General features: G+C 45.3%; 4 protein-coding genes across 4 annotated transcripts; 3 read left to right on the forward strand and 1 right to left on the reverse strand.

Moving 5' to 3' along the window:
• Positions 1 to 11613: 11613 nt before the first annotated feature.
• LOC127344915 (subtilisin-like protease SBT3.8) lies at positions 11614 to 14785 on the forward strand. Its single transcript, XM_051371274.2, has 10 exons — positions 11614 to 11703; positions 11804 to 11895; positions 11998 to 12095; positions 12179 to 12340; positions 12442 to 13055; positions 13245 to 13312; positions 13404 to 13670; positions 13759 to 13876; positions 13987 to 14158; positions 14247 to 14785. The coding sequence occupies exons 1-10, from the start codon at positions 11626 to 11628 to the stop codon at positions 14783 to 14785; spliced, it is 2208 nt and encodes a 735-aa protein (XP_051227234.1). The 5' UTR covers positions 11614 to 11625.
• Positions 14786 to 30508: 15723 nt separating this feature from the next.
• On the forward strand, positions 30509 to 33814 carry LOC127344912 (subtilisin-like protease SBT3.8). Its single transcript, XM_051371272.2, has 10 exons — positions 30509 to 30679; positions 30780 to 30871; positions 30974 to 31071; positions 31155 to 31316; positions 31417 to 32030; positions 32220 to 32287; positions 32379 to 32645; positions 32734 to 32851; positions 32962 to 33133; positions 33222 to 33814. Exons 1-10 carry the CDS (start codon positions 30602 to 30604, stop codon positions 33758 to 33760), a joined length of 2208 nt encoding a protein of 735 aa, XP_051227232.1. The 5' UTR covers positions 30509 to 30601; the 3' UTR covers positions 33761 to 33814.
• Positions 33815 to 39933: 6119 nt separating this feature from the next.
• Positions 39934 to 43188, forward strand: LOC127344913 (subtilisin-like protease SBT3.6). Its single transcript, XM_051371273.2, has 10 exons — positions 39934 to 40109; positions 40210 to 40301; positions 40404 to 40501; positions 40585 to 40746; positions 40847 to 41460; positions 41650 to 41717; positions 41807 to 42073; positions 42162 to 42279; positions 42390 to 42561; positions 42650 to 43188. The coding sequence occupies exons 1-10, from the start codon at positions 40032 to 40034 to the stop codon at positions 43186 to 43188; spliced, it is 2208 nt and encodes a 735-aa protein (XP_051227233.1). The 5' UTR covers positions 39934 to 40031.
• A 2808-nt stretch (positions 43189 to 45996) lies between these two features.
• LOC127344916 (uncharacterized) lies at positions 45997 to 46859 on the reverse strand. Its single transcript, XM_051371275.1, has 2 exons — positions 46535 to 46859; positions 45997 to 46426 (listed from the first exon to the last, which is right to left on the reverse strand). Exons 1-2 carry the CDS (start codon positions 46670 to 46672, stop codon positions 46271 to 46273), a joined length of 294 nt encoding a protein of 97 aa, XP_051227235.1. The 5' UTR covers positions 46673 to 46859; the 3' UTR covers positions 45997 to 46270.
• Between the last annotated feature and the right edge of the window lie 24743 nt (positions 46860 to 71602).

Genomic DNA, 71602 nt, shown 5'->3' on the forward strand with positions numbered 1-71602 from the left:
GTAGGGTTTTCTGATCCAGGGGCTTTTTATAGGCGAAGAGGCGGCGCAGGAAGGTCGAAGGGGGGCCCACACCCTAGGGGGGCGCGCCCCCCCCTAGGCCGCGCCGGGGTGTGGTGTGGTGGCCCTGCCTCCCTTCTCTGGCGGTTCTCGTGTGTTCTGGATGCTTCCGGGTAAAATAGGAACCTGGGCGTTGATTTCGTCCGATTCCGAGAATATTTCGTTACTAGGATTTCTGAAACCAAAAACAGCAGAAAACAGGAACTGGCACTTCGGCATCTTGTTAATAGGTTAGTTCCAGAAAATGCACGAATATGACATAAAGTGTGCATAAAACATGTAGATAACATCAATAATGTGGCATGGAACATAAGAAATTATCGATACGTCGGAGACGTATCAGCATCCCCAAGCTTAGTTCTGCTCGTCGAGCGAGTAAAACGATAACACAGATAATTTCTGGAGTGACATGCCATCATAACCTTGATCATACTATTTGTAAAGCATATGTAGTGAATGCAGCAATCCAAGACAATGGTAATGACATGAGTAAACAAGTGAATCATATAGCAAAGACTTTTCATGAATAGTACTTTCGAGACAAGCATCAACAAGTCTTGCATAAGAGTTACTCATAAAGCAATAAATTCTTAGTAAAGGTATTGAAGCAACACAATGGAAGATTAAGTTTCAGCGGTTGCTTTCAACTTGTAACATGTATATCTCATAGATATTGTCAACATAGAGTAATATAACAAGTGCAATAAGCAAATATGTAGGAATCAATGCACAGTTCACACAAGTGTTTGCTTCTTGAGGTGGAGAGAAATAGGTGAACTGACTCAACATTGAAAGTAAAAGAATGGTCCTCCATAGAGGAAAAGCATCGATTGCTATATTTGTGCTAGAGCTTTGATTTTGAAAACATGAAACAATTTTGTCAACGGTAGTAATAAAGCATATGCATCATGTAAATTATATCTTATAAGTTGCAAGCCTCATGCATAGTGTACTAATAGTGCCCGCACCTTGTCCTAATTAGCTTGGACTACCTGGATTATCACCGCAATACATATGATTTAACCAAGTTTCACAAAGGGGTACCTCTATGCCGCCTGTACAAAGGTCTAAGGAGAAAGCTCGCATTTGGGTTTCTCGCTTTTGATTATTCTCAACTTAGACATCCATACCGGGACAACATAGACAACAGATAATGGACTCCTCTTTTAATGCTTTAAGCATTCAACAACAATTAATTCTTTTCTCATTAGAGATTTGAGGATGTTTGTCCAAAACTGAAACTTCCACCATGGAGCATGGCTTTAGTTAGCGGCCCAATGTTCTTCTCTCACAATATGCATGCTCAAACCATTCAACTCAGTGTAGATCGCCCTTACTTCAGACAAGACGAACATGCATAGCAACTCACATGAAATTCAACAATGAGTTGATGGCGTTCCCCATTAAACATGGTTATCGCACAACAAGCAACTTAATAAGAGATAAAGTGCATAATTACATATTCAATACCACAATAGTTTTTAAGCTATTTGTCCCATGAGCTATATATTGCATAGGTGAATGATGGAATTTTAAAGGTAGCACTCAAGCAATTTACTTTGGAATGGCTGAAAAATACCATGTAGTAGGTAGGTATGGTGGACACAAATGGCATAGTGGTTGGCTCAAGTATTTTGGATGCATGAGAAGTATTCCCTCTCGATACAATGGTTTAGGCTAGCAAGGCTTATTTGAAACAAACACAAGGATGAACCGGTGCAGCAAAACTCACATAAAAGACATATTGAAAACATTATAAGACTCTACACCGTCTTCCTTGTTGTTCAAACTCAATACTAGAAATTATCTAGACCTTAGAGAAACCAAATATGCAAACCAAATTATAGCATGCTCTATGTATTTCTTCATTAATGGGTGCAAAGCATATGATGCAAGAGCTTAAACATGAGCACAACAATTGCCAAGTATCACATTACCCAAGACATTTATAGCAATTACTACATGTATCATTTTCCAATTCCAACCATATAACAATTTAACGAAGGAGAAACTTCGCCATGAATACTATGAGTAGAAACCAAGGACATACTTGTCCATATGCTACAGCGGAGCGTGTATCTCTCCCATAAAGTGAATGCTAGGATCCATTTTATTCAAACAAAACAAAAAACAAAAACAAACCGACGCTCCAAGAAAAAGCACATAAGATGTGATGGAATAAAAATATAGTTTCAGGGGAGGAACCTGATAATGTTGTCGATGAAGAAGGGGATGCCTTGGGCATCCCCAAGCTTAGACGCTTGAGTCTTCTTGATATATGCAGGGGTGAACCACCGGGGCATCCCCAAGCTTAGAGCTTTCACTCTCCTTGATCATGGTATATCATCCTCCTCTCTTGACCCTTGAAAACTTCCTTCACACCAAACTCGAAACAAACTCATTAGAGGGTTAGTGCATAATCAAAAACTCACATGTTCAGAGGTGACACAATCATTCTTAACACTTCTGGACATTGCATAATGCTACTGGACATTAGTGGATCAAAGAAATTCATCCAACATAGCAAAAGAGGCAATGCGAAATAAAAGGCAGAATCTGTCAAAACAGAACTGTTCGTATTGACGAATTTTAAAATGGCACCAGACTTGCTCAGATGAAAATGCTCAAATTGAATGAAAGTTGCATACATATCTGAGGATCATGCACGTAAATTGGCTTAATTTTCTGAGCTACCTACAGGGAGGTGGACCCAGATTCGTGACAGCAAAGAAATCTGGAACTGTGCAGTAATCCAAATCTAGTACTTACTTTTCTATCAACGGCTTTACTTGGCACAACAAAACACAAAACTAAGATAAGGAGAGGTTGCTACAGTAGTAAACAACTTCCAAGACATAAAATAAAAACAAAGTACTGTACCAAAATAACACATGGGTTATCTCCCAAGAAGTTCTTTTCTTTATAGCCATTAAGATGGGCTCAGCAGTTTTAATGATGCACTCGCAAGAAATAGTATTTGAAGAAAAAGAGAGCATCAAGAGGCAAGTACAAAACACATTTAAGTCTAACATGCTTCCTATGCATAGGAATCTTGTAAATAAACAAGTTCATGAAGAGCAAAGTAACAAGCATAGGAAGATAAAACAAGTATAGCTTGAAAAATTTCAGCACATAGAGAGGTATTTTAGTAACATGAAAATTTCTACAACCATATTTTCCTCTCTCATAATAACTTTCAGTAGCAACATGAGCAAACTCAACAATATAACCATCACATAAAGCATTCTTATCATGAGTCTCATGCATAAAATTATTACTACTCCCAACATAAGCATAGTCAATTTTATTAGTTGTAGTGGGAGCAAATTCAACAAAGTAGCTATCATTATTATTCTCATCATCAAATATAGGAGACATATTGTAATCATAACAAAATTTACTCTCCATAGTAGGTGGCACCAAAAGACCACTATCATTATCATCATAAATAGGAGGCAAAGTATCATCAAAGAAAATTTTCTCCTCAATGCTTGGGGGACTAAAAATATCATGCTCATCAAAGCCAGCTTCCCCAAGCTTAGAATTTTCCATATCATTAGCAACAATGGTGTTCAAAGTATTCATGCTAACATGTTCCATGGGTTTTTTAATTTTCGGATCAAACCATCCATGTTTTAAATCAGGAAATAGAACAAGAAGCTCATTGTTGTCCATTATGCCAAACTAGTGTAAACAAGAAACAAAAAGATGCAATTGCAGGATCTAAAGGAAATAGCTTCGAGCACACACACGACGGCGCCAGAAAAATACTTTACCTGGAACCGGAGTATGAGTGCCTTTTACCTTTCCTCCCCGGCAACGGCGCCAGAAAAGTGCTTGATGTCTACGTTCCCCCTCCTTTCCTGTAGACAGTGTTGGGCCTCCAAGAGCAGAGGTTTGTAGAACAGCAGCAAGTTTCCCTTAAGTGGATACCCAAGGTTTATCGAACTCAGGGAGGAAGAGGTCAAAGATATCCCTCTCATGCAACCCTGCAACCACAAAGCAAGAAGTCTCTTGTGTCCCCAACACACCTAATAGGTGCACTAGTTCGGCGAAGAGATAGTGAAATACAGGTGGTATGAATAAGTATGAGCAGTAGCAACGGTGCCAGAAAAGTGCTTGGCGCGTAATTGATGGTGGTGGTATTGCAGCAGTAGTAACACAGTAAAACAGTAAACAAGCAGTAGTAACTCAGCAGTATTTAGGAACAAGGCCTAGGGATTACACTTTCACTAGTGGACACTCTCAACATTGATCACATAACAGAACAGATAAATGCATACTCTACACTTTTGTTGGATGATGAACACATTGCGTAGGATTACACGAACCCTCAATGCCGGAGTTAACAAGCTCCACAATAATGCTCATGTTTAAGTAACCTTATAGTGTAAGATAGATCAATAGACTAAACCAAGTACTAGCATAGCATGCACACTGTCACCTTCATGCATATGTAGGAGGAATAGATCACATCAATATTATCATAGCAATAGTTAACTTCTCAATCTACAAGAGATCATGATCATAGCATAAACCAAGTACTAACACGGTGCACACACTGTCACCATTACACACGTGCAGGAGGAATAGAACTACTTTAATAACACATCGCTAGAGTAGCACATAGATAGTAGTGATACAAAACTCAGATGAATCTCAATCATGTAAAGCAGCTCATGAGATCATTGTATTGAAGTACATAGGAGAGATTAACCACATAGCTACCGGTACAGCCCCGAGCCTCGATGGAGAACTACTCCCTCCTCATGGGAGCAGCAGCGGTGATGAAGATGGCGGTGGAGATGGCAGCGGTGTCGATGGAGAAGCCTTCCGGGGGCACTTCCCCGCTCCGGCAGGGTGCCGGAACAGAGATCCTGTCCCCCAGATCTTGGCTTCGCGATGGCGGCGGCTCTGGAAGGTTTTCGTGGGTTTCGTCAATCGGTGTAGGGTTTTCTGATCCAGGGGCTTTTTATAGGCGAAGAGGCGGCGCAGGAAGGTCGAAGGGGGGCCCACACCCTAGGGGGGCGCGCCCCCCCCTAGGCCGCGCCGGGGTGTGGTGTGGTGGCCCTGCCTCCCTTCTCTGGCGGTTCTCGTGTGTTCTGGATGCTTCCGGGTAAAATAGGAACCTGGGCGTTGATTTCGTCCGATTCCGAGAATATTTCGTTACTAGGATTTCTGAAACCAAAAACAGCAGAAAATAGGAACTGGCACTTCGGCATCTTGTTAATAGGTTAGTTCCAGAAAATGCACGAATATGACATAAAGTGTGCATAAAACATGTAGATAACATCAATAATGTGGCATGGAACATAAGAAATTATCGATACGTCGGAGACGTATCAGTACCGCAAAGCATTGTGTCGGATCGAGACGTCAAGTTCATGAGTTATCTTTGGAAGTCACTCATGGCGAAGTTTGGAGTCAAGCTCTTGTTCTCATCATCATCGCACCCGCAAACGGATGGCCAAACGGAAGTGGTCAATCGAAGCCTCTCCACCCTACTACGCATCCTCGTGAAGAAAAACTTGAAGTCATGGGAGGAGTGCCTTCCTCACGCCGAGTTCGCCTACAACCGCGCCAAGCACAAGACTACGTCAAGGAGCCCCTTCATGGTCGTCTATGGCTTCGAACCTTACACGGCACTCGACATACTTCCGCTTCCCCTCCACGAGCGCACCAACATGGACTTCGACAAGCGCACCGCCGCCGTCAAGAAACTACATGAAGAGACAAGAGCAACCATACAAGAACATGTTCTTCGTCAAACCAACCGCATCAACGCCAAGAAGAAGACAAGGATATTCGAAGAAGGAGACCTCGTTTGGATCCACCTCCGGAAGGAACGGTTCCCCCATGAGCGCAACTCCAAGCTCAAGCCAAGAGGAGATGGCCCCTTCAAGGTCCTCAAACGCATCAACGACAACGCTTACGTCATCGACATACCGACATCCAAGTACTTGGTGAGCAACACGTTCAACGTCTCGGACTTGTCACCCTATCATGGAGATGAGGAGGTGCAAGAGTCGAGGACGACTCTTTCCCAAGGGGGGGAGATGATGTAGCCCCGGTCACCGACGTCGCTACACCAAGACCAACAAGTCCCCCAAGTGGACCGATGACACGAGCCCGGGTCAAGGCCCTACATGATGAGGTGAACTCGCTCCTCACCACCCTTGATCTTGGTACCCCTTTGGATGGATTGCTACCTCATGCCGACGTGCTATGTGTCATTAGGTACAAGGTGCACCAAGACCCCGGAGCGGAGGAGACGCCAAGGTCAAGGGAGGGAGAGAAGCAACTGGACATGGAGATGATCATGAAGCCGAAGCCTACGTCGCACGAAGCGCTCCAAGGAAGAGACGGACGCTGGCCGGTCCAGGACCCGGTCAGACCGGACCTACAACCGGACGCCCCGGTCATAGGCCCGGTCGACCGGGCGCAAACCGGGCCAGCTCCCTCGTACCGGACGACGACCGGACCCAGGACCGGAAACTTCGCAGTTTCCCGGTTTGCGCCCGGTCGACCGGACCCATGACCGGACTGCCCGGTCACAGGCCCGGTCAGACCGGACCCATGACCGGACAGCCCGGTCACAGGCCCGGTCAGACCGGACTCAAACCGGACCTGACGGGAATGCCCCACCAAACTGCCTTAACTTATCCATTCGCGTACCTGTTCGCCCTTGCTGGCCATGTGTGCCTATATAAGTAGCTGGGACCCCTCATTAGCTCTTTAGACTTGTTTTGAACTCAAACCTACCTTTGAGCTTAGTCTCCCTTGGGTATCATCCCTCTGTAATCAAGGCCATCCTTGTTGTTGATTTGGATATTGTTGAGTGAGATTCTAGTACAAGCTACTCTCTCTCCCTCACCAATCTCTTTTCTCCAACACCAATCTCTCACCGGGAATTCTGCCGCGTGCCTCTTCCGGGTGATTCTATTGGCATGGTCCATCGAGCCACAGGGGTAAGTATCGGGTGTATCGGGTTGGTGTGCGTGCGTGAGTCTCGGAGTTCCTCGTGTTCATCGTGTTCGTCGTGTTCCTCGCGTTTTCCCATCTCCCCTCTTGGTTTCGAAGTCAATCCGCGAGATCGGGCCACACACGGGGTCTTAGACCTCATCATTGTCGATGAATGAAGCTAGGGTTTACTGTGGAAAAGGTTTTATACCTCCCTGCTTTTTTCCCTGGTCGACAACAAGGCTTGGCCACACTTGGTGACACACTGACATGTGTGTGTGTGTGTGTGTTGTGCTGCATGCACACTGCCTTGTGAGCAGGCTGGTTGTGTGTGTATGCTAGATGCTTGGTATCTGGGCTATGAGCAGATCAGCTCGGCAGAGTTGATCATATCTGCTCAATTCTCCATTTCTTTGCTAACCTGCCAAGCGGCTTTGCCACTTGGCATAATACTTGTCTTATTGTGTTTGTGTGCAGGTTTCAAAGATGATGAGCAAATGGAGATGAAGATCATCAAGCTCAAGCTTAAATGAAGATTAGCTTGTAGGTCTTAGGATAGAATATGACATTGTACTTTTCTTTTATTTTCCTTTTTCTATTTTGCCATTTCTTGTAATGTGTTGTAATATTCATTTATTTCAATTGTGAATATTGTAAAGACAATGTATATTGTGTGTTAATCAATAAAGCTCAAGGTTTTCTCTAATGAGCTTTACTTATTATTAGTATTGTTCATATTGTGGATTATTATAATTCCTTTATTGAATTTTCTCACAATTGAATTATGAGATATTTATTTAATGTTTGAATTTGAAATTCAAATTCAACTTAGGTTTGAATTCAATCATGCAACTTAAGCTTGTGATGTAATATCTCTTCTCTCTTCTCAAAACCCTAGTTTAGTTTGAATAAAGAATAAGTTTGTCGCACTCTCGAAACCCTAACCCTGTAAGGTGTCGAGAGAGAAACTTGTCCCCCTTCGATGCAGTTTTGTTTTAAAAGCGCGAAATTTCCCCAGAATTTACGATGCAATGCACATCCCTTTCTAAAATCTACCCCTCGATCGTCTCTAAACCTGGGACATTACAACGTGTCACCGGTACACGTCGTGGAGACCAGTTCACAAGCTACATATGACGATCGTTTTTTTGCCCATCAGTGGTTCGGGTTACCACCGGCGGACTTTTCTTTTCGCGGCATGCGAGCAATTGCGGCTATAAGCATTTTCCCAGTAGTTCTATAGCTTAATCGGCTATCACGCGCTTGTGGTGGACGCAAAGGAGCATTCGCAGGAGCTCCACCGTCGGACAGGCGGATTCCAGCCATGGCATACAATGAGCGAACCCTAGCAGCGCGTGCAAGAGGCGCGACCAATGAAAACAAAGAGCCACGGGGACTGGCTTTGGAATCCCTTGTTAGGTATCGTGTATGTTTCTCAAACTCTATTTTATCTACGATAGCAAAAAACCTAGGCCCTTATGGCCCATAGTTAGATTTTCACACTGTGAGGCCTTATGCGCAAACGGACCAGAATTTTGAATATTTTTGGATCATCATCGCTCACTTATCAGGCACGGCTGCCTGAATGCGCCGGGCGGTTGACCAGCTGCCAGGGAGCACCTAGATTTGTCAGACGGCTAGGATGTAGATTTTTCTTCCTCTAAACTCTCACTCAGTCACGGGCATTGAAATTTTCAAGTAAAAAAAACTATAGGTTGAAGGACTAGGAATTTCAACACTCTCGCCAGCGGCAATAGGGATGACAGCAACGATCAACAGCATCTGACCCTGATGATCCACCGGGGGAAAGAGCCATTACAATGCCGCCGATCATTGTAAAAGCCGAGTAGGCAAACATTTAACTTACCTTGAAGAGTGACTGAGACCTTTCTTCGTGATGAAATCTAGTAGGCCGATGATGGGTGGGATGGAGGGGAGGCGCTGACTTCTCCTTCATCATCGCTATCTCCGGCGGAAAGGCACCAGAACTTGCCACCCTAGGAGGTAGGAACGACATCGTCAGGGACGTCGCATGTGTCGCCTGCTACGTCGCCCCTCATCTCCTCATAAAATATAAAAATTATGAGCCATAGTTCATAGGTTTAATACATAAAGCCTCTATTAGGGTTAGGTTTAACAAATGTAAATGTAATTTTTCGATACAGAGAAAGGTTCAAGATCCTCTATCTCCCCTTTTCTATAATTTGGTGTCTGAATTTCTTCTCCAAATGCTCTCTATAGCTGCTGAGAAAAACCTTATTTCTAGGTTTTTGTCTAATTTTAGGCCTGGGGTATCATCAGCTTGCAATACGCTGATGATACTCTCATATTTCCGAAAAAGATTGTGAGTCAGCCATGAACTTAAAATGATTGCTATTTGTTTGAACAGATCTCACGAATGAACTTTCATAAAAGTGATTTGATCCCTCTTAACTTGCACGAAGAAGAAGCAGATACTTTCTTCGTAAATTTTGGGCTGCAAAATCGGAGAGTTCCCTCTTAAATATCTGGGTGTTCCACTACATTATAGTAAAACTGATCGCTGATGTCAAGTATTTGGCAGCATGCTTCCCCCTCCCTAATTTTTTTTTTTTTTTTGAAGATGAACCATAATATGTTACGCAAGCAAGGCACCTCATTAAAAACTTTTCAGTCCCCTTCGGTACCCTAGTAAGGAAAAGAGTGCGTAGAAAACTTGATGCTCCATAGTTTTACTCGTGGATGCGGCACATTACCTCGTGAGAGCTACTGAACTTTCTACCCTCTGTATCTATGTATGACGGTGATACTGCTGAGGTTGCTGAAACACTTTGCGATGATGCGATGAATTAATATAAAGTGCCTGACGTTTTTCAAAGAAAAGGAAAAAAAAAAAGAGAAGCCAAACCAATCTTTAGCCGTGGAATGTTTCAGTGAGTCCAAAGTCCACTACAAAATTTACCAACTATATATTTGAAATACATGCCGTGTTTGTCAACTTTGTTACGCATTACCTACTGACGCGTATCTTCTTTACTATTAAATTTGGATTGGTTGTTCGTACGTGTAGGTCGTGTTATGTCTTGCTGCCTGGCCTTCGTCCCACAAGCGTAGATGGGCTGCTGCGTGGCCTTCGTCTGCGTGGCCTTCGTCCCGCAAGCGCAGATGGGCTGAGGCCCAACAGAAATCAGCGAAACGTTTTTGCCCTGTCTTAGCCTCGTCATCTCCTTCCCTCAAAGAAAAAGGCCTCGTCATCTCCTCACTCTGTGCACCGAAGCAAGAAGCATTTCCGCTCTCTGTGACCGCTTAACCTGTCGTCTCCTCTCTGTAACTGACCGTGGTGATGCAGCCCAGAGCGTGGCTGTGTGGGGTACCAGTTTGAAGCTCTCTGGCCGGGAGAAGGGCACGACAACAAACGGGAGGAGATCATATGGACGTACAGCAGAGCTGCGTGCCGGACCTCGAGCCAGTCCTCACGGTGGACGGGACCATCGGGAGATGATAGTGTTGGGTCTGTAGGATGCGGACGGAGAAGGGATGGGAGGGGAAGGGCAGGGCGACGGCCGCAGCGACCTCCCCGAGTAAGCGGCGGCGCGGCGCACAGGAGCCTACACCTACTTCCTGCACGCGAGAGCCGGCCGGTCTCCGATCGAGCGCGACGCGGCACTTGTTTGTCTATCAGCTAACAGGTACCCTGGCTAGATGTGTTTGACAGAGGTGAACAACAACACGAGGGATGCAGGCTCGACATAAAATATGAAGATTGCAACTAATCGATCGAAATGTTGCGTCTTCTTGTTGTGTTAAAATTTATTGAGCTGAACTGAAAACGACGTGTGTATTGTGTCAAATAGCTGATTTGGCGCCGTGGTCATGGCTGCGCCACTCACTCAACTGAAAAGTGAAGAAACGATGGGAGAGATGGCCACACGAAGAACTGAATGTTCTGTGTCTGTGTGTATATACTGGCACTTGTAAAAAAATGTGTCTTTGTTCTTAGAAATTAATGGAAGAGAACGCCAAAGAGGGCAATGACGTTTGGTATTTCACTGATGGCAATTTTTTTTGGCTTGTATTGAATCTTATCTGAGCTTATTTGCAGGCATACCAAGGCAAACATAGTATGCAGTATGGTTGTATGGAAAGAAGATATACATGTCTTCTTTTAATAAAATAAGATATTACATGTCCATCATGAGACTGTGAGAACCGTCAAATACTCGTATTTTCTTTAGCCGTCACGTAGCAACGCACGTGACCGCCATCCAAGCCGCGTGCGTTTTATGCCTGATGCCCAGCCAGAGCTTTGTCTAGAAGTCGATCTCTCAGGTCATTACATCAGAGAACAGCTAAAGTATTTGTATCCGGTGTGCTACTTGGTTGTTTAATCGTAGCGGACCAGATCAAAGCAACAGAAGGCAGCTTCTTTCTTGAAAAGGCATGGTGCATCCTCTAATGACATTGATCCAGTCTCTCATAGTCTCGTTCTCGTGTGTCACCTAACAATACGTGAACAAGTTCCTTTGAGCTGCTCTTTTGCACCCCTTGGTCATTCCTGGCTGCTATATATACATACCATACATACAAACCAAAGAACATAAGAACATAACATTCTTCTCTAAATCGAACATGGATTTGAGAACAGGACTCTGCTGTGCTCTGCTACTTGTGGCACTGTTGCCTCTTTCAGCTAATGCGTCGAGCAAAGTAAGATACTTTCTCTTTGTTCAGAAGGTTTATCTTTTGCATAGTTTCCGCAATTACCCGGCTTATTCTTTCTTAACGACTTTCTGCATCGAAATCTCAGCTCTACATAGTGTATATGGGGGATAAGAAACATGATGATCCATCCGTGGTCACCGCGTCGCACCACGACGCACTAACATCTGTTCTTGGGAGGTACACGTACTAGCCTGTCATAATCCCCGATACATATAATTACAACGAAGTAGAAGTGAAGTGCATAGTTTACAGCTAACATGTTTGTTTTACCTGCGACAGCAAGGACGAAGCCTTGAAGTCTATAGTTTACAGCTACAAGCACGGATTTTCTGGATTCGCGGCAATGCTCACGGAGTCTCAAGCTGAGGCACTAGCAAGTATGTAGATGTCGATCCTGAGATGGGATCTTTGTATTCTACATACATGATAAATGTAATCTAATCAATTATTCCGAATGTAGAGTTCCCTGAAGTTATCACTGTGAAGCGTAACACTTTCCACAAACTGCACACAACTCGGAGTTGGGACTTTCTTGGCCTTGACTATCAACCACCACAACAATCCGGCCTCCTCCAGAAAGCCAAGTATGGTGAAGATGTTATCATCGGTGTCGTGGATACAGGTTTGCCATTCCATCTCAACTTTAAATCCAAAACATGAGAAAAACTAGAGATTGGGCACCAATTGACCCGATGCATACGCATGTGTCATTCTGTTCAACAGGCATATGGCCTGAATCACGAAGCTTTAATGACAGAGGGTATGGCCCTGTGCCGGCACGGTGGAAAGGGAAATGCCAGGCCGGCGAGCAGTTCAACACGACGAGTTGCAACAGAAAGATCATTGGGGCGCGGTCGTACCATCGTGGTATTAGTGCTGAGTCGCTCAAGAGCGACTATAACTCACCTAGGGACATCAACGGCCACGGCACGCACGTCGCCTCGACGATAGCTGGTGTGGAGGTGCAAGGCGTGAGCGTAGGGGGCCTAGCCTCCGGTGTGGCACGCGGTGGGGCGCCACGTGCACGGCTTGCTATCTACAAGGCGTGCTGGGAGGGCGATGGTTGCCCTGACGCTACGGTCCTTGCGGCTATCGATCATGCCATACATGACGGCGTGGATGTGCTATCACTCTCGCTAGGAGGGTTCGGTCCTGAGTACTCCGGGACGCTGCACGCCGTGCAGAGAGGGATCTCGCTCGTGTTCGCCGGTGGGAACGATGGCCCTGTGCCGCAGACGGTGACGAATACCGTTCCTTGGGTCACCACGGTGGCAGCTAGCACAATTGATCGGGCTTTTCCAACAGTGATATCGCTCGGGAATAACGAAAAGTTGGTGGTAAGTACAATCAATTGCACTCTAGCATGCACAGATATATAATTTTAATATAGTTTTAACAAATGAACTTGACTTGGCTAGGGTCGTTGAGACTAGCGACAAATAAATTTTGCTTAAACACAAATCCTTCCCGAAGCTTTTCTTAGCTCGTTTATTGACATCTTAATGTGAGCTTGTTTTCAAACGCAGGGGCAATCTCTTATGCACAATGCGTCTCTGATCAGCAGCGACTTTAAGGACCTAATTTATGCGAGGAGGTAAATGAATTAAGACAGTCACTTGACACATTTATTTCGTAGTAAATCACCATTGAGTCATCCCGAGCTAATATATATTCCTTCTGTGCAGCTGCAGCGCGGAGTTCGTGGCGTCGAGCAACGTCACCGGAAAAATCGTCCTATGCAGTGCACCAGCGCAAGCAAAATTCAGGCCGCCCAGGATAGCATTTGGGGATGCCCTCAATCAAACCTTGATGGCCGGCGCGAAGGGCCTCATCTTTGCACAGTACACTACCAACCTCATGGACAGCCTGGCTGGGATTGAACGCATTATGCCCGTCGTGCTGGTGGATTTTGAGATCGCGCAGAGACTCATATCGTATTTTGACACGGCAGGGTGAGAGCTCAACTGTCTGAAAGAGGATGAACGCGCGTGTTTTATTTTCCTTTCTCTAAGTATTCACATGTGTCTAATGGAATGCTAGGAGTCCGGTGGTGAAGTTCTCCCCTACCATGACCGTTGTTGGAGACGGGGTGTTGTCGCCGAGGGTTGCCTCTTTCTCCTCGAGAGGGCCAAGCCTAGCCTTCCCCGGCATACTCAAGGTATACACCAACGTCACACATAAAAATTGTTCAAAATATAATATCTGCAAACAATTTACTCATTACATCCCCATCTAGCCTCTAAAACATGTATCTTTATGTTTGGATAGCCTGATATAACAGCACCCGGAGTCAGCATCTTGGCAGCCAGACGCGACTCATATGTTTTGTATTCCGGGACATCCATGGCTTGCCCGCATGTGTCGGCGGTCACCGCTTTGATCAAGTCGGTTCACCCTGACTGGTCGCCTGCCATGATCAAGTCCGCCATTGTCACCACAGGTACACAACGAAAGCACACTGAAGTTCTAACACATAAAATCAACATATTTTATGACTAACACAGGCCGTTCCTTTGGATCCCTTGCAGCATCGGTGACCGATCGTTTTGGTATGCTGATACAAGCAGATGCGGTCCCGAGGAAACTGGCCGACCCATTTGATTTTGGTGGTGGCCACATCAACCCAGACAGGGCTGCTGACCCTGGTTTAGTATACAACGTGGATGCGAAGGAGTACAATAATTTCTTTAACTGCACTGTCGGATTATTAGATGGTTGCGACTCCTACCAACTAAATCTTAATCTCCCTTCAATCGCCGTGCCGAACCTCAAGAACCAGGTCACTACATGGCGCACTATCACGAACGTCGGGCCGGTGGAAGCAACTTACCGAGCGGTTGTTGAAGCTCCAGCAGGAGTAGCCGTGTCCGTGGAGCCATCAGTGATCAGTTTCACCGCAGGTAGTAGTAGAAGCGCGACGTTTAAACTAACGTTTACGGTGAAGCAAAGAGTGCAAGGTGGGTACACATTTGGTAGTTTGACATGGTCCGACCAAAGTACGCACTCAGTAAGAATTCCTATTGCTATACGGACCGTGATACAGGACTTTGTCGCAGATACATCTTAAGTTCTCGCGTGTTTATCTTGAATAAAAGTTGGGGCAACTCTGGATATGTATTTATTTATTATTATTTTACACGAAATTCTTTACATGAATATAATATAGAAGTATATATTTTCTCAAGAGATTGTTTCTCCCATTTCAGTATGTTGGTGTCAAATACAATAATTTTTTTATATTAGTTCACAACACGGCCTGACTTCACAATTTTTTTTGTAGCATATTTTCTTCAAATTTTTAATTCTCTAATCATTTCAATCAACTATTTAAACAATAAATGTATGCATATTGTTATAAACAACCTCGTTTTATTGCAGCTTATTTAATTATGCTTACATGCCCTTGTTCACATGGGAACAAATAATCCTTTAAACTGTAACAAATCCAACATATGCTTGTGTGTACTCAAAAGTATGGTGATGATGTGGGGACAGTACTTGTGTATGATCATTATGGGAGAGAAATCCAACTTACCTCTTAAACTTGTCCTAAAATTCAGTTTACAGTGCTTAACTTTAGGTCGGATTAAATTTCACCCATAAACTCAAAAATCCGTTCAGAATACCTACCGAACATATAAACAGAAACATACTCAATCAAATCTAAACTTATATTTTCTTACCTAGAATTCCTACTAGATGGAAGGAGTGACTAGTGATCATAGATAATAACAGAATATCCTCACTGACTTGCCTCGACTTGAGCAGTAGATGAAGCCGGCAAGGCTGCAGCTGCCGGCCACACGCTAGCATCTCGCCGCAATGTAATTATCACACGCGAGATTATTGGGGTCTAACAAAAACATGTATCTATGAAACGGAGATGACAAGGAATTAGAAATTTTGTGTTTTGGAGTCTGAATTGGATTCATGCTTGAAATCTGGTTCATTTAACCTTTTGCCATGTTTTATCATGGGGAGATTTATCCCAAAAATTTCACTCCGTGACAACAAATTAGGGAATGTTGACCCTGCCATAAAAGAAGAAGCAAAAACTAACCCTAGAAATATTTCTAAGAGAATAAAGCATTTCCTCAAAGGTTTAGTTTCAAACCCCTAAAACCCTTGCCAACCATGGCAAGTGAAATTTCTACCATAATATAAAAAATAGAATCATATTTAAACCTACATTATATATTACTCCTTTTCCTATGAAAATTGTATTTAGGTAGTTATTTATTTTCCTTGGTTTTCTTATAGAGGAAAAGGGAAAACATATCTCTATAATTATAAAATAATAATAAAAAATATTTCTTGTTGGTCCGTCAGTTATTGCCCCTGATTTTGGTTGAAATTACACCATATGCCACCACCAAGTCAAAAATAACTATTTGCACCGTTCTAATCTAGGTTACCCATCTCGGCCATCTCCGCCTTGCTCGGTACCATAAGAAAAAAAAAGTGACCGAAGCGCACTCATCTCCTCCTTTTACGGGGAGATACAGTGTTGATTGGTGCTTTCTAGCTTAGTATTTCTAGCTTTCTTGGTGAATCTGGGTATGGTGGCCTCTCAGTCAAACAGCTGAACTTAGCAGCATAATAATGTCACCTCTAAATAATAGACGGTCAGTATTTATGAAACTGTGAATGGATTTTTCTGAGCACTCAAATCGACTACAGAGATGTGAAAGAAGTCGATAGTGCCTCGATTTGGTATTCTGAACTTATCAGAGGAAAATGGCAATCCTTTTGTTCAGTACCTCGATGCAATAATGTCGATGTCCTCGATTTTCTTACAACCCTCACCGCTACTACGCGAATTCCTTTCCAAGCCGTGACTCCCCTAAATCTTACATTCTGCGTTGATATGCCGTCAAATTCTTCGTATATGGATGCCTAGCTGTATTTATTATTATTATACTCCCTATAAACTTATAAGGCAATTATGTATTCTTTGTGTCATGTCACGGATGTCTATGAATTTCTCTTCCACTATGCCATATGCTTTTTGAAGATACTACCTCTGGTCTGAATTAATCAACACCACCACAGTACAAAATTGCATGCAGAGCAACTACCTTGATGTCAATTAAATGTAAATAGAGGGAGTAATTGTTAAGTCCATAAAACTTAAATAAATGTCCAATATAAATCAACCCGGTGCAACGCACGGGAAAATTTCCTAGTATCTATAAGGGATTTCTATTTTCGTGCCCTCGGTTCCTTAGTTGTGCTCAGTTTTCTCCAGCTCCTTAGTTTTTCCTCAGTTTTCCCCAAGACCTTGTCTGAAACCATCACAGGTGCTGTAACGGCCGGTTGCCCGACGGTTGACCGTTATCTTCTGACTAGGTGATTTGAGAAGGCCTTTGAGAAGTGGCAATTTGTGGTAAAACTTGATTTATCTATGACTTATCATGTTTTGAGAACTGGCAATTTGTGGTAAAGACTCCATGAGTATGTGCCACTATTTTTCGGAATTTTTTGCACATTAAATGACTCATTTAACTAGTTAATCCCATTTATTGACTGTCTGTTGACCAGCTACTGTAGGATAACGTTGCATAGAAAACAAAAAAAAATTCCTACCGCGAACACGCAATCCAAGCCAAGATGCAATCTAGAAGACGGTAGCAACGAGGGGGTATCGAGTCTCACCCTTGAAGAGATTCCAAAGCCTACAAGATGAGGCTCTTGTTGCTGCGGTAGACGATCACTTGCCGCTTGCAAAAGCGCGTAGAAGATCTTGATCACGATCGGTTCCGGCGCCACGAACGGGCAGCACCTCCGTACTCGGTCACACGTTCGGTTGTTGATGAAGACGACGTCCACCTCCCCGTTCCAGCGGGCAGCGGAAGTAGTAGCTCCTCTTGAATCCGACAGCACGACGGCGTGGTGTCGGTGGCGGTGTAGAAGTCCGGCGGAGCTTCGCTAAGCTACGCGGGAAATATGAAGTGGAGGAGCAAAGCTAGGGTTTGGGAGGGGGTGGCCGGCCACTCAAGGGGGGCGGCCAAGCTATGGTCTTGGGGTGGCCGGCCCCCTCCCTTGGCCCCTCATTATATAGGTGGATCCCAAGTGTTGGTGTCCAAGTCTTCGAATAAGACCCGAAACCAAAACCTTCCATAGGAGGGGGCAAACCTAGCCCAACTAGGACTCCCACCCAAAGGTGGGATTCCCACCTCCCATGTGGGGGGTGGCCGGCCCCCTATGGTGGAGTCCACTTGGGACTCCACCCCCACTAGGGCTGGCCGGCCATGGAGGTGGAGTCCCTTGTGGACTCCACCTTCCTTGGTGGTTTCTTCCGGACTTTTCTAGAACCTTCTAGAACCTTCCATAGAACCTTCCGCGACATTTTATTTCACATAAAATAACATCCTATATATGAATCTTATTCTCCGGACCATTCGGAACTCCTCGTGATGTCCGGGATCTCATCCGGACTCCGAACAAATATTCGAACTCCATTCCATAATTCAAGTGCTACCATTTCAACATCCAACTTTAAGTGTGTCACCCTACGGTTCGAGAACTATGCGGACATGGTTGAGTACTCACTCCGACCAATAACCAATAGCGGGATCTGGAGATCCATAATGGCTCCCACATATTCAACGATGACTTTAGTGATCGAATGAACCATTCACATAAATTACCAATTCCCTTTGTCTCACGATATTTTACTTGTCCGAGGTTTGATCTTCGGTATCACTCTATACCTTGTTCAACCTCGTCTCCTGACAAGTACTCTTTACTCGTACCGTGGTATGTGGTCTCTTATGAACTCATTCATATGCTTGCAAGACATTAGACGACATTCCACCGAGAGGGCCCAGAGTATATCTATCCGTCATCGGGATGGACAAATCCCACTGTTGATCCATATGCCTCAACTCATACTTTCCGGATACTTAATCCCACCTTTATAGCCACCCATTTACGCAGTGGTGTTTGGTGTAATCAAAGTACCTTTCCGGTATAAGTGATTTACATGATCTCATGGTCATAAGGACTAGGTAACTATGTATCAAAAGCTTATAGCAAATAACTTAATGACGAGATCTTATGCTACGCTTAATTGGGTGTGTCCATTATATCATTCACACAATGACATAACCTTGTTATTAATAACATCCAATGTTCATGATTATGAAACTAATCATCCATTAATCAACAAGCTAGTTTAAGAGGCATACTAGGGACTTCTTGTTTTCTACATATCACACATGTACTAATGTTTCGGTTAATACAATTATAGCATGATATATAAACATTTATCATAAACATAAAGATATAAATAATAACCACTTTATTATTGCCTCTAGGGCATATCTCCTTCAGCTACTTGAGGGTAAAATTGAGCATATTGCACTAGCCAGTATTAGCACTCAAGGGGAAAACTGAGCGCATAAAAAATACTAGTATAATACTCGAGGTTATAACTGAGTATATCTAAATTTTCAGGGTTAGACTCGAGGACGCGTGTTGCGGTGTAGAAATGGAAGACGTGCAATTGTTGGCGCGTAGACACGGGTCGCGGTGCAGAAGTCGAAAACGTGCAATCGTGGACGCGTGTCGCATTGCAGAACTCCAAAACGTGCAGATGTGCAGCGGTGGACGCGTAGGACGCGGGTGATACGTCTCCGACGTATCGATAATTTCTTATGTTCCATGCCACATTATTGATGATATCTACATGTTTTATGCATACTTTAAGTCATATTTATGCGTTTTCCGGAACTAACCTATTGACGAGATGCCGAAGGGCAGATTCTTTGTTCTGCTGTTTTTGGTTTCAGAAATCCTAGTAAGGAAATATTCTCGGAATCGGACGAAATCAACGCCCAGCATCTTAGGATCCCACGAAGCTTCCAGAACACCCGAGAGGAGCCAGAGGGGGGCCACAGGCCCACCAGACACTACCCTGGCACGGCCAAGGGGGGCCCGCGCCCCCCTGTTGTGTCGTCGCCTCGTTGACCTTCTGACGCCGCCTCTTCGCCTATTTAAAGGTCCCTGACCTAAATCTTCGATATGGGAAGAGCCACGATACGGAAGGCTTCTCCATCGACACCGCTGCCATCTCCACCGCCATCTTCATCAACGCTGTTGTCTCCCATGAGGAGGGAGTAGTTCTCCATCGAGGCTAAGGGCTGTACCGGTAGCTATGTGGTTAATCTCTCTCCTATGTACTTCAATACAATGATCTCATGAGCTGCCTTACATGATTGAGATTCATATGAGTTTTGTATCACTATTCATCTATGTGCTACTCTAGTGATGTTATTAAAGTACTCTATTCCTCCTGCACTGTGTAATGGTGACAGTGTGTGCATCGTGTAGTACTTGGCGTAGGTTATGATTGTAATCTCTTGTAGATTATGAAGTTAATTATTGCTATGATAGTATTGATGTGATCTATGCCTCCTTCATAGTGTGATGATGACAGTGTGCATGCTATGTTAGTACTTGGTGTAGTTGTGTTGATCTATCATGCACTCTATGGTTATTTAAATATGAATATCGAATATTGTGGAGCTTGTTAACTCCGGCATTGAGGGTTCGTATAATCCTACACAGTTAGTGGTGTTCATCATCCAAAAAGAGAGTGTAGAGTCTAGCATCTATCTATTTATTCTGTTATGTGATCAAAGTTGAGAGTGTCCACTAGTGAAAGTATGATCCCTAGGCCTTGTTCCTAAATACTGCTATCGCTGCTTGTTTACTGTTCTACTGCATCTGTACTGTCCGCAATATTACCACCATCAACCACACGCCAGTCCTGGGTAGCAAAGCACTTTTCTGGCGCCGTTACTACTGCTCATACTTATTCATACCACCTGTATTTCACTATCTCTTCGCCGAACTAGTGCACCTATTAGGTGTGTTGGGGACACAAGAGACTTCTTGCTTTGTGGTTGCAGGGTTGCATGAGAGGGATATCTTTGACCTCTTCCTCCCCGAGTTCGATAAACCTTGGGTGATCCACTTAAGGGAAACTTGCTGCTGTTCTACAAACCTCTGCTCTTGGAGGTCCAACACTGTCTACAAGAATAGAAGCACCCGTAGACATCAAGCACTTTTCTGGCGCCGTTGCCGAGGAGGAAAGGTAAAAGGTACTCACACTCCGGATCTCGGCTACTAAGCTATTTTCCGCCGTTGTAAGTACTCGAAGCTATTTCCTTTAGATCCTGCAATTGCATCTTTTTGTTTCTTGTTTACACTAGTTAGGCATAATGGAAAACAACAAAAATATGAGAGATCTTTATGAACTTTATCTTGAATTAGGACATGATGTGTTTGAAGAGAGAATTAAAAAACCCATGGAACTTTATATGCATGCTAATAGGGGTGCTATTAATATGAATGCTTTGAACACTATTGTTGCTAATGCTATGGAAAATTCTAAGCTTAGGGAGGTCGGTTTTGATGAAAATGATCTCTTTAGCCCTCCGGGTATTGAGGAGAAAGTTTATGTTGATTATGATATGCCTCCCATATATGATGATTATAATGATAGTAGCCTTTTGTTACCGCCTGTTATGGAGGATAAATTTGATTATGATTACAATATGCCTCCTATATTTGATGATGAGAATAAAAATGATAGCTACTTTGTTGAATTCGCTCCCACTATTACTACTAAAATTGATTATGCTTATGTGGAGAGTAATAATTTTATGCATGAGACTCATGATAAGAATGCTTTAGCTTTATGTGATAGTTATATTGTTGAGTTTGCTCATGTTGCTACTGAAAGTTATTATGAGAGAGGAAAATATGGTTGTAGAAATTTTCGTGTTACTAAAACACCTCTCTTTTTGCTGAAAATCTTGAAGCTGCACTTGTTTTATCTTTCTATACTTGTTGCATTATGCTTTATGAACTTGTTTATTTACAAGATTCCTTTTCATAGGAAGCATGTTAGGATTAAATTTTCTTTTAATTTGCTTCTTGATGCTCTCTTTTGCTTCAAATACTATTTCTTGCGAGTGCATCATTAAAACTGCTGAGCCCATCTTAATCGCTATAAAGAAAGAACTTCTTGGGAGATAACCCATGTGTTTATTTTACTACAGTAACTTTGTTTTATATTTGAGTCTTGGAAGTTGTTACTACTGTAGCAACCTCTCCTTATCTTATTTTGTTGCATTGTTGTGCCAAGTAAAGTCTTTGATAGTAAGGTTCATACTAGATTTGGATTACTGTGCAGAAACAGATTTCTTGCTGTCACGAATCTGGGCCTAATTCTCTGTATGTAACTAAGAAAATTCTGCCAATTTACGTGAGTGATCCTCAGATATGTACGCAACTTTCATTCAATTTGAGAATTTTAGTTTGAGCAAGTCTGGTGCCTCTTAGAAATTCGTCTTTACGGACTGTTCTGTTTTGACAGATTCTGCCTTTTATTTCGCATTGCCTCTTTTGCTATGTGGGATGGATTTCTTTGTTCCATTAACTCCCAGTAGCTTTGAGAAATATCTAGAAGTGTTAAGAATGATTGTTTCACCTCTGAACATGTGAATTTTTTATTATGCACTAACCCTCTAATGAGTTTGTTTCGAGTTTGGTGTGGAGGAAGTTTTCAAGGGTCAAGAGAGGAGGATGATATAATATGATCAAGAAGAGTAAAAGCTCTAAGCTTGGGGATGCCCCGGTGGTTCACCCCTGCATATTTCAAGAAGACTCAAACATCTAAGCTTGGGGATGCCCAAGGCATCCCCTTCTTCATCGACAAAATTATCAGGTTCCTTCTCTTGAAACTATATTTTTATTCGGTCACATCTTATGTACTTTACTTGGAGCGTCTGTTTGTTTTTGTTTTTGTTTTTGTTTTTGTTTGAATAAATTCTTGTGTGGGAGAGAGACACGCTCCGCTGGTTCATATGAACACATGTGTTCTTAGCTTTACTTCTAATGTTCATGGCGAAGGTTGAAACTGCTTCGTTAATTGTTATATGGTTGGAAACGGAAAATGATACATGTAGTAATTGGTAAAATGTCTTGGATAATTTGATACTTGGCAATTGTTGTGCTCATGTTTAAGCTCTTGCATCATATACTTTGCACCCATTAATGAAGAAATACATAGAGCTTGCTAAAATTTGGTTTGCATAATTGGTCTCTCTAAGGTCTAGATAATTTCTAGTAAAAGTTTGAACAACAAGGAAGACGGTGTAGAGTCTTATAATGTTTACAATATGTCTTTTATGTGAGTTTTGCTGCACCGCTTCATCCTTGTGTTTGTTTCAAATAAACCTTGCTAGCCTAAACCTTGTATCGAGAGGGAATACTTCTCATGCATCCAAAATCCTTGAGCCAACCACTATGCCATTTGTGTCCACCATACCTACCTACTACATGGTATTTCTCCGCCATTCCAAAGTAAATTGCTTGAGTTCTACCTTTAAAATTTCTATCCTCTACCTTTGCAATATATAGCTCATGGGACAAATAGCCTAAAAACTATTGTGGTATTGAATATGTACTTATGAACTTTATCTCTTATTAAGTTGCTTGTTGAGCGATAACCATGTTCCTGGGGACGCCATCAACTACTCTTTGTTGAATATCATGTGAGTTGCTATGCATGTCCGTCTTGTCTGAAGTAAGGGAGATTACCGCTAGAATGGTTAGAGCATGCATAATGTTAGAGAAGAACATTGGGCCGCTAACTAAAGCCATGATCCATGGTGGAAGTTTCAGTTTTGGACAAATATCCTCAATCTCATATGAGAAAATTAATTGTTGTTGAATGCTTAAGCATTAAAGAGGAGTCCATTATTTGTTGTCTATGTTGTCCCGGTATGGATGTCTAAGTTGAGAATAATCAATAGCGAGAAATCCAATGCGAGCTTTCTCCTTAGACCTTTGTACAGGCGGCATAGAGGTACCCCTTTGTGACACTTGGTTAAAACATATGTATTGCGATGATAATCCAGGTAATCCGAGCTAATTAGGACAAGGTGCGGGCACTATTAGTATACTATGCATAAGGCTTGCAACTTGTAAGATATAATTTACATAACACATATGCTTTATTACTACCGTTGACAAAATTGTTTCTTGTTTTCAAAACCAAAGCTCTAGCACAAATATAGCAATCAATGCTTCCCTCTACGAAGGGCCATTCTTTTACTTTTATGTTGAGTCAGTTCACCTATCTCTCTCCACCTCAAGAAGCAAACACTTGTGTGAACTGTGCATTGATTCCTACATACTTGCATATTGCACTTGTTATATTACTTTGCATTGACAATTATCCATGAGATATACATGTTACAAGTTGAAAGCAACCGCTGAAACTTCATCTTCCTTTGTGTTGCTTCAATGCCTTTACTTTGAATTATTGCTTTATGAGTTAACTCTTAGGCAAGACTTATTGATGCCTGTCTTGAAGTACTATTCATGAAAAGTCTTTGCTTTATGATTCATTTATTTACTCATGTCATTTACATTGTTTTGATCGCTGCATTCATTACATATGCTTACAATAGTATGATCAAGGTTATGATGGCATGTCACTCCAGAAATTATCTTTGTTATCGTTTACCTGCTCGGGACGAGCAGAAACTAAGCTTGGGGATGTTGATACGTCTCCGACGTATCGATAATTTCTTATGTTACATGCCACATTATTGATGATATCTACATGTTTTATGCATACTTTAAGTCATATTTATGCGTTTTCCGGAACTAACCTATTGACGAGATGCCGAAGGGCCAGTTGCTGTTTTCTGCTGTTTTTGGTTTCAGAAATCCTAGTAAGGAAATATTCTTGGAATCGGACGAAATCAACGCCCAGCATCTTAGGATCCCACGAAGCTTCCAGAACACCCGAGAGGAGCCAGAGGGGGGCCACAGGCCCACCAGACACTACCCTGGCGCGGCCAAAGGGGGGCCCGCGCCCCCCTATTGTGTCGTCGCCTCGTTGACCTTCTGACGCCGCCTCTTCGCCTATTTAAAGGTCCCTGACCTAAATCTTCGATACGGGAAGAGCCACGATACGGAAGGCTTCTCCATCGACACCGCTGCCATCTCCACCGCCATCTTCATCAACTCTGCTGTCTCCCATGAGGAGGGAGTAGTTCTCCATCGAGGCTAAGGGCTGTACCGGTAGCTATGTGGTTAATCTCTCTCCTATGTACTTCAATACAATGATCTCATGAGCTGCCTTACATGATTGAGATTCATATGAGTTTTGTATCACTATTCATCTATGTGCTACTCTAGTGATGTTATTAAAGTACTCTATTCCTCCTGCACGGCGTAATGGTGACAGTGTGTGCATCGTGTAGTACTTGGCGTAGGTTATGATTGTAATCTCTTGTAGATTATGAAGTTAATTATTGCTATGATAGTATTGATGTGATCTATGCCTCCTTCATAGTGTGATGGTGACAGTGTGCATGCTATGTTAGTACTTGGTGTAGTTGTGTTGATCTATCATGCACTCTATGGTTATTTAAATATGAATATCGAATATTGTGGAGCTTGTTAACTCCGGCATTGAGGGTTTGTGTAATCCTACACAGTTAGTGGTGTTCATCATCCAACAAGAGAGTGTAGAGTCTAGCATCTATCTATTTATTCTGTTATGTGATCAAAGTTGAGAGTGTCCACTAGTGAAAGTATGATCCCTAGGCCTTGTTCCTAAATACTGCTATCGCTGCTTGTTTACTGTTCTACTACATCTGTACTATCCGCAATATTACCACCATCAACCACACGCCAGTCCTGGGCAGCAAAGCACTTTTCTGGCGCCGTTACTACTGCTCATACTTATTCATACCACATGTATTTCACTATCTCTTCGCCGAACTAGTGCACCTATTAGGTGTGTTGGGGACACAAGAGACTTCTTGCTTTGTGGTTGCAGAGTTGCATGAGAGGGATATCTTTGACCTCTTCCTCCCTGAGTTCGATAAACCTTGGGTGATCCACTTAAGGGAAACTTGCTGATGTTCTACAAACCTCTGCTCTTGGAGGCCCAACACTGTCTACAAGAATAGAAGCACCCGTAGACATCAGCGGGTCGCATTAACCACCCCTTGCCTTTATAGACGCCTCCTCCCACTATCTCTGTCACTCTCAATCACCCACGCAATGCCGCCTCTCTCACGTCCCATCATCTTCTTCAAAGCAAAAAAACCCTGTCCCTCTCCCTCTCCTATGTCGGCGAGATGGACAAGGAGAATGCCAATCCCATCGTCCACGGCGCCATCAGCTACAAGCGCGACGCCTCCCTCTTCGACGCCGTCCCCTCAACGGACGTCGCCGCCTCCTCCACCGGTGCATCAGAGGCTACTGCCACCGGTCGCGGTCAGATCCCACCGGGATATGGCCCCTACGAGTATGTGTCGTACGTCTCGCCTCCGAACCCCTAAGACACCTCCATGGAGGACGCATGGAGCGAGGTAAATACGGTTTGCTTCCTTTTTTGTTCCCCATTTCTTTTTGAACCCTATTTTTGCTGGTGTAGATGGATCTGTAGATGGATGAGTATTGGGCTAATATTTGCGCCGATTTTATTCCATTTTGCTTTGATCCCTCCTTGATTTCGTTTAAGATTTGGGGTTCGGCCGTTCGGTTAATTTATGCAGGTAAAAATGGGATCTCAATCAGTTAATTTATGCAAGTAATCATAGGATCTCAATCAGTTATTTTATGCACGAATCAAAAGATATCAACCGTTTAATTTTGTAAATAATCTGGAATGTGTTCAAGTTCAGATCTGGAATCTGTTTCTTTGCCTATGATGAATCGGTGGGCACAGATTTTTACAGGGAGGGTTCAGCGAACCATTTCTGTGTACAAATCTGTTGTGCATGGGCTTTGGTTCGCTGACTACATCCCTGTAGACATATAATCGTGTCCATTCTAACTGAGGCTGCCTCTGTTTTTCCTAACTTTGTTATCATGCACGTTCGTCATTGTTGCAACTCATTCACTACTAGTTCCCGTTTGATATGTATCAACTGTCTGGCAGCGACGTCGGCAGCGACGACGAGCACCATGACATCAAGACTCGTCAGGTGCTGCGGAGGCTGCAGGTCGGCCAGTACGTCTCCTACTTCGCCAAGGGTGTCTACAGGTGCCCCTTATGCACTAGGAGGCTCGGCGGCACTGACTTCAACTGCCTCCTCACGCATGCCGAGAACATCGGCAACACCAACCCCAAGGTCGGCGCGTCGGTGAACCCCCACTCCTTCCGCGCCAAGCACATGGCGCTTGGCATGCACCTCCGCAGCATCCAGCGGATGGAGATCTCCGTCGGGCGCATGCCTCCGCTCAAGCCCAAGGCTCCCAAGGGGAGCAACAAGTGGAGGCAGAGGCAGATGGGGTAGGCGGAGTCCTGGACGTGTGCTGTTGCTGCCTCCTCCATTTTGTTGTTGGGATCCCTTTGTTGTTAGCTAGGGATCCCTTGTTGTTATGTTGTTAGTATGATGGTGCTGTGAAGAACCTCGAACCTGTTACTATGTTTGGCTGCTGTATGCAGCTTATTATCTAGGGAGGGATCCCTATTATCTATCCCTATTCTATTATATGATCGTGTGAATTTATCGTACATTCCCTGTAGATTTGCTTCTAGATTTAACTACATACATATGGACCAGATGGAGTACTAGATTGGGCTCCCTACTAGATTTGCTGCCATATTGGGCAAACAACGAGGGCCAAAAGGCACAAATAATAATTGAAGAAAGACATAAATGCAAGCTTCTCTATATTTGATACTAATTAGGTGAAAAAAGGCAGAGGGAAGGAGGCGGAAAAGGTACTCTTAAAAGGGAAAATGCCAATTTGGGTCGAGAGAGAGACAAAACCCAGCTCCTGCTCACGTGCAACCAAACGCTATCTCGTCCTATCCCACGCGGTCCCTTTCTACCAGCCCCACGCGACACGGGCCCACACGACGCGGCCCCACACGTCAGCACGGAACGGTAAACTAAACGGGAATCCTGCCGTCTGAGCTGCTTCTGCGCGTTTCAAACAAGGACTTGGGGAAAACTGAGGAAAAACTAAGGAGCTGGGGAAAAATGAGCACAACTAAGGACCCGAGGGCACGAAAATAGAAATCCCTATCTATAATTATTTTTGCACTAAAAAATCGAGGGAGATTTCACATTGATATGTTATCCTATGTAGAACCTAGTTTAACCTAGCCCAAGCGGGGGTAGCCCCCAGCCACTCTAACCCTGGCCCGGGGAGAAGAAAATGGGTTGTTTTGATCTTGCCCCCCCCCCCCCCCCCCCCCCCCCCGAAAGCGTGCGTTGTGTCTATCACGGGTTTTAAAGCACCCTCTGGCATGTCAGGGAGGAATGGCTGAATCGGCATTTTCCGTGGAGCCTGGCCCGTTCGAGTGTAAAATGTGAAAGAATGCACGCCCTCATGCAACGGTTGCACGGGCGAAGAAGCGCGGGAGATGCCTCATTGACTCATGTGCATGCACTCCACTCCAATCACCGCCCTCTCTCTCCCCTCACTCACACGGCCTATCATGTCCCATCAGACACCACATCCATGTCTTCCCCGCCCCCTCCGTCGACGGATGCCGCGGCAAGCTTAGACCTCGACAAGCCAGAAGGCACACGTGCATCATTCGCGACTATGAAGTCGGCTGACTCCGCAACGCGGCGACAGTGATTGACAGTCGTGTCAGTGCTAATCAATCGTCGCCCTTCGCATCGAGGCCGATTGTGAGCATGAGGGCAGCTGTAGAGGCCATAGCGACCACCGGTATTTAATCGGCGGCTCCCTTGATGGGGACATTTAACACCCCCCCCCCCCCCCACACACACAGGCACACGCGCGTGCGGGCACGCATCAACCATAGCAGCGCGTGCAACCGGCTCGAGCCGGTAGATGGAGCTACCGCCAGGGTTCGTCCCTCTTTCGTGGCATGCTTTGCCACGAGCAAGGGATCCACCTGCAGTTGCTCCTTCTCCAACGTCGTCGGTGGCCCCGCCTGTAGTAGCTCCAGCACCACAGCCTCCGGCATGTGCGCTGGAACCATCGGCACCACCTGCAGTACATCCAGCACCGACATGAGCGCCGAGGGTGCCTCCTCCGATGGGTCCACTCTCACTCTGTCTGATGGTGAGTTCTCTGTTCCCCTTTTTTATATAGGATTTATAGATTCATCCGTACGTAGTTCATCTGATTTGGGTTTGGGTCATTCGATTTAGACTAGAATCATGATCTCTTATTACTTATGTGTGTGCCTGTACATGTAGGAGTCGTCGTGCGTGATCGGCATTACCATGCCAGGATGGTGACCCGCGCCATGGCATGGTGGCTGCCTAGGCATTGGCAAACATGTCAATGCCAGTGCGACGATCACCATTCAATACAGAGAAAGGGTTTAGGATCCCCTGTCTCCCCTTTTCTATAATTTGGTGTCTGAATTTCTTTTCCAAATGCTCTCTATAGCTGCTGAGAAAAACCTTATTTCTAGGTTTTTGTCTAATTTTAGGCCTGGGGTATCATCAGCTTGCAATACGCTGATGATACTCTCATATTTCCGAAAAAGATTGTGAGGCAGCCATGAACTTAAAATGATTGCTATTTGTTTGAACAGATCTCAGAAGGGTAGTTATGCAAAATCCGATAAAAAAATCCCCCAATCTTCCTGCTCCTAGACCCTATTTTGCTCTGGCTTTTAGGTTAGATTCAATCTTATTTTCTTTCAATCTTTCTCACCGTGTCTATTTCCCCGCTTCTTTTCCAAACTAGTAAAATGGAATCATTTCAAAAGGACGTCCAGAAAATAAGGCTAACCCAATTTGCCTCTCCAAAACAAATTTTTTGGAAAAAGATAAATGCTAGCGCACGAAACTGATTGATCGAAATGAATCATGAAGAGGATATTAGAACCTCGAATTGGTTTACCATAATGTCCAAATTAATTCGAAACTCTTCATAAAAGTGATTTGATCCCTCTTAACTTGCACGAAGAAGAAGCAGATACTTTCTACGTAAATTTTGGGCTGCAAAATCAGGGAGTTCCCTCTTAAATATCTGGGTGTTCCACTACATTATAGTAAAACTGATCGCTGATGTCAAGTATTTGGCAGCATGCTTTCCCCTCCCTAAATTTTTTTTTTCTGAAGATGAACCATAATATATTACGCAAGCAAGCCACCACATGAAAAACTTTCCGGTCTCCTTCGATATCCTGGTAAGAAAAAGAGTGCGTAGAAAACTTGTCGCTCCATGGTTTTACTCGTGGATGCGGCACATTACCTTGTGAGAGCTACTGAACTTTCTACCATCTGTATCTATGTATGACGGTGATACTGCTGAGGTTGCTGAAACACTTTGCGATGATGCGATGAATTAATATAAAGTGCCTGACGTTTTTCAAAGAAAAAGAAAGAAAAAAAAAAAGAGAAGCCAAACCAATCTTTAGCCGTGGAATGTTTCAGTGAGTCCAAAGTCCAATACAAAATTTACCAAGTATTTGAAATACATGCCGTGTTTGTCAACTTTGTTACGCATTACCTACTGACGCGTATTTAGATAGTCTATCTAGACCGCCATCCAAGCCGCGTGCGTTTTATGCCTGATGCCCAGCCGGAGCTTTCTCTAGAAGTCGATCTCTCAGGTCATTACATCAGTGTCCGGTGTGCTACTTGGTTGTTTAATCGTAGCGGACCAGATCAAAGCAACATAAGGCAGCTTCTTTCTTGAAAAGGCATGGTGCATCCTCTAATGACATTGATCCAGTCTCTCATAGTCTCGTTCACGTGTGTCACCTAACAATACGTGAACAAGTTCCTTTGAGCTGCTCTTTTGCACCCCTTGGTCATTCCTGGCTGCTTGCTATATATACATACCATACAGACAAACCAAAGAACATAAGAACATAACATTCTTCTCCAAATCGAACATGGATTTGAGAACAGGACTCTGTTGTGCTCTGCTACTTGTGGCACTGTTGCCTCTTTCAGCTAATGCGTCGAGCAAAGTAAGATACTTTCTCTTTGTTCAGAAGGTTTATCTTTTGCATAGTTTCCGCAATTACCCGGCTTATTCTTTCTTAACGACTTTCTGCATCGAAATCTCAGCTCTACATAGTGTATATGGGGGATAAGAAACATGATGATCCATCCGTGGTCACCGCGTCGCACCACGACGCACTAACATCTGTTCTTGGGAGGTACACGTACTAGCCTGTCATAATCCCCGATACATATAATTACAACGAAGTAGAAGTGAAGTGCATAGTTTACAGCTAACATGTTTGTTTTACCTGCGACAGCAAGGACGAAGCCTTGAAGTCTATAGTTTACAGCTACAAGCACGGATTTTCTGGATTCGCGGCAATGCTCACGGAGTCTCAAGCTGAGGCACTAGCAAGTACGTAGTTGTCGATCCTGAGATGGGATCTTTGTATTCTACATACATGATAAATGTAATCTAATCAATTATTCTGAATGTAGAGTTCCCTGAAGTTATCACTGTGAAGCGTAACACTTTCCACAAACTGCACACAACTCGGAGTTGGGACTTTCTCGGCCTTGACTATCAACCACCACAACAATCCGGCCTCCTCCAGAAAGCCAAGTATGGTGAAGATGTTATCATCGGTGTCGTGGATACAGGTTTGCCATTCCATCTCAACTTTAATCCAAAACATGAGAAAAACTAGAGTTTGGGCACCAATTGACCCGATGCATACGCATGTGTCATTCTGTTCAACAGGCATATGGCCTGAATCACGAAGCTTTAATGACAGAGGGTATGGCCCTGTGCCGGCACGGTGGAAAGGGAAATGCCAGACCGGCGAGCAGTTCAACACGACGAGTTGCAACAGAAAGATCATTGGGGCGCGGTCGTACCATCGTGGTATTAGTGCTGGGTCGCTCAAGAGCGACTATAACTCACCTAGGGACATCAACGGCCACGGCACGCACGTCGCCTCGACGATAGCTGGTGTGGAGGTGCAAGGCGTGAGCGTAGGGGGCCTAGCCTCCGGTGTGGCACGCGGTGGGGCGCCACGTGCACGGCTTGCTATCTACAAGGCGTGCTGGGAGGGCGATGGTTGCCCTGACGCTACGGTCCTTGCGGCTATCGATCATGCCATACATGACGGCGTGGATGTGTTATCACTCTCGCTAGGAGGGTTCGGTCCTGAGTACTCCGGGACGCTGCACGCCGTGCAGAGAGGGATCTCGCTCGTGTTCGCCGGTGGGAACGATGGCCCTGTGCCGCAGACGGTGACGAATACCGTTCCTTGGGTCACCACGGTGGCAGCTAGCACAATTGATCGGGCTTTTCCAACAGTGATATCGCTCGGGAATAACGAAAAGTTGGTGGTAAGTACAATCAATTGCACTCTAGCATGCACAGATATATAATTTTAATATAGTTTTAACAAATTAACTTGACTTGGCTAGGGTCGTTGAGACTAGCGACAAATAAATTTTGCTTAAACACAAATCCTTCCCGAAGCTTTTCTTAGCTCGTTTATTGACTTCTTAATGTGAGCTTGTTTTCAAACGCAGGGGCAATCTCTTATGCACAATGCGTCTCTGATCAGCAGCGACTTTAAGGACCTAATTTATGCGAGGAGGTAAATGAATTAAGACAGTCACTTGACACATTTATTTCGTAGTAAATCACCATTGAGTCATCCCGAGCTAATATATATTCCTTCTGTGCAGCTGCAGCGCGGAGTTCGTGGCGTCGAGCAACGTCACCGGAAAAATCGTCCTATGCAGTGCACCAGCGCAAGCAAAATTCAGGCCGCCCAGGATAGCATTTGGGGATGCCCTCAATCAAACCTTGATGGCCGGCGCGAAGGGCCTCATCTTTGCACAGTACACTACCAACCTCATGGACAGCCTGGCTGGGATTGAACGCATTATGCCCGTCGTGCTGGTGGATTTTGAGATCGCGCAGAGACTCATATCGTATTTTGACACGGCAGGGTGAGAGCTCAACTGTCTGAAAGAGGATGAACACGCGTGTTTTATTTTCCTTTCTCTAAGTATTCACGTGTGTCTAATGGAATGCTAGGAGTCCGGTGGTGAAGTTCTCCCCTACCATGACCGTTGTTGGAGACGGGGTGCTGTCGCCGAGGGTTGCCTCTTTCTCCTCGAGAGGGCCAAGCCTAGCCTTCCCCGGCATACTCAAGGTATACACCAACGTCACACATAAAAATTGTTCAAAATATAATATCTGCAAACAATTTACTCATTACATCCCCATCTAGCCTCTAAAACATGTATCTTTATGTTTGGACAGCCTGATATAACAGCACCCGGAGTCAGCATCTTGGCAGCCAGACGCGACTCATATGTTTTGTATTCCGGGACATCCATGGCTTGCCCGCATGTGTCGGCGGTCACCGCTTTGATCAAGTCGGTTCACCCTGACTGGTCGCCTGCCATGATCAAGTCCGCCATTGTCACCACAGGTACACAACGAAAGCACACTGAAGTTCTAACACATAAAATCAACATATTTTATGACTAACACAGGCCGTTCCTTTGGATCCCTTGCAGCATTGGTGACCGATCGTTTTGGTATGCCGATACAAGCAGATGCGGTCCCGAGGAAACTGGCCGACCCATTTGATTTTGGTGGTGGCCACATCAACCCAGACAGGGCTGCTGACCCTGGTTTAGTATACAACGTGGATGCGAAGGAGTACAATAATTTCTTTAACTGCACTGTCGGATTATTAGATGGTTGCGACTCCTACCAACTAAATCTTAATCTCCCTTCAATCGCCGTGCCGAACCTCAAGAACCAGGTCACTACATGGCGCACTATCACGAACGTCGGGCCGGTGGAAGCAACTTACCGAGCGGTTGTTGAAGCTCCAGCAGGAGTAGCCGTGTCCGTGGAGCCATCAGTGATCAGTTTCACCGCAGGTAGTAGTAGAAGCGCGACGTTTAAACTAACGTTTACGGTGAAGCAAAGAGTGCAAGGTGGGTACACATTTGGTAGTTTGACATGGTCCGACCAAAGTACGCACTCAGTAAGAATTCCTATTGCTATACGGACCGTGATACAGGACTTTGTCGCAGATACATCTTAAGTTCATTTGTTCTCGCGTGTTTATCTTGAATAAAAGTTGGGGCAACTCTGGATATGTATTTATTTATTATTATTTTACACGAAATTCTTTACATGAATATAATATAGAAGTATATATTTTCTCAAGAGATTGTTTCTCCCATTTCAGTTTGTTGGTGTCAAATACAATAAATTTTTTATATTAGTTCACAACACGGCCTGTCTTCACAATTTTTTTTGTAGCATATTTTCTTCAAATTTTTAATTCTCTAATCATTTCAATTAACTATTTAAACAATAAATGTATGTATATTGTTATAAACAACCTCGTTTTATTGCAGCTTATTTAATTATGCTTGCATGCCCTTGTTCACATGGGAACAAATAATCCTTTAAACTGTAACAAATCCAACATATGCTTGAAACATGTGTGTACTCAAAAGTATGGTGATGATGTGGGACAGTACGTGTGTATGATCATTACTAGTTGAATGCCCGTGCATTGTTACGGATTATTATGTTTTTTTTTTCTCGCACTCCATGTAAATATAATACACGTGAAACTACACGGTATACAAATAAAATTCACATATAGCATTTAAAAACATGAGGATTCAAATTTTGCTTGACGTATAATTTGGTAAAAGTGAGCTACGAAAAAATAAAATGATGTAAAACATTAAAGTGTCATTCCAAACAAGTCGCGATAGATAATCTTGTTACTTCTCGCTTCACACACTCTCAAGTCTCCACCTACCACATTATACTCTTTGTTACCATTCCCAGCACACTTTTCAGGAAGATAAAGGACCTTTGTTCATCTATTTTCCGTTGTCATTTCAATCTTGCATCTACCTTAGTCCATGTTAAGACTATGCTCCACCGTCGTATACCACGAACTTCTCCAACTCTGAATTTTGTGCATGTAAGCGTTGGACATAGTACTCCTAAAGTCAATGGCCTCAACTCACTTAGCTCATATTTTCCATGGTAACAAATGGTTGTGCCATCCCAGACACTTACTCTCTTTTTGAGAAAGGGGATTCTGCTAAGTTAAAAAAATTACAACAAGACGTACAACCGAACAACCAAAATATTACACATCCAACATCTGCATAACCAGTTACACACGACATGCATTCATTTCGTTCATAAAAAAAGATCGTAAATCTTAGTGAGGAAAAATAATATGCAGCAGAAACATGCATGATCGGGATACTTCCTAAGATTAGTGGGAGTGGTGATGATCGAATGTTTCACCTATGTCGGGATGCACACAAGTTTCATTTATAAAGATATTTCTAATCCAAAAGCGAGAATAATCTGCAGACTGATTGTATTGCTATCATCAGCGTTATTTTCTATGGTCTGCCATGTTACTCTTATATGCCATGTACTAATTGGTAGATGGAAGATTACCCGTAAAATCCTAAGTAGTGACGTGGCATTGGCCACATTAAGATGATCAGTTTTACTGCGAGTGAAAATCAAAAGAAGCACTCTTATGTATCAACTGTGTATTTTTTTTTTCTTATCAAATCAGTTCATAATAATACATCAAATTAAGGCAATAATTGGGTACCTTCTAATGCTAGCAAGTTATCGGCATCTTTTTTATGTGAATCAGTACAAAAGTATTTAAAATAGTAAAATTTTGATCGAGATCATCAATAAATTTCATGCACTGAATTACTTCAATGCCACATCATTAGTGGTTTTTGCGAATACCATATTTCCATGAACTGGACTGCAGCCGATTCCTTTGTTCCCCTCATTTCTAACCAAATTTACTGGCGCATGCTTGTCAATTGTGGCTGCCTCTGAAACAAAGAAATTCCAAGCCCAAACGTTATTTCCCGTAAATTGATTCTTAAGTCTTAACAGAAAAATAGTAGGGGTAGGGTGTGTGCGTGTGTGCGTTCATAGGGGTGAGTGTATGCGCATGTATGTGAGCGTCTGCGTTTGTACTGTGTTTCTCAAAAAAAAATAGTACGGTGATTTTTCCTACAAATCAGTCCTAAAACCGTTTTCTACAATCTCATCCAAATTCTTAGCTATCCAAGCAACCACTAAATAGTACAGCATGCACTATTTATTTTAGGTATGGGGACTCCCGGCATGTCTTGATCGCACAAGTTGTTGTTTGAAACAAAACTAAAAATATATATTACGTGGGTGTACACTGCAGTCTGCAGGTGCTAATATTGTTTTTGCTGATATTGATATCATTGGCAATGTACTGATGGGCTAGGCTACCGTTTTCTAGGCCATTATCAGTTGGAGTTTTGCAACACGACTGTCCATTAAAATACATAATAGACGAGAGTGGACTATGCAAACAGTAACATGTGGTAGAATGTTTTAAAATATCTTATGTTAGCCGCTGCGTACATAGCATGTAGAACAAGGTAAAGTTCGTGCTGTGTTTTTTTCTTCAAACAGTAACATGTGGTAGAATGTTTTAAAATATCTTATGTTAAGCGCTGCATACATAGCATGTAGAACAAGGTAAAGTTCGTGCTGTGTTTTTTCCTTTCCGTGATCAAATCTTGTATGCTTAAGTTTTACCATGAATGATCCAAATTGAACTGTTCCTCTATCTTTTTTCCATTAAAGACTACCATGAATGATCCAAATTGAACTGTTCCTCTATCTTTTTTCCATTAAAGACTTGAGATGGATCGTCGTGTTAAAAAAAATACTTCATACAAGTTTGGACGGAGAACTCGTATCGCCTTTTCGCTTTGGTCTTTCTAGCTTCGTAGTTTGTACAACGGTAGGCATGCTTAATAATAAAAGTAACTGACAAATATCGACTGGACAAATTAACTCCTCGATAACATAATAAGGTGATTAAAGAGAAAGCTGGAAAGGTGTTAACCTCTGGTACTGATGAAGCGATGAAAACCTCTTTGTGTAATTCTCTTCTCGTTTTTTTTCGAACACCCAATTTCCTTTTCCCAATTTTACAGTTGACATCAGAGGCAGGGGGATGCTGGCCGGAGGACCTTCGACACTCAAACGACGACGGATGGCGCAACCTCAAGGACAGTGGGTATGGACAGAGCTTCAGCACCAGGATGGGGCAGAGCTTCAACGGCCAGGCAGCGCAGCTAGAAGGAGGACGCCGGACGCCGGCAGGGATGGGTGTTGGCGCAGCCCCGTGGCAGAGATGGTGGATCTGGACGATAGTCGGCACGACGAAAGATGGATATACGGCAAGGAGTGGATGTGCACAGGGCGGTGGGCCACATGATGCTGCGAGAGAGGAATTTGGTGTCTGAATTTCTTTTCCAAATGCTCTCTATAGCTGCTGAGAAAAACCTTATTTCTAGGTTTTTGTCTAATTTTAGGCCTGGGGTATCATCAGCTTGCAATACGCTGATGATACTCTCATATTTCCGAAAAAGATTGTGAGGCAGCCATGAACTTAAAATGATTGCTATTTGTTTGAACAGATCTCAGAAGGGTAGTTATGCAAAATCCGATAAAAAAATCCCCCAATCTTCCTGCTCCTAGACCCTATTTTGCTCTGGCTTTTAGGTTAGATTCAATCTTATTTTCTTTCAATCTTTCTCACCGTGTCTATTTCCCCGCTTCTTTTCCAAACTAGTAAAATGGAATCATTTCAAAAGGACGTCCAGAAAATAAGGCTAACCCAATTTGCCTCTCCAAAACAAAATTTTTGGAAAAAGATAAATGCTAGCGCACGAAACTGATTGATCGAAATGAATCATGAAGAGGATATTAGAACCTCGAATTGGTTTACCATAATGTCCAAATTAATTCGAAACTCTTCATAAAAGTGATTTGATCCCTCTTAACTTGCACGAAGAAGAAGCAGATACTTTCTACGTAAATTTTGGGCTGCAAAATCAGGGAGTTCCCTCTTAAATATCTGGGTGTTCCACCACATTATAGTAAAACTGATCGCTGATGTCAAGTATTTGGCAGCATGCTTTCCCCTCCCTAAATTTTTTTTTTCTGAAGATGAACCATAATATATTACGCAAGCAAGCCACCACATGAAAAACTTTCCGGCCTCCTTCGATATCCTGGTAAGAAAAAGAGTGCGTAGAAAACTTGTCGCTCCATGGTTTTACTCGTGGATGCGGCACATTACCTCGTGAGAGCTACTGAACTTTCTACCATCTGTATCTATGTATGACGGTGATACTGCTGAGGTTGCTGAAACACTTTGCGATGATGCGATGAATTAATATAAAGTGCCTGACGTTTTTCAAAGAAAAAGAAAGAAAAAAAAAAGAGAAGCCAAACCAATCTTTAGCCGTGGAATGTTTCAGTGAGTCCAAAGTCCAATACAAAAAAAAAAATTTGAAACGAGGCAAAAGCTTTGCCTTTCATTGATATAGGAGAAAAGAGTTGGCCCGTTTATGAGGAAAACTGGCCGAAAAACCGTACAACACGACACCACACGCCAGCCCCGAGGCTGCGCTCCACACAGGTCGACGACCAACCAGGTCGACACCACACCTCAACGCAACAGGCGGAGGCGAAAAGACCGGAGCCACCACTCCAACTACCACACCGACCCCGAGGCCGCGACCCACCTGGCCGAAGACGAACCCGCCTCCACCGAAACCGCCAAAACACACCACAAACCCCTCTGACCAGCGGACTTCCAAAGCGACGCCCCAAGAGGCAAAGCGACACAAGAGCGCCGCCCACGCCCGATCCCGTGAGGGATCTAGGGTTTCCCCCGGAGAGCCCGGGCGGAGATCAAGAGACACCCACTTCGACGACGCCTTCAAGAAGGAAGCGGCGCCCACGGGCGTCACCGTCGTCGGTCCTGGCCGGCCGCCAAGACAAAGCTTTCGCCCAGCGAAGAGTCCCAAGAAAACTCGCGCCCGCCCAAAAGAGGACCGGCACAGACCACCACCTGCAACCGCCGGATCTCTAACCCCGGAGCAACGCGCCTGTAGCCAACGAAGCATCGCCGAAGAACACCGTGGGCGCCGCCGGAACGCCACATAGAGGGGACGCCGACCAACACCAACACGGGGCCCGAAGACGACCACCGAAGACCGTAGACAAGAACTCCCAGGTCCGACCGCCACGCCGCCCACTTGGCCACCAAAGCCGCCACACCGCCGAGGAAACCGAGGCCGCCGTCCCGTCGCGCCCCTCACCGAGCTCCTCCTCCCAGGAACATGCCGCGCCCGCCCTGGCCTCCACACGCCGGCGACGGCACACCAACCACCACGCAGACCCCCGTAGCAACCTTGTGGCCAACACCGAAACCGCCGCCACGCAGCCCTCCCGGCCCAGGGCCCTCGCCGTTGCCGCCGTTGCTGCAGCAAACCGCAGCACCTCCACGACCAGGGGGGGCCTGCGCCGGCCAACCGCCGCGCCGCCATGGCCAGCCCGGCCCAGATCAGGCCCGGCCCCCACGACCGCCGGAGCTCCACGCGCACGCCTAGCAGCCACGCCCGCCGCCGCGCCCGCCTAGTAGCCACGCCCGCCGCCGCGCCCGCCTAGCAGCCACGCCCGCCGCCGCGCCTCCGCGCCCGCCGTCCCGAGCCACGCCCGCACACCGAGCACCACCGCCCGCCGCGCCCGCCGCCCTGAGCCGCGCCCGGGCGAGCTCCTTCTCGCCAGGGACGCGGGAGGGGGAGAAAGCGCCCCGCCGCCACCATCCTCGGGGAGCGCGCGGCTTTGCCGGCCCCCCTCCGGCGGCGGCGAGGCAGGGAAGGGAGGAGGTGGGGGGGTGAGTGGTGGCGGCTAGGGTTTGCCCCTCGGCCGCCAGAGGAGGGCGACGCGAGGGGCGAGGCAGGGAAGGGGTTTCACGACCATGTGACAACTGGAGGCTACAATGTTTTTCCAATACAAAATTTACCAAGTATTTGAAATACATGCCGTGTTTGTCAACTTTGTTACGCATTACCTACTGACGCGTATTTAGATAGTCTATCTAGACCGCCATCCAAGCCGCGTGCGTTTTATGCCTGATGCCCAGCCGGAGCTTTCTCTAGAAGTCGATCTCTCAGGTCATTACATCAGTGTCCGGTGTGCTACTTGGTTGTTTAATCGTAGCGGACCAGATCAAAGCAACATAAGGCAGCTTCTTTCTTGAAAAGGCATGGTGCATCCTCTAATGACATTGATCCAGTCTCTCATAGTCTCGTTCACGTGTGTCACCTAACAATACGTGAACAAGTTCCTTTGAGCTGCTCTTTTGCACCCCTTGGTCATTCCTGGCTGCTTGCTATATATACATACCATACAGACAAACCAAAGAACATAAGAACATAACATTCTTCTCCAAATCGAACATGGATTTGAGAACAGGACTCTGTTGTGCTCTGCTACTTGTGGCACTGTTGCCTCTTTCAGCTAATGCGTCGAGCAAAGTAAGATACTTTCTCTTTGTTCAGAAGGTTTATCTTTTGCATAGTTTCCGCAATTACCCGGCTTATTCTTTCTTAACGACTTTCTGCATCGAAATCTCAGCTCTACATAGTGTATATGGGGGATAAGAAACATGATGATCCATCCGTGGTCACCGCGTCGCACCACGACGCACTAACATCTGTTCTTGGGAGGTACACGTACTAGCCTGTCATAATCCCCGATACATATAATTACAACGAAGTAGAAGTGAAGTGCATAGTTTACAGCTAACATGTTTGTTTTACCTGCGACAGCAAGGACGAAGCCTTGAAGTCTATAGTTTACAGCTACAAGCACGGATTTTCTGGATTCGCGGCAATGCTCACGGAGTCTCAAGCTGAGGCACTAGCAAGTACGTAGTTGTCGATCCTGAGATGGGATCTTTGTATTCTACATACATGATAAATGTAATCTAATCAATTATTCTGAATGTAGAGTTCCCTGAAGTTATCACTGTGAAGCGTAACACTTTCCACAAACTGCACACAACTCGGAGTTGGGACTTTCTCGGCCTTGACTATCAACCACCACAACAATCCGGCCTCCTCCAGAAAGCCAAGTATGGTGAAGATGTTATCATCGGTGTCGTGGATACAGGTTTGCCATTCCATCTCAACTTTAATCCAAAACATGAGAAAAACTAGAGTTTGGGCACCAATTGACCCGATGCATACGCATGTGTCATTCTGTTCAACAGGCATATGGCCTGAATCACGAAGCTTTAATGACAGAGGGTATGGCCCTGTGCCGGCACGGTGGAAAGGGAAATGCCAGACCGGCGAGCAGTTCAACACGACGAGTTGCAACAGAAAGATCATTGGGGCGCGGTCGTACCATCGTGGTATTAGTGCTGAGTCGCTCAAGAGCGACTATAACTCACCTAGGGACATCAACGGCCACGGCACGCACGTCGCCTCGACGATAGCTGGTGTGGAGGTGCAAGGCGTGAGCGTAGGGGGCCTAGCTTCTGGAGTGGCACGCGGTGGGGCACCACGTGCACGGCTTGCCATCTACAAGGCGTGTTGGGAGGGCGATGGTTGCCCTGACGCAACGGTCCTCGCGGCTATCGATCATGCCATACATGACGGCGTGGATGTGCTATCACTCTCGCTAGGAGGGTTCGGTCCTGAGTACTCCGGGACGCTGCACGCTGTGCAGAGAGGGATCTCGCTCGTGTTCTCCGGTGGGAACGATGGACCCGTGCCGCAGACGGTGACGAACACCGTTCCTTGGGTCACCACAGTGGCGGCTAGCACGATTGACCGGGCTTTTCCAACACTGATATCGCTCGGGAATAACGAAAAGTTGGTGGTAAGTACAAACAATTGCACTCTAGCATGCACAGATATATATTTTTAATATAGTTTTAACAAATTAACTTGACTCAGCTAGGGTCGTTGAGACTAGCGACAAATAAATTTTGCTTAAACACAAATCCTTCCCGAAGCTTTTCTTAGCTCGTTTATTGACCCTTTAATGTGTGCTTGCTTTCAAACGCAGGGCCAATCTCTTATGCACAATGCGTCTCTGATCAGCAGCGACTTTAAAGACTTAATTTATGCGAGGAGGTAAATGAATTAAGACAGTCACTTGACACATTTATTTCGAAGTAAATCACCATTGAGTCAGCCCGAGCTAATATATTCCTCCTCTGCAGCTGCAGCGCGGAGTTAGTGGCGTCGAGCAACGTCACCGGCAAAATCGTCCTGTGCAGTGCACCAGCGCAAGCAAAATTCAGGCCGCCCGCGATAGCACTTCAGGATGCCCTCAATCAAACCTTAATGGCCGGCGCCAAGGGCCTCATCTTTGCACAGTACACTACCAACCTCATGGACGGCCTGGCTGGGATTGAACGCATTATGCCCGTCGTGCTGGTGGATTTTGAGATCGCGCAGAGACTCATATCGTATTTTGACACGGCAGGGTGAGAGCTCAACTGTCTGAAAGAGGATGAACGCGCGTGTTTTATTTTCCTTTCTCTAAGTATTCACGTGTGTCTAATGGAATGCTAGGAGTCCGGTGGTGAAGTTCTCCCCTACCATGACCGTTGTTGGAGACGGGGTGCTGTCGCCGAGGGTTGCCTCTTTCTCCTCGAGAGGGCCAAGCCTAGCCTTCCCCGGCATACTCAAGGTATACACCAACGTCACACATAAAAATTGTTCAAAATATAATATCTGCAAACAATTTACTCATTACATCCCCATCTAGCCTCTAAAACATGTATCTTTATGTTTGGACAGCCTGATATAACAGCACCCGGAGTTAGCATCTTGGCAGCCAGACGCGACTCATATGTTTTGTATTCCGGGACATCCATGGCTTGCCCGCATGTGTCGGCGGTCACCGCTTTGATCAAGTCGGTTCACCCTGACTGGTCGCCTGCCATGATCAAGTCCGCCATTGTCACCACAGGTACGCAACGAAAGCACACTGAAGTTCTAACACATAAAATCAACATATTTTATGACTAACACAGGCCGTTCCTTTGGATCCCTTGCAGCATTGGTGACCGATCGTTTTGGTATGCCGATACAAGCAGATGCGGTCCCGAGGAAACTGGCCGACCCATTTGACTTTGGTGGTGGCCACATCAACCCAGACAGGGCTGCTGACCCTGGTTTAGTATACAATGTGGATGCAAAGGAGTATAATAATTTCTTTAACTGCACTGTCGGATTATTAGATGGTTGCGACTCCTACCAACTAAATCTTAATCTCCCTTCAATCGCCGTGCCAAACCTCAAGAACCAGGTCACTACATGGCGCACTATCACGAACGTCGGGCCGGTGGAAGCAACTTACCGAGCGATTGTTGAAGCTCCAGCAGGAGTAGCCGTGTCCGTGGAGCCATCAATGATCAGTTTCACAGCAGGTGGCACTAGAAGCGTGACGTTTAAACTAACGTTTACGGCGAAGCATAGAGTGCAAGGTGGGTACACTTTTGGTAGTTTGACATGGTCTGACCAAAGTACGCACTCAGTGAGAATTCCTATTGCTATACGGACCGTGATACAGGACTTTGTTGCAGATACATCTTAAGTTCAATTGTTCTCGCATGTTTCTCTTAAATAAAAGTTGGGGCAACCCTGGATATGTATTATTTATTATTATTTTACACGAAATTCTTTACATGAATATAATATAGAAGTATATATTTTCTCAAGAGATTGTTTCTCTCATTTCAGTCTGTTGGTGTCAAATACAACGATTTTTTATATGAGTTCACAACATGGCCTTACGTCACAATTTTTTTGTAGCGTATTTTCTTCAAATTTTTAATTCTCTAATCATTTCAATTAAGTATTTAAACAATAAATGTATGTATATTTTTATAAACAACCTTGTTTTATTGCAGCTTATTTAATTATAAACAAACATGTCCTCGTTCACACGGGAAAAATTAATCCTTGAAACTGTAACAAATCCAACATATACTTGAAACATGTTTGTACTCAAAAGTATGGTGATGATGTGGGACAGTACTTGTGTATGATCATTATGGGAGAGAAGTCCAACTTACCTCTTAAACTTGTCCTAAAATTCAGTTTACAATGCTTAACTTTAGGTCGGATTAAATTTCACCCATAAACTCAAAAATCCGTTCAGAATACCTACCGAACATATAAACAGAAACAGACTCAATCAAATCTAAACTTATTTTTTCTTACCTAGAATTCCTACTAGATGGAAGGAGTGACTAGTGATCATAGATAATAACAGAATATCCTCACTGACTTGCCTCCACTTGAGCATTAGATGAAACCGGCAAGGCTGCAGCTGCCGGCCACACGCTAGCATCTCGCCGCAATGTAATTATCACACGCGAGATTATTGGGGTCTAACAAAAACATGTATCTGTGAAACGGAGATGACAAGGAATTAGAACTTTTGTGTTTTGGAGTCTGAAAGGCTGACCGCCGAAGGTTGAGCAGCCCCTGGGCTCGTCGTTGCGATGTGCAGAAGCGTCAGCCGTCACACGTATGAATCATCGCCCTTAGAGCATCCCCACTTGTTGGCCCTCCCCACGCCCAAATCCGGCGAAATTTTCGTTCGGATTGAAGGAAAATTTGGCCTGGGGAGCGCCGAAGTTCCAGCCGTCCCGGGAAATTTGCGCGGGCTAGAGCATGGAATCTTCACTGACACGCGGGCCAGATCGCGGAATTTGCTCCATCCGGAGTCCCCGGCAACACCCCGGGAAACCGAGGATGGCATGGCCTGGGGAGTCCGGACGGATTTAGGCCAAATCCGGACGAAAACGAGAAGCTGGGGGCGTGACTGGGCCAATTTCGTCCGTCCGGATGAAAAAAAGAGGCCCCGGGGGGCTACCCGGGGGCATGAGTGGAGATGCTCTTACCATCGAGGCCGATGGCGAGCATGAGGACAGTTGTGGAGGCCATAGCAGCCACCGATATCTAATCGGCAGCTCACCCGATGGGGACATTTAACACCCCCCCCCCCCCCCCACACACACACACACACCGAGACAGAGACACATGCGCGTGCAGGTACGCATCAACCATAGCGGTGGGTGCAACCGGCTTGAGCCGGGAGATGGAGCTGCCGCTAGGGTTCGTCCCTCTTTTGTGGCATGCTCCGCCACGAGCAAGGGATCCACCCGCAGTTGCTCCTTCTCCAGTGTCGTCGGTGGCCCCGCCTGTAGTAGCTCCATGGGCACCACCTGCAGCACATCCAGCACCGGCATGAGCGGCGAGAGTGCCTCCTCCGACGGGTCCACTCTCACTCCGTCTGATGGTGAGTTCCCTGTTCCCCTTTTTTTATTTCGGTTAAGATTTTTAGATCCATCCATAGTTCATTTGATTTGGGTTTGGGTCATTCGATTTAGGCTAAAATCATGATCTCTTAGTACTTATGTGTGTGCCTGTACATGTAGGAGTCATTGTGCGTGATCAACAATACCATGACATGGTAGCAGGGTGGTGATCCGCGCCATGGCATGGTGATCGCTGCCTAGGCATTGGCAAACATGTCAATGTCAGTGGGACGATCACCATTCATTGGCGCAGTCACCACCCTACTACCATTGAGGCATTGACAAGCATGTCGATGACAATGACATGTACCACATTGTCATGGACATGTCAATTGCCAGAATATACGTTGGCACTCACATTGCCAATGCAGAACTTGGACTACTTGAGGAACTACCCGAAGGAGTCGGTGCAGGGGCTCAAAGACTTCACCCCTAGGGTGCATCTCAGGCATGAAAATGATGCACTCATGGCTGTCATCGATGAGTTGCATGCGTCCAGGATGCCTGCAAACCTAGGGCACAGTCCCAACTAAAGATTCGGGTCTTCATCGTGTAGCTCACCGTCACTGACCTTAGGCCCCTGAGCATGTAGCCCACCATGTAGAAGGTGTTGTCAGCGAAGTTTAAGGTGAAGGTGGGAGGCCCTGCGGTGAAGACGTCAATCTTATTGGGGAGGTGGTGCCTAAACAATGTGCAGGGTTCACCTGAAAGCGGCAATGGTCGTCGACGACACACTCATCTTCAACTACAAGGACAACGGCTTCCAGCTGCAGATGTACATGCATGGTACCTCCACTATGGTTGTCTAGGACAGGAAGAAGCATGCCAAGGCCCTTTTGCAGGACATGGGTGTGATGCTGGCATGTAGAGAGGGATGTGGACGTTATCTGACTAGCTTGTCTGTCTATACCAGCAGTGTTCGTTGCTGGCATGTTGAACATTTCTTTTGTGCCGGGAATGTGTGCACGTGGTGTAAGTAATTCACTTCAGCCGAGAATAATCTCACAGCCTCACACGCCCCATCTATACATAGCATCTACACGTCCATGAATATTTCCTAGTTTTGGTAAATAAAATAAAAACTGGACCGAAAATAGATATTGAACAAATGTGGCACCTTCACAAGTCGAAACGGATAGAATCTAGATCAAGAACATCATCAGAGAGCTTGCTAAATTCCACAACAGACCAAAACATTGTCTATGTACAAAATTGGGCGCATTTGAGTTGAGCGAGCATACATGGGTAATCTCTGAAGGAGGCAGTGCACGTCTCGAAATCGAATCCGTCGTCGCCGGCGACTGAATCCCTCCAGGTTGGGCAATGGCAGATCAAGATTTCGCCGACGTATTAGGAAGCCGCGGCAACGGCGGCGGCCCTGAAGAGGAGGAAGGTGAGGCGCTCCAGGGAGAAGTAGATGAAGGTGCCGCTGGAATGGGTGAAGAAGCACCCGAAGTTGGCGCCCACCACGCACTGCCACCCGACGCCGTACCGCTTGTCGAACTCCTGCGGGGGAAAAACGTGGATTGCCACACAGCTCCGGCGAATCAAGACCAGATCTTCAGCAAAGACAGCCCAATTGGAGAAACAGAGATAGGCGGAAAGAGGACGTGCCGTCTTGATGTGACCGGCGATGGCGCGGCAGTCGGTGACGTCGAAGAGGTCGAGCGCGTGGGAGGCGGCGGACGTGGCCGCCGCCTGCATCCGCGGCGGCATGTCTGTGTCCTCCACCAGCGCCTTCCCCTCCAGCATTGTCTTCCCGGCAGGTCTCCTTCCCAGTCCTGGCTCGTGGCTGGTTCCTTGATTCTTGGAACAATCGGGGAAGACCGTGAGCGAGTGGGGAATCAGGATCAGGGAATGGACGAAGAGGGTGAGGAGGTGGATGGTATTGCTCTGATTTTAGTTCCGGGTTTGCAGGAAGGTGCTCTGGCTCCTCATTTTTAAGGCTGGTGCCAACGCACCGCCCGCCTCCAGCCCCGCCACGTCAGCTTTTGGCCCACTCTCACCCCACTCTCACCCCACGGTGCCAATGCATAGGCTATAGTGCCAGCTTTAGTTCTCTCTCCTCCACGTTAGCTTTTCTCTCTCTTCAACATGAGCATATCTTTGTTTACGTTACAACAATATAAATAATGCAAGGAAATTATTTTATTGAACTAAAATTGTTACCGATTACATCATAAAAAAAATTACATAAAAATCTGAAAAGATTACATAAAAATCTGAAAAAATTACATAATCTAGGAATTAGCCCACACATGCTCCATCAAATCATGCTGGAGCTGTGTATACATCGGTGAGTCCCTCATTTCGGTGTCCATCTGAATCCTGGCTGCTAGGCTTGGTGGTGCATGGTGGTGTATTGCAGGGCCGACATTTGAATCAACTGTCTCATAGATGTTGTCCAAATTTTGTCCACGCTCATCGTCAATGATCATGTTGTGCGTAATGACACATGCACGCATGATCAATCCAAGAGTACGCCCGGAGTAGGAGCGTCCGGAATCGCTAGAATGTTGAACCTAGACTTCAACACTCCAAAGGCACACTCGACATCTTTGCGATGCGGCGATTGAGCAAAGGATGAACACTCGCTGCTTTTCATTTTGTGGAAGAGTAACACCTTTCATGAACACCGGCCAGGAGGGGTAGATGCCGTCGGCAAGGTAGTAACCATAGTTGTACTCGTGTCCATTCACCGTGAAGTTCACTACGGGTGCTTCTCCCCTAAGCACATCGGTGAACAACGGCGGCTGTTCGGTACATTGAGGTCGTTGTTGGACCCGGCCACTCCAAAAAAGGCATGCCGGATCCAACGATCATACGACGCAACGGCTTCTAAGATGATGGTAGGGTGTTTGATGTCTCCCCTTGTGAATTGGCCAAGATGAGCCATCGGGCGGTTCCTCCACCGCCAATGCATGCAATCGATGCTCCCTAACATGCCGGAAAGCCACGCTCCTCGGCTTTCGCTAATGTGCCGCCGAGTATCCTCCACGAGTTGGGCGACGGCAAAACGTCTCCCGTAACAATCAATGATGCCTTCACAGAATCTATCTAGACAATCTGATGAAGTTTGTCTAGCTAACTTAAGCCACTCATCTATTGTATTCCAGCGGCTCCATAAGCTAACGTACGCAAAGCCGTTAAAGACACTTTTGCGGGGAGAGAAACCAGCACGGTTGAGAGCATCATTTCTTTGGGTGAAATACGGAGAGTATTCACCCAATCTAGCCACAATGGTCGGAAGAGGGATCGTCTCATCCGATACCTTCGCCGAAAGAAGCTCGGAGGATAGTTGCGGTCGTCGGCAAAGTAGTCCTCGAAGAGCCGATCGTGGGCACCCGCACGATCACGCTCGATGAACTGTCGGCGGCGCCGACGTCTTGGCACCACCTCCTCGGCTTGCATCTCCTCCTCATACTCCCGCTGGAATGCAGCGATGAAATCACCCTCCACTCCGTCGCTCGAATCGCTGCTGGATGAAGACATGGTGTAGAGTGGAGTGGAAATGGAGAGTGGAGGTGTGGAATGGCTGAAAACATATGGGGGTATTTATAGGGTTTTTGAACCCGCAACGGCTAGCCGACGTGGACCAATCGCGTCGCGGCACGTCAGCTAGCCGTTGGGCCTGCCGCCCCACTCCCGCCCGCTCCCGCCCACTCCCGCCCGCCTCCGCCCCGCCTCCCGCCCGCCTCCGACCCGCCTCCCGCCCGCCTACCGCCCGCTTGCCTCCCGCCCCACCCCGCCATCGCGCCGCCCGCCTCCGCCCCTCTCCCGCCTCCCTCCCGCCGCCAACGCGGGCGCCAGCCGGGCGGGAGCGGGCGCCACCGCCGGGCGCCCCGCCGCGCCCCGCCTCCCGTCCCGCCCGCCTCCAGCCCCTCTCCCGCCCCGCCCCGGGCGGTAGCGCCCCGGCTGCCGCCCGCGTTGGCACCGGCCTAAGTGGAATCTTTTCTTCTTTTTAGGGGAGGGGAAGGGGAATCTTATCTGGTCATTGGACTATTTTTAGTAACACTAGTTGAATGCCCGTGCGTTGCCACGGTTATGAAAATGTTTTCTCACTGTACAAGTAAGCATGATGCACATGAATATTCCAACGTTTTGTTTCCTCTCCTATGTGAAAATATGCTTGTGCCTTATCACAAAACATAAGAGGTGTGCACCTGCAATTCTCATTCATAACCGTGGAAGATAGGGTTCTCGTCCTTCTGTGACCTCCTCGCTCATAACTACCGTGAATCCTTCTTATTTCCCTTCTAACAACAAACAAAAGCGTCATGTATGATTTGTTAAAACATAATAAAAAATTAAATTGTAAAACAAATACAAAAAAAATGTAATGTTAAAGTTAAGCTATTTTAACAAATATGCATATCATCGCCAAAATATTGTAGAAAACTTTTCCAAAACTTTTTCTAGCTCACCCCTGACCACCATGCATTTTCGACTCTTTTTTCGATGAACCACCTTGTAGGAAATTATAGTTTTCTTACCTCCCTGGCGTGTGTATGTTTCTTCACACCCAATCAATTTTTTTTTTGAACGACACACCCAATCAATTTAAGAAGCATTATCATGCACGCTGGCAGAGTTGTTTTTTAAGCGGTGCAAAGTAGTACTGGCCAAGCTAGGTAGGGAGCGAACTGGGCCATGGCCCACCCAGGTGTTTGGAAAAAAAAATAGCTATGCCCAGCCCACCAGAACACTCTGACCTGCTCGTCAAGGTGCCTCCCCCACTCAAAAAAAAGTCAGGGTGCCTACCAGGACTCCACATACACAAACGATAGTACACGACAAACAGAGAGAGAGGAATGAAGCCATGGAAGCGAAGCGCCTCTGCCTCACTGCTCGCTAGGGTTAGGAATTCAGGGGCAACCGTGGGAAGCGGCAGAGGCGGAGCAAGGCGGCACAACAGCAGAGGGGACACGCCTCCATTGCATCCGGAGGTCGCCGCAGCCCGTAGGTACGGACGCACGGGCACGAGGTATCTGCCGGCGGTGCAGGCATGAGGTCTAGTAGACGCATCGATCAACAAACGTTTCGAGCCGTACTCGTCCCCAATTTCTCAATCCAAGTATTTTCCTTTAATTCCCAAATCACCACTGCAAATCCCTAGTTAACAATTTGTCATTTTGATGGCATGGATTGGATTGTTCCCTGAAATTGTTTTCAATTTTATAAATTGCAACAACCATGAGGAAGGTAACTCAAGAGAAGAATCGATTTTTCTTGAAAAGAAAAAGAGATGACAACAGTGAATTTGCAGAAGATCCTTTGCCCTTGCTCGAATATGAAAACTGCAATAGGGCCATGATGAAGGACAATCAAATGAACATGTTACTTTTCAATGTAATGGCTCTTGGCTTCAGGTATTTAGCCATTTCTGCAATACAATAGTAAGCTTTGTGTGATGGATCCTTCCTTCTTTTTGAAGTAACCAAGACACATTAAATCTAGAGAGAGAAACGTCATTAGAACAATGTTTGTACTGCATATTATTTTAACTCATTATATTACAAGTGTTCATCTAAGTAAATGGAATACATAAGATATTTAAAAATATAAAGTACAAAGTTCTTACTTTTCTTGTTCATAAGAGGTCCTCCTAAAATTAGCTTGATTGGAAATAATTAAAATTGCACTATTTTAAGTCTTTGGTCACCTTGTAAGTTCAACTCCATTTGATCCGAGTAATCCAGCTGCTGGTGAGCAGCATTATACTTCATATCGATCACCTTGTTATATCTGAGAGCTATGGTCAGAAAATTTAGAAAAAATGAAAAATAATTGATAAATCACAACACCAGTCAGAAAATACCTACTATTCAAATACTAATGTCACTGTAACATTTAAAATCATACTCCTTGTGTGCCTTTAGCGTTGATAATTGGCTCACATAAGAGGCCAAACATTGTGTCTAGTACTAAAACAGAGTATCTTCAATGAGGCAATAAAACAAATGCATGGATTTATAGACCGACGAGGACGGGAACAAATTTCAAGCATGAACAACAATGTAGCAAGGCAAGGGGTATAGGGAAATACACAAAGACCTTGTTGGTGGTGTAGAAGAAGGAACAAGTGAGGCAACACGGGAGATATGCACTTCTTGGACACTCCTCCAGGCAGGTCTAGTGATGATGCATTTCCGGGGCAAGAGATTGGTGTGCAGCAAAGTCATGCAGCCTCAGCGCCTGACGCGACACGGTGCCACCTGTCTGATTACAACTGAAAATACTTTCAAAAACATTAGTGATATATTAACGAACATAACGAAAGAAAATAAAATACTTTGTACATAGGGACAAGCCCCCATTATCCAGCTTGTTTTCAGTTAAGAAGTTTTTTTTCCATTTGTGAAAAGTATGCATTGAAATAAAGTGAGAGTGTGTCTTTATCTACCGAAGTTTCACTTCATCTGGAGCCATGACGAGTAGGTGATCCTACCATTTTGTTTCCCTCATTCACGAAAAGAGGGCTCTTCTCATGTTTAATGTCATGTTCTTCACCTATAAATAACCCTCTCCAACTCAGAATGTACTGAACGGTTAGCTCTATTTTTTCCAACTCAGGATGTATTGCTTCTCCCTTTTCCTGAATCTTTTTTCTTTTTTGGCATCTACTCTTCCTGAATCTCACTGTGAGGTTGTTTTCCTGTAGAGCGGGGTATCCAGATCGTGCCTCACCACCTGGCCAGGCAGTACCACCTCCACCGCAGTGTTGCACATAATATGGATCATCACTTCAAAATCACATATGATCAGATTTCGGGTATTGCAACAAATCTCTTCGGGATCAACATTTCATTCACCAATTTATGAACAAAACCTCTCTGTAGAAGTATCTTGATTTCAATTATGAACAATCAGATTTTAAATATGCAACAAATCTCATGATCAGGAGATCAACTACACAAATATGTTAAAAACTGTACTCGAAAAAATATGTTGCAAAGTGGACGAACCGGATGTTGGCATGCTTCTTTCAACCTTGCCGCAGTGCCTAAACGGTGTGGCCTGGGCTAGATGTCTCAGTCTGGTCGTGTATGGAGGTGGCCCTGAACACATGAGTGCAAATTTTATTCTCGAAGCACTTATAATCACCAATCGACGAACTGCAGTTTAACAAATAAGATTATCTCTTTCTTTTCTCTACATAATTATCTGACTGATGTGATATAATGTAATGCCAACTATTTCTTACATTAGACTCTGGTAATGATATTCCGATTGATCATAAACCTTGTTCAGATTGCAGAGCCAAATCTAGGTGCTATGACTCTGGCGTTTTTCTTGCAGCCGAAAATAATCATCACATATTCACAGCAAACCATAATGGTCTCAAGAAGTGCATGTAATCGGTGCAAAATATAAGAAATGAGTAGCAAGGGAGATGGAAGCAAGGTGTGGAAGAAAGAGTAAGCCCGTGGTGAACGAAAATACCAGGGTAAAACTTGCCATAAAGTGACTCTTCCACCAATCCAGTTGTCATGTGCGCCAGGACGATCAAAAATGCGCCTCCCTCCCCGTCCTCTCTTACATCCATGTTGAAGTTGAAGTGCATCTGCCTTGAAACTGGAAGAATGATCACAGAGGAAGACGGCCCATGGCGAAAGACGACGGGGTGCATCGGCCACGCCAGAAGACAATGGCTCTCTGGTGGTGCTAGCTCTACGCCGCCTCCACCAACTCACTCACCGGACGACATAGCCTGCACCTAGGTGTTTGAGGTCGCTGGGGTGGCAAACTTTCCATTCCCTCTGCCTCCTATGGCTCATCTGTGTGTGGAGTAGAGGGAGCATGGGCTCTTCGTGTCGTAGGGCCAAATGGCGGCGTCATGCTGCTCCAGAAGAAGAGAGGGGAGACTCGAGATGGCATATGACCGGCAGTCTCCGTGATTATATGTGAATTTGTTTTAGGCTTCCTTTGTTTAAGGAGGCGCCTAGGCATATCAGACTGCAGACGAGATAGACTCAATCTTAATTTATTTCGATAACACGGCAAGGAACTATTGATTTGATATCGTCCTAACCAAATAGGAAAGAAATGATTTGCTCTGACCTATATGGAAAAACGCCTTAATTGGAAAAGTAATCGGACGGCGTGAAAGATGAATGTAAAATTGGACGGACAAGATGCTTCCAATGACGACCATCAAATACGTTGAGCGTCAAACGACCAACTCGAATTTAATAGTAAAGATCAATAGTCCTTTGTACTGTTACATGGACGTTGGACCTTCTTAATGCCATGTAGAATGAAAGATGCTTAGAGTGGTGATTAGAAAAATAAACCAAACTTTTTGTTGAGGGTTGATGCTAATTTGTACATGAGAGGTATTTAGTTTGGTATCTAGAAATAAATACGAAGACAAAAACTAGTTTATTTTTCTAAGCACCTCCTATTGTACATGCTTTAAGTGAGGCTAGACCTAAACAGGCTTTGTCTCTTTGTTTTGGTTTGTGCATGCAGAAGGATATGAAAATTTTATTCGGCGGTCTGACGCAAACATATTAAGTTGTTTATGGCGACACATTCTTAGCTTAAATTTAGCCTCGAAATGCACCGACCGACGCAAACAGGAACCGCGTCCACGTGCATCCCCTTTTCTATTCCTAGGCCCCACCTCTCAGTGGCACACAAAGCCACTCCTTCTCCCGCTATTGGTACTTTAATTTTCCTCGGTGCCGCTTCCAAAGCTCTAGCAAAACGTCGTTATCACAACCATGGAGAACACCGCCGCCACCGTCATGGACATTACCCCTACTATCAGCCGCAAAGTAAAGGCCTAGGTCCCAAAGAAAGAGTTGACGCCGAAAAGGAGGGTGCTTGATACTAAGAAGTGTGGTGGCTAGCGTGTTGTCGTTAAGGGCAAAGAAGGCCGAAGCAACTGTCGTTGCCGCGGCCAAGGAAGAGATCAAGCTCGTCTTGGCCATTCAGGCCAAGGCCAACGCCCAACTCTTCACCTCCCAAGTTGTTGCACAAACCATTATGATTGATGTTTGGTTTCCTACACCGCAATAAGATTATTACATTACTTAGCAACAGGTCATCAGCAAATATTTATTTAAAGATCGATCTCATGGGAGTTTTGCATAATGGAAACTAAAAACTCCGCAATTGCGTTATCAGTGCAGCCACGTTCACACCCAAATTGTGGTTTGGAAATGGCATATTCTATAGGTTGCTACTTAACTATTGTAATCAACTAAATAGTTTAAATTTGTTGTGAATAAGAACAAGATAAAAGTTAAAAACTAAAAAAACTAAAAGTAAAAGTAAACTAAGAGTAAGATAAAGACGGCATTGGAGAGTCCAAAATCACCACTAGCATAGTTTAATCATGATTGGGATTTAATATATTTATTATTACATGTGGGGGAAATGAGGAGAGGCCCAAATAAAGGTGATCTCAGAAGAAGCACTGTTCAACACTCCTAATAACCACTACCTTTCCCCTCGCATGTCGTGGAGGTCCAGTTTTCAAGGGTCAACCCATGGCTATGGCTATAGGCTCTTGTACCTCTTGCTCCTCGTTAAGACATGATTGAAAGAGGCGGTGGATTATTGTCACTTGTACGCCTACCACGCTTAACGATGATTGCTTTCGAAGTCCCTGGTGGAAAATATTGCATGGTGCACAACATACAACATCATCGAAGACAACCCACCACTTTCACATATAGCAACTAAACAACATAAATCTTTATTTCATTTCATAATTATACTTGGGTTCATCCATATCCCCAACTAAACTACTCGAGAAAAGTGGCACAAGACATCATATGAATGAACATTGATGGATGAATATGACACACGTATAAGATCCACAATAGAGTTTGGACTACAACACGATGGCTGGCGGGATCAGTGATGAACACGGAGATGGCAATGGCGCTGATGTTGAGGCCTCCTTGTCCCAAGACTTCTTCTTCTATTCCTTAAATGGTGTGATAGAGGTGTTGGTGAATATCTCCGGCGGCGGCACAGCGGCACGGCTCCTCCATGCCAAGATGTGAATGAGATTTTTGTGGCGGCTAGGGTTTCCCCCTCCGTATATAGCCTCCCGGAGGTTGGTTTGGCGTTCTGGGTATGTGGTGACCCAGCATACCACTGCATGGTGTAGTATGCAAGTCTGATATAACACCAATGAAACACCGTTCCACTTGTATTATATCGCTCAGAGTGGTACAACAGAAACATATGCGGGTCCAAGGCATTTCTATAGAATTACACACAGACTCTATTACATAAGATCATCACAGCCTCCTACTTTACAATGAGGTAAAACTGCAAATAACTCCAGAAGAACGACTCGTAGTCTAATCCTATCACGAACTCTACTTGTAGAGTATTTAACTAGCTACAGAGGCTTGGAATAGATTCTAGCTAAATAGGAGCTAGGATTAGGAAGCTAGTTCCTTTCTATTGCTAATTTAGGTTTTTTTCTCCTTGTTGGATGTGGTATCGGACTCTTCTGACAGGTCCTGTCCCGTGAAGTAGTTGTTGACTCCTCGGCCTTCAAGTTGCACTGTAGATCCTCCTTCGATGCCTCCATATCTAAGCAGGAGATTTAAGAGTGGGATGAGTACGAGCATACTCAACAAGTTCATTATAGGAAAGAGGTGTTTAATGCACTAGCTACGGCATTAGACCAGAAAGTCTAATACCAATGCAGGTTTTCATAATTATTTCTTCAAAAGGTTGCTTTTATTCAGAAGAACTATGTCCGTCAGCCTTCACCGGTTTACTAGAACTTCATGGAGTTCCTTTCCGGCAGCGTTCGCAGTTCCAAAACCCGGAACATGGAGTGACAGGTCACGATTCATTACACTCTGCCGAGGTGTGTTGCTTTACCCATAAGAGATCTTAACCTTGGTGCCAACCGAGTCATGTTCTCGTCCACACTTCCTTTGGTGTGGGGCCCATAAGGTCCTATCCAATTATATTCCTCCGCTACCTTGCACACCCACCCTTTGTTGCAATTCCGACCTTGGGTCCTCGCCGGCCAGTGTATCCAAAGGATACCATCCGACCTCGACTACTATCAGGCACGACGGCCCGATACCTTCGCCGGTCGTTGCAACCATCATAGACCGCATTACCGTGGGGACTTGAACGGGTTCCCTACCCTACCGCTTGTCCCTCGGGATTCAAGTGTCTACGGTAAGCGCATCCGTTGATGAACGAGAGGTGGAAATACATTGGACTACTCCGTCTCATTCCAGTTCTTATGGTTAACACGGTTATTACGGCACAAGAATCACTGGACGACATTTGTTGTTTAATCCTAGATTGATATAAACCCTTGCAATGGAACCTCCACCATATCAACACATACCATGGTTCCATTGCCAACCACATAGTCATATTCATAGTTATGAAAATATTATCTTTGATTTTCATGCAAGAGTGATAAGTATAGCACTTTGCAAGTAATTTGGTAAAAATACTCAAATGACATGAGAAAGTGATGAACTTGCCTTTCTTGACTGCAAGATTATGCGGGCAAGGTCTTCGATACGCAATAACTCCAAATTCTGAAATAGCATCATCGTCCGGTAAGAACGATGTTTAAAAGATTGGCAAGGATGCAACAATGCATAAGTATGAGATGCAATCTCTCTAAGCGTGACCTAATCCTGATGATTTAGGAGTAGTGAGTTGTAATGATTAGTTCAGGGTGTGTTGCACTTTTAGATGGTTCACAAACAAGGTTCTTATTAAGGTTGATTGCTTGGTATTATAAATAAATAATTGATACATCCCAAATGTATCTATAATTTCTTATGTTCCATGCTACTTTTATGATGATACTCACATGTTTTATACACATTATATGTCATTATTATGCATTTTCCGGCACTAACCTATTGATGAGATGCCGAAGAGCCAGTTGTTGTTTTCTGCTGTTTTTGGTTTCAGCAATCCTAGTAAGGAAATATTCTCGGAATTGGACGAAATCAACGCCCAGGGGCTTATTTTTCCAGGAAGCTTCCAGAAGACCGAGGGAGATACGAAGGGGGGCCACGAGGCGACGCCACACTAGGGCGGCGCGGCCTAGGCCTTGGCCGCGCGGCCCTAGCGTGTGGGTCCCTCGTGACGCCTCCTGACCTGCCCTTCCGCCTACTTAAAGCCTTCGTCGCGAAACCCCCAGTACCGAGAGCCACGATACGGAAAACCTTCCAGAGACGCCGCCGCCGCCAATCCCATCTAGGGGGATTCAGGAGATCGCCTCCGGCACCCTGCCGGAGAGGGGAATCATCTCCCGGAGGTCTCTTCATCGCCATGATCGCCTCTGGATCGATGTGTGAGTAGTTCACCCCTGGACTATGGGCCCATAGCAGTAGCTAGATGGTCGTCTTCTCCTCATTGTGCCATCATGTTAGATCTTGTGAGCTGCCTATCATGATCAAGATCATCTATTTGTAATGCTACATGTTGTGTTTGTTGGGATCCGATGAATATTGAATACTATGTCAAGTTGATTATCAATCTATCATATATGTTATTTATGTTCTTGCATGCTCTCCGTTGCTAGTAGAGGCTCTGGCCAAGTTGATTCTTGTGACTCCAAGAGGGAGTATTTATGCTCGATAGTGGGTTCATGCCTCCATTAAATGCGGGACGGTGACGAGAAAGTTCTAAGGTTGTGGATGTGTTGTTGCCACTAGGGATAAAACATCGATGCTTTGTCTAAGGATATTTGTGTTGATTACATTACGCACCATACTTAATGCAATTGTCTGTTGTTTACAACTTAATACCGGAAGGGGTTCGGATGATAACCTGAAAGTGGACTTTTTAGGCATAGATGCATGCTGGATAGCGGTCTATGTACTTTGTCGTAATGCCCTGATTAAATCTCATAGTACTCATCATGATATATGTATGTGCATTGTTATGCCTTCTTTATTTGTCAATTGCCCAACTGTAATTTGTTCACCCAACATCTATTTATCTTATGGGAGAGACACCACTAGTGAACTGTGGACCCCGGTCCTATTCTTTACATCTGAAATACAATCTACTGCAATTGTTCTTTACTGTTCTTCGCAAACAATCATCATCATCCACACTATACATCTAATCCTTTGTTTACAGCAAGCCGGTGAGATTGACAACCTCATCACATTACGTTGGGGCAAAGTACTTTGATTGTGTTGTGCAGGTTCCACGTTGGCGCCAGAATCCCTGGTGTTGCGCCGCACTACACTCCGCCGCCATCAACCTTCAATGTGCTTCTTGGCTCCTCCTGGTTCGATAAACCTTGGTTTCTTTCTGAGGGAAAACTTGCTACTGTACGCATCACACCTTCCTCTTGGGGTTCCCAACGGACGTGTGTTAACTGCACGCATCAAGCATATTTTCTGGCGCCGTTGCCGGGGAGATCAAGACACGCTGCAAGGGGAGTCTTCCACATCCAATCTCTTTACTTTGTTTTTGTCTTGCTTTATTTTATTTACTACTTTGTTTGCTGCACTAAAACAAAACACACAAAAAATAGTTGCTAGTTTTACTTTATTTACTGTCTTGTTCTCTATATTAAAAACACAAAAAATTAGTTACTTGCATTTACTTTATCTAGTTTGCTTTATTTACTACTGTTAAAATGAATACTCCTGAGAATACTAATGATTTCTTATGCACACCTATTGCTCCACCTGCTACTACAGCAGAATTCTTTGAAATTAAACCTGCTTTACTGAATCTTGTTATGAGAGAGCAATTCTCTGGTGTTAGTTCTGATGATGCTGCTGCCCATCTTAATAATTTTGTTGAACTATGTGAAATGCAAAAGTATAAGGATGTAGATGGTGATATTATAAAATTGAAATTTTTTCCTTTCTCCTTAAGAGGAAGAGCTAAATATTGGTTGCTATCTCTGCCTAGAAATAGTATTGATTCATGGACTAAATGTAAGGATGCTTTTATTGGTAGATATTATCCTCCTGCTAAAATTATATCTTTGAGAAGTAGCATAATGAATTTTAAGCAATTGGATAATGAACATGTTGCTCAAGCATGGGAGAGAATGAAATCTTTGGTAAAGAATTGCCCAACCCATGGACTAACTACTTGGATGATCATCCAAACCTTTTATGCAGGACTGAATTTTTCTTCGCGGAACCTATTGGACTCAGCTGCTGGAGGTACCTTTATGTCCATCACTTTGGGGGTGGCAACAAAGCTTCTTGATGATATGATGACAAATTACTCTGAATGGCACACGGAAAGAGCTCCACAAGGTAAGAAGGTAAATTCTGTCGAAGAAACCTCCTCCTTGAGTGATAAGATTGATGTGATTATGTCTATGCTTGTGAATGGTAGATCTAATGTTGATCCTAATAATGTTCCTTTAGCTTCATTGGTTGCCCAAGAAGAACATGTTGATGTGAACTTCATTAAAAGTAATAATTTCAACAACAATGCTTATAGGAATAATTCTGGTAACAACTATAGGCCATATCCTTCTGCTAATAGCAATGGTTATGGTAATTCTTATGGGAATTCTTACGAAAATAATAGGAGTGTACCCCCTGGTCTTGAAGCCATGCTTAAAGAATTTATTAGTACACAAACTGCTTTTAACAAATCTGTTGAAGAAAAGCTTGATAAAATTGATATTCTTGCTTCTAAGGTTGATAGACTTGCCTCTGATGTTGATCTTTTAAAATTGAAAGTTATGCCTAATAAGGATAATGAAAATAAGATTGTTACTACAGCAAATGCCATCCAAGTTAGAATTAATGAGAATATAAGATTGATGGCTGAATTGCATGCTAGGTGGGAAAGAGAAGAAAATGAAAAACTTGCTAAAGAGAATAATGTAGCTAAAGTTTGGACTATTACCACCACTAGTAATGATAATGATTCACATGTTGCTACACCCCCTACTATCAATGGTAAAATAATTGGTGTTGGCAATGTTTCTACTCCTAGTGCAAAGAGTGCAAAATTGCACGAAAGCGCTAAAGCTATTGAAACTGCTTGTGATAAAACTGCTGAAATTTTTTCCAACATTGGGGACAATGATCCCATTGCTGTAGATCATAATGATTTAGATTTTGATGATTGTCACATATCTGAATTTATAAAGTTCTTACAAAAACTTGCTAAAAGTCCCAACGCTAGTGCTATAAATTTGGCCTTTTACAAAACATATTACAAATGCTCTCATAAAAGCTAGACAAGATAAACTAAAACTTGAAACTTCTATTCCTAGGAAGTTAGAAGATGGTTGGGAGCCCATCATTAGGATGAGGGTCAATGATTTTGATTGTAATGCTTTATGTGATCTTGGTGCAAGTATTGCTGTTATGCCTAAGAAAATCTATGATATGCTTGACTTGCCACCATTGAAAAATTGTTATTTGGATGTTAATCTTGCTGATAATGCTATTAAGAAACCTTTGGGGAGGATTGATAATGTTCGTATTATGGTTAACAATAACCTTGTCCCCGTTGATTTTGTTATCTTGGATATTGAATGCAATGCATCTTGTCCCATTATATTGGGAAGACCTTTTCTTCGAACTGTTGGTGCCACCATTGATATGAAGGAAGGTAATATTAAATATCAATTTCCTCTCAAGAAAGGTATGGAACACTTCCCTAGAAATAGAATGAAGTTACCTTATGATTCTATTATTAGAACAAATTATGATGTTGATGCTTCATCTCTTGATGTTACTTGATTCACACTTTCTGCGCCTAGCTGAAAGGCGTTAAAGAAAAGCGCTTATGGGAGACAAACCATTATTTTACTTCTGCACTTTGTTTTATATTTGAGTCTTGGAAGTTGTTACTACTGTAGCAACCTCTCATTATCTTTATTTTATTGCATTGTTGTGCCAAGTAAAGTCTTTGATAGTAAAGTCAATACTAGATTTGGATTACTGCGCAGAAACAGATTTCTTGCTGTCACGAATTTGGGCAGGGTTCTCTGTAGGTAACTCAAAAAAATCTGCCAATTTACGTACGTGATCCTCAGATATGTATGCAACTTTCATTCAATTTGGGAATTTTCATCTGAGCAAGTCTGGTGCCTCTAAAAAATTCGTCTTTACGGACTGTTCTGTTTTGACAGATTCTGCCTTTTATTTCGCAGAGCCTGTTTTGCTATGTTTGATGGATTTCTTTGTTCCATTAACTTTCAGTAGCTTTGTGCAATGTCCAGAAGTGTTAAGAAAGATTATGTCACCTCTTAATATATGAATTATGCATTGACCCTCTAATGAGTTTGTTTTGAGTTTGGTGTGGAGGAAGTTTTCAAGGGTCAAGAGAGGAGGATGATACAATATGATTAAGAAGAGTGAAAAATCAAAGCTTGGGGATGCCCCCGTGGTTCATCCCTGCATATTTTAAGAAGACTCAAGCGTCTAACCTTGGGGATGCCCAAGGCATCCCTTCTTCATCGACAACTTATCAGGTCACCTCTAGTGAAACTATATTTTTATTCCGTCACATCTTATGTGCTTTACTTGGAGCGTCTGTTTGTTTTTGTTTTTGTTTTTTTTTGTTTGAATAAAATCGGATCCTAGCATTCTTTGTTTGGGAGAGAGACACGCTCTGCTGTTTCGTATGAACACATGTGTTCTTAGCTTTATCTTTAATGTTCATTGCGAAAGTTGGACTATTTCATTCATTGCTATATGGTTGGAAACGGAAAATGCCGCATGTGGTAAATGGTATAATGTCTTGAATAATGTGATACTTGGCAATTGTTGTGCTCATATAGATCATGTTTAAGCTCTTGCATCATGTACCTTGTACTCATTAATGAAGAATTACATAGAGCTTGTTAAAATTTGGTTTGCATGATTGGTCTCTAGAGTCTAGATATTTTCTGGTTAAGGTGTTTGAACAACAAGGAGACTATGTAAAGTCTTATGATAGTTACAATATGTTCATATGTGAGCTTTGCTGCACCTTTTATACTTGAGTTTGCTTCAAACAACCTTGCTAGCCTAGCCTTGTATTGAGAGGAATTCTTCTCGTGCATCCAAATCCTTAAGCCAAAAACTATGCCATTTGTGTCCACCATACCTACCTACCACATGGTATTTCTCTGCCATTCCAAAGTACATTACTTGAGTGCTACCTTTAAACTTCTATTCTTTGCCTTTACAATACATAGCTCATGGGAAAATAGCCTTAAAAAATATTGTGGTGAAGAATATGTACTTATGTGTCTTATTTCTTAATAAGTTGCTTGTTGAGCGGTAACCATGTTTCTGGGGACGCCATCAACTTTTACCTTTGTTGAATATCATGTGAGTTGCTATGCATGTTCGTCTTGTCTGAAGTAAGGGAGATTTTCATGATAAAATGGTTTGAGTATGCATATTGTTAGAGAAGAACATTGGGCCGCTAACTAAAGCCATGAATCATGGTGGAAGTTTCAGTTTGGACACAAATCCTCAATCTCTTATGAGAATATTAACTGTTGTTGAATGCATATGCATTAAAGAGGAGTCCATTATCTGTTGTCTATGTTGTCCCGGTATGGATGTCTAAGTTGAGAATAATCAAAAGCGAGAAATCCAATGCGAACTTTCTCCTTAGACCTCTGTACAGGCGGCATAGAGGTACCCCTTTGTGACACTTGGTTGAAACATATGCTATGCAATGATAATCCGTGTTAATCCAAGCTAATTAGGACAAGGTGCGAGCACTATTAGTATACTATGTATGAGGCTTGCAACTTATAAGATATCTTATGCACAACACATATGCTTTATTACTACCGTTGAAAAAATTGTTTCTTGTTTTCAAAATGAAAAGCTCTAGCACAAATATAGTAATACATGCTTCCCTCTGCGAAGGGCATATCTTCTACTTTATTGTTGAGTCAGTTTACCTATTCCTTCTATCTTAGAAGCAAACACTTGTATCAACTGTGTGCATTGATTCTTACATGTTTACCTATTGCACTTGTTATATTACTTTGTGTTGACAATTATCCATGAGATATACATGTTGAAGTTGAAAGAAACCGCTGAAACTTATATCTTCCTTTGTGTTGCTTCAATACCTTTACTTTAAATTTATTGCTTTATGAGTAACTCTTATGCAAGTCTTATTGATGCTTGTCTTGAAAGTATTATTCATGAAAAGTCTTTGCTATATGATTCATTTGTTCACTCATTATCTTCATCATTGCTTCGAATCGCTGCATTCATCTCATATGCTTACAATAGTATGATCAAGATTATGATAGCATGTCACTTCAGAAATTATCCTTGTTATCGTTTACCTACTCGAGGGCGAGTAGGAACTAAGCTTGGGGAAGCTTGATACGTCCCAAACGTATCTATAATTTCTTATGTTCCATGCTACTTTTATGATGATACTCACATGTTTTATACACATTATATGTCATTATTATGCATTTTCCGGCACTAACCTATTGACGAGATGCCGAAGAGCCAGTTGATGTTTTGTGCTATTTTTGGTTTCAGAAATCCTAGTAAGGAAATATTCTCGGAATTGGACGAAATCAACGCCCAGGGGCTTATTTTTCCACGAAGCTTCCAGAAGACCGAGGGAGATACGAAGTGGGGCCACGAGGCGACGCCACACTAGGGCGGCGCGGCCCAGGCCTTGGCCGCGTGGCCCTAGCGTGTGGGTCCCTCGTGACGCCTCCTGACCTGCCCTTCCGCCTACTTAAAGCCTTCATCGCGAAACCCCCAGTACCGAGAGCCACGATACGTAAAACCTTCCAGAGATGCCGCCGCCGCCAATCCCATCTCGGGGGATTCAGGAGATCGCCTCTGGCACCCTGCCGGAGAGGGGAATCATCTCCCGGAGGTCTCTTCATCACCATGATCGCCTCCGGATCGATGTGCGAGTAGTTCACCCCTGGACTATGGGTCCATAGCAGTAGCTAGATGGTCGTCTTCTCCTCATTGTGCTATCATGTTAGATCTTGTGAGCTGCCTATCATGATCAAGATCATCTATTTGTAATGCTACATGTTGTGTTTGTTGGGATCCGATGAATATTGAATACTATGTCAAGTTGATTATCAATCTATCATATATGTTATTTATGTTCTTGCATGCTCTCCGTTGCTAGTAGAGGCTCTAGCCAAGTTGATTCTTGTGACTCCAAGAGGGAGTATTTATGCTCGATAGTGGGTTCATGCCTCCATTAAATCTGGGACAGTGACAGAAAGTTCTAAGGTTGTGGATGTGCTATTGCCACTAGGGATAAAACATCGATGCTTTGTCTAAGGATATTTGTGTTGATTACATTACGCACCATACTTAATGCAATTGTCTGTTGTTTACAACTTAATACCGTAAGGGGTTCGGATGATAACCTGAAAGTGGACTTTTTAGGCATAGATGCATGCTGGATAGCGGTCTATGTACTTTGTCGTAATGCCCTGATTAAATCTCATAGTACTCATCATGATATATGTATGTGCATTGTTATGCCTTCTTTATTTGTCAATTGCCCAACTGTAATTTGTTCACCCAACATCTATTTATCTTATGGGAGAGACACCACTAGTGAACTGTGGACCCCGGTCCTATTCTTTACATCTGAAATACAATCTACTGCAATTGTTCTTTACTGTTCTTCGCAAACAATCATCATCATCCACACTATACATCTAATCCTTTGTTTACAGCAAGCCGGTGAGATTGACAACCTCACTGTTACGTTGGGGCAAAGTACTTTGATTGTGTTGTGCAGGTTCCACGTTGGCGCCAGAATCCCTGGTGTTGCTGTCGCCGTGGTGAACAGACAGATGCCATAGGATGGCTTAAGTTGGGGCTGAGTTGGATGCTAGAGGATTCGGGGGAGGGTCTTTGATCAGGTAGGACGAACTTCCGGGTGCTTTCCTCAAGAACTTGGCCAAGGCCAGAGGTAGAAGAAAAGAGACACAAGGATGAACTCCGTTTTAGATCTTCTCTATTCCATGAACAAGGTTACAGGAAGTTTTCATACACATATGCTCGTATTATCTCGTTCTACACTCTCGTGCCCGTGAAGAGGGCTGCCCCCTCTCCTTATATAGGGGAGAGGGTGGCTTACAGGGGAAGAAACCCTAATGGCATCTTTGAACAGACAAACTACTTTATAAAGCTACTTTACAAAGCTACTTTAATCATAGATGACGCCGGTATCTTCTTTAATCAGGGAGGCTGATGTCCTCCGGAAGCTTTGGGTGTCATCCTTGTCTTTTACGCCATGGCTTCGTTTAAAGCTACTTTGCTTAGCTCATCTTTGTCCTCTAGCTCCTGGGAGAATCTTTGACCAGCTTGCTGATACCGGTAGCCCGGTATCTTCTTAGCTCATTCCGGCATGCCTCTCTTTGGCCATACCGGTATTGGCTTCCTTAGCCGAGAGCCTAAACTCACACTCCGGAACGAACATCAAACCGGTATCTTGATGGCTCAAGCCATCCGGTTTAGCATGCCTTTGGCATACCGGGGGTCATCCCCCCAACATTAGTCCCCGAAGCTGGTACGGTCCGGTGGATTTCATCCGGCGGTCCATGCCAGGTTCTTATCTTATTAGTTACCGGTTTGATGTTTCCGGCTCCCTGTTCGAAGATGCCGGCCTCTTTGCCTTAGCCTCTCTCTGTTATCTTCCGGATTTTTCCGGTATCTCAAGTCATATTTTCATCTTGCTTCCTTTGCAAGGTGTCTCCGGTGTCTTTTCCTCCGGTATCATTGACATTTACTCCCTCCTCGGCGAAGTTGAGAATTTCTTGGGTACAGTGCCTATCAGAGACATGCGCACTGTTTCTGCCGTGTCAGTGTCAGTGGTCACTTCGGTTCGGCTTCTGCGCCAGCATTTAATGTGCCACACCGGATCCTCCTGGCCATTCCGGATCCGTGCGGAGACCCTGTGGCCTCTTGATTTTTACGCGTGTATCTTTGCGCCACGTGGCGGCCCACGAGGCGAACCGCCGCGGCCCGACGGTTTTTGGCCCACTAACTTCTTCTCCTACATAAGGGCGGAGCGGTTCCACTCCATCCTCTTCTTTGCACTTGCCCCCATTTCCGGAGTACTTCAAGCTCTTCGCCCCGTGCAACTTCGTCGCCGCCGGTCACCGCCAGAGCCCTGCTTCCGATGAACTCACGCCGCTGCTCTCGCTGCGCCGAGGATTTTCGCCGCGGAGAGATTCACCGGCGCTTCTTCGCCGCTGCTGCTTCGAGCTTTCATCGGCGGCTTTCACCCCTCGCCGTCGCCAGCCTCCCTCGGCCTTCGCGAGCTCACCGTTGCTCCGGCGATCTTCTCCTTGAGCGTCTCCGCCGCCCCAGGTTAGGTTCGATTCGCTTCTACCTTTCCTTTCCTGTTTTCCAGATCTTGGGTCGGTAGAATATTTACTTCCTCTTTTCTTTTGCTTTTCTTCTTACTCGTAGATCTTCGCGCGAGGGTAGTTCTTGGGAAACTTGTTTTTCGAGTAGATACCGGCACCTCTCAGATCCGTATGTCTGGAGAGGAGTCTCTCTCTGCTTCGTCCTCTAGTAGAGCTTCCGACGGGCTAAGCGCAGATCTTGCCCGGATGGAAATCGACTCCGACAACGATCAAGAAGCCGGCAGTTCTAGCCAGGCCCCCGGAATAGATTTATCCGGTAAAACACGCGGGACCTGGAGGGCTCCGATGTTACACAACACGAGATCGACTGGCTCCGCTGGTCTAGGAGGATACCGGAGGGAGTATCCTGCCGGCTTCCCGGCGACAAAATCGAACCGGTACTCAATCCCGGTGAGTTCGTGGTTTTTCTTGCTCACTTTGAGCGTGGCTTCGGCCTTCCAGCCTCTGACTTTTTTCGTCAGTTCTTGGATTTCTATCGGCTTCAGCCTCACCACCTTCCCGGCAATGCCGTTTTCTATCTTTCTTGCTATGTTTCCTTCATGGAGGCATACATCGGCATCCGCCCCACTCGCGAGACTTTTGCTCGCTTTTTCTCTCTTAGGATCAATTCGGTCCAGGGCAAGGAAATTCCTAAGCCCAAACCCCCCGTTCAATGCGGGTCTTCCATTATCGGCTCCCGCCAAGGGAGCCCCTTTTTTAAGTTCACCGGCCTCGAGTCTTGCCGGTTATGGCAAACGACGTTCTTCTACGTGAAGAACGAGGGCGCCGCTGATCTCATCAACCTACCGGCATTCAATCCGGCGCCGCCCACCAAGGTCAACTGGGGCTACTTTCCCGGGACGAATCACATCGAAACGAACCGGGTCGTACGCTTCATGGAGAAGCTCATGAGGGAGACCAACATCTGCTCTGATGACATCATCCGCGCTTTCATATCACGCCGGGTGCTTCCCCTTAAGCGGCGAGCTCACAAGATGAGCGAGATGTACGGTCCCGGCGATCCCACCAAGATCACCGGCCTCCCTCTAAGCAAAGCAGATGTAGTCCTCAAAGCTAGGCAAATCTGCCAAACGGACATGCCGGATGACTGGGACTGGGGCTTCGTCCCTCTTAGCTCCACCAATCCTCCAACTCAGGAAGTAAGAAACTGTGCAACCCGGGCTGACATATCGGTAACTATTGCGTTGTGGCTAACCTTTTTTTCTTTTTTGTTGTCAGGCCAAGGACCGCTTCCCTCGCATCGAATCGGATAAGCGAGGCCCCGTCCGGAAGCGCCCCCTGGACAAGGTTGACCCAGATCCTTACGTCCATTGGATGGAACTCAAAATGGGCCACACCAATGTCTCGCGCCTCGGTAACGTTCCGCCTGAGGCTTCCGGCTCCGTTGATGATCTTACCATGCTCGAGGTAGTTTTCTTTTCCGGCCTCTTTCCTTGTAGATGCTTCCTCAACTGGCCCCCCACCGCAGGTCCATGAGCACGTCCCCCCCCCCTCCCCTGCAGGCCGAGGTTGGCCAGGAGTTCCTGGACAAACTCGCCTCTGGGAGCAAAAGGAACAAGGCCCCGGCACCAGATGCCGGTTCGAGCCAGGCCCCTCCTGCCAAACGCTCCCGGACGGAAGTCCTTGGAGGCAAGGAAGTAGGCAAGAGGCGCTACAAGAAGAGGAGCATGCCTGTCTCTTCCGGGTGAGTTTTATTTTTCCATTCGCTTGATTTCACAAACTTCTTCTTCCGGTTGCTTTTCCTTATCTTTTCTCTTTTTGTTTTCCTTCAGTCCTGCGCTTTCGCTCTCCAAGGGCGCTGCTGGTATGACGCCGGCGGGCTCTGAGGGAACGGCCAGGACCTCGTCCCCTCCTCGTTCAAGCCCGGTACACCTAGGTACCGGCAGCCCCTCTGCCTCCCCTCTGGGAGGCGCACCAAGTGCGGGGCGCGCGGCCCCTACAACTTCTGATCACCGCGCGGAGGATGACTTTGTTTCCCCTCCTGACATGCAAGATGCCGGCGCCAGCAACATCGGCGCCGATCCTGAAGCTGCCGGGCGGGCGGAACCTTAGGTTCCTCCCGTCCAGAAGGAAAAGAAGAAGAAGAAAAAGAGCTCACGCTCTTCCCCCTCCAAGGCCGTGCCGGATACTTCCGCGCCGGTAAGCTCTACACCACCGCCAGAGACTCCAATTCTGGAGCCAACTGACGCCACGCCGCCGCCGCCGCCAGAAGCTCCCATTGTTGAGCCAACCCACGCCACGCCGCCGCCGCCAGAAGCTCCTGCTCCTGAGCCAGCTGGGGCCACGCCAACGCCGCCGCCGGAAGCTTCTACCGCCAAGCCCACCAAGGATGCATTGATGCCGCCGCCAGCCCAAGGAGCCTCTGCATACAAGCCAACGCCGCCACCGGAAGGCGTCAAGCTTCGCGTGGCTGAACCCTTCAAGGGGAAAGGCACCGCTTCCGGCCCGCGGTCCTTGGTGCTGCATACCGGCCCCGCCACCGTTGTGGCTGGCGAGGCGAGAGAGCTACCAGCTTGCTTGGCCGGATTACAGAACTGAAGCGCGAGGGCAAGGAGCTGGGGCACCTGCTTGATTACGCTGAGAAGTGGAATCGGGCGGATGTGTCCGCAGCTACGCGCGGCGTGGGGAAGGACCGGCTTCCCGTCATCGACCCGGCTGGCCCCCGGAGCACTGAAGAACACCTCATGCGACTCAAGCGCGCAGTGAGGGAGTTCGAGAATGCGTGGCACGACGCCACCAGCAATGTGGTGGTAAGTTTCACCAAACTCTTTGCAACTTTTCTGCTGATGCCGGTTTTATTCTTTCCAGATTCCTATATATTCTCCCAGTCCCCGAGTTTTGGGTTGAGAGTGCAGCTCTGAGCGCGAAACTTTTTTTTTCAAACTTCTCTAAACCGGCAGCTTTCTCAAAGTTACTCCATTTTTGACAGAGCACCGCGGATGCCCGGAAGCAGCTCTTCGAGGAGCTTCTCTGGGAGCACTGAGATCTTGCCGAGGCTCACAGCCACTGCCAAGGTGAGTCCTTTTGCCTCCGGCATCTTTCTACCGGAAGCTTTTTCTTCTTTGTTACTTACAAGTTTTTCGCATAACAGCTATCCCGGAAGCCTCCATTGAGGCCCTCAAGATTCAGGTTGGCAATCTCCAAGGTACTATTTTTCTCCGGTTGCATTGTCTTTTCGTGCTTTACCGGTTAGATTTTTGTTCAAATTTCTTTATCCGGGTTTCAGCTGAAAAGGAGCAGCTCCTCCGGGATCACCGGAAGGCCTTGGACGCCCAGCAAACTACCTCCAGGGAGCTCAAGGAGCAAGCTATGCAAGCTGCGCTCCAGCATAGCCAAGAGCTGAAGGATGCCAAGGCAGCAGCCGAGGCCCGGCTGGCGGAGGTCGTGGATGATTCTGCGAACTCCACAGCAGTGCTAAGGGCAGAGCTGGAGGAGGAGAGGAAGGCGCGAAAAGCGGCAGAGCTGGAGCTGGAGGAGGAGAAGAAAGCGCGGAAGGCGGCGGAGCGCCATATTGATCTCATGACCACTGATCATAAGGAATATGATCGGCTGGTCATGCAAATTGATGCGCTGGCTCTCAGTAAGCTCTTGCCTTGTCCCTTCTTTCGCTTATAAGCTTTTTCTTTTTGGAAGCGCGTTCGTGTTCTTTTTCCTTCTGGTAGACTCTTTTCCGGTGTCTTATCCTTATGTTTTTTCCCTTCTTCCTGTAGAGCATTTCCCGGATTCCCAGCCGCACGCCCTGAAAAAGGTGATGGAGGACAGGGTGGCGCGAGAGTTCCCCAACATGGACGCGCACTGGGACGGGTACGACTACTTGGTCGCCCTTTCCGCCCGAGTCCAGCATATGCGCTCAGTGGACCGGCACCTTGCCGATCTGCCAGACGTCGCCATCCTTCTTTTCAAGGTGATGTGGCCTGAGGAAGCAATGCCAGCAAACATCACGCTCACCGCCAACCAGCTGAAAGAGGCAGGGCGGCGCATTCGTGAGTGGCAGTGCTCCGCGGCTCGTGCCGGAGCCGATACCGCGCTGCGCGTCGCGTGCTCCTGGTACCCGGACTTGGATCTGGATGCTCTTCAAGGTGTGCGTGAAAACGCCCCCACCGATACGGACCCGATTCTTACCGCGAAGCGGCAGGATCGCGCCTATCGGCTTGCTGAGTACGCGCCGGCTCGCACCTTCATCCCCCCTCCCTCAGGCGTCAAGGACTTTCTCAGCGATGAGGAGGAAGAAGAGGAAGATGAAGATGAAGATGCCGGAGACGTGCTGCCGGAAACTGGCGACGCACCCCCAGAAGCTCCAGAGGCCCATGCTGCTCCCCCGGAAGCCCCCGCTGTTTAAACACTTGTTGTGACATGCTTATCTGTCTTTGCTGTACCTGAGCTTCAAGAACAACATTTGTTAAATTCCACCCCGGTATGCCGGGGTCTTATGATGTAAGATAAAACTTATCGTTTTGGTTGTGGTATGATTTTATGCCGGTATCTTGCATACCGGTAACTTATTAAGCTATGTTGGTTGGTTGACTTAGCATACTGCCTTTGTTGTTTGCTTTTGTCTTGCACTGTGAAGATTCCGGAATTGTTTCCGCATCCAATTTGATGCACACTTGGTTCTTTCCCTTTGCCTCTGCCTACCTCTTTTGGGTGTTTTGGCGTACGAGTTACAAAGTTCTTTTGCCAAGCGGGCACTTCCTTGAACTTAGGAAAAAAAACTCGAAAATTTGCACAAAAAACCGGTAAAACCGGGGTTAGTTAAGCTTTTCCGGATTACTCGTTCCCACTTCCTCTTTTCGCAGTTCGCGTGCTTAATTCCTACCGGTTTATCTTGCTTGCCATGAAGCCGGTTTGCGGACAGCAGCAGAGTCGAAGACTCCGGTAGGTTTTAGCACGTTACTAAACCGGAAAGAAAAAATGTTCACAGGCAACCGGTGAACCGAAAAAATAAACAGATTACATGCAAGTTTGATAGAGGCAGTCCCCGGGAAACATTCGAGGTGCCGGATTCTTTTATTCATAGCATAAGGTACAAAAAGGAACTTCTTACAGTACAACTTCATGAGTAGAAAGGGCGCAACAATGCTATGTTCCAAGGACGCTTGGTCTCATCTCCGGATCTATCCGCCTTTCCTTCTTTCCATTCCTGTGCATCAATCAGATAGTAGGCATCATTGTGCAGAGCTTTGCTTACAATGAATGGCCCCTCCCAAGGAGGTGAGAGCTTGTGCCGGCCTTCAGTGTGTTGCACTAAGCGTAACACCAAGTCTCCTTCCCGGAAAACTCTCGGGTTAACCTTTCGGCTGTGATAGCGTCTGAGGTTTTGCTGGTAAATGGCTGTTCTT

Source organism: Lolium perenne, chromosome 6 (assembly GCF_019359855.2).
Source record: "Lolium perenne isolate Kyuss_39 chromosome 6, Kyuss_2.0, whole genome shotgun sequence".
Lineage (NCBI taxonomy): Eukaryota > Viridiplantae > Streptophyta > Magnoliopsida > Poales > Poaceae > Lolium > Lolium perenne.

Excerpts from the sequence above, each read along its gene's own strand:
- LOC127344915 (XM_051371274.2), top strand. The coding sequence starts at position 11,626 with ATGGATTTGAGAACAGGACTCTGCTGTGCTCTGCTACTTGTGGCACTG. Across the intron at positions 11,896-11,997 it reads CTAACATCTGTTCTTGGGAG|CAAGGACGAAGCCTTGAAGT; the intron begins GTACACGTACTA and ends TACCTGCGACAG. Across the intron at positions 13,877-13,986 it reads CCTTCCCCGGCATACTCAAG|CCTGATATAACAGCACCCGG; the intron begins GTATACACCAAC and ends ATGTTTGGATAG.
- LOC127344912 (XM_051371272.2), top strand. The coding sequence starts at position 30,602 with ATGGATTTGAGAACAGGACTCTGTTGTGCTCTGCTACTTGTGGCACTG. Across the intron at positions 32,288-32,378 it reads GACCTAATTTATGCGAGGAG|CTGCAGCGCGGAGTTCGTGG; the intron begins GTAAATGAATTA and ends CCTTCTGTGCAG. Across the intron at positions 32,852-32,961 it reads CCTTCCCCGGCATACTCAAG|CCTGATATAACAGCACCCGG; the intron begins GTATACACCAAC and ends ATGTTTGGACAG.
- LOC127344913 (XM_051371273.2), top strand. The coding sequence starts at position 40,032 with ATGGATTTGAGAACAGGACTCTGTTGTGCTCTGCTACTTGTGGCACTG. Across the intron at positions 40,302-40,403 it reads CTAACATCTGTTCTTGGGAG|CAAGGACGAAGCCTTGAAGT; the intron begins GTACACGTACTA and ends TACCTGCGACAG. Across the intron at positions 42,280-42,389 it reads CCTTCCCCGGCATACTCAAG|CCTGATATAACAGCACCCGG; the intron begins GTATACACCAAC and ends ATGTTTGGACAG.
- LOC127344916 (XM_051371275.1), bottom strand. The coding sequence starts at position 46,672 with ATGCTGGAGGGGAAGGCGCTGGTGGAGGACACAGACATGCCGCCGCGG. Across the intron at positions 46,427-46,534 it reads TCGCCGGTCACATCAAGACG|GAGTTCGACAAGCGGTACGG; the intron begins GCACGTCCTCTT and ends TTTCCCCCGCAG.